The sequence below is a fragment of the Bactrocera tryoni genome, chromosome 3, assembly GCF_016617805.1.
Source record: "Bactrocera tryoni isolate S06 chromosome 3, CSIRO_BtryS06_freeze2, whole genome shotgun sequence".
NCBI classification, from domain to species: domain Eukaryota; kingdom Metazoa; phylum Arthropoda; class Insecta; order Diptera; family Tephritidae; genus Bactrocera; species Bactrocera tryoni.
In genome coordinates, this window is record NC_052501.1 from 56,853,021 (window position 1) to 56,919,196 (window position 66,176).

At 35.5% G+C, this 66,176-nt stretch overlaps 3 protein-coding genes, 1 long non-coding RNA gene and 1 pseudogene across 11 annotated transcripts in view; 1 reads left to right on the top strand and 4 right to left on the bottom strand.

Moving 5' to 3' along the window:
• LOC120770495 (sodium-dependent nutrient amino acid transporter 1) overlaps window positions 1-8,455 on the bottom strand; it is a 20,470-nt gene extending 12,015 nt beyond the window's left edge. For 2 of the 3 annotated variants that reach the window (XM_040098016.1, XM_040098014.1), the window contains exon 1: window positions 7,885-8,443. The gene's annotated coding sequence lies outside the window, so the exon portion shown is untranslated. Of the gene's footprint in view, window positions 1-7,884 lie in introns of all 3 variants that reach the window. The other variant, XM_040098015.1, reaches the window with a different exon arrangement.
• A 4,528-nt stretch (window positions 8,456-12,983) lies between these two features.
• LOC120770701 lies at window positions 12,984-14,104 on the top strand (annotated as a pseudogene).
• Window positions 14,105-22,782: 8,678 nt separating this feature from the next.
• Window positions 22,783-24,260, bottom strand: LOC120770702 (piggyBac transposable element-derived protein 3-like). Its single transcript, XM_040098282.1, has 3 exons — window positions 24,250-24,260; window positions 23,689-23,936; window positions 22,783-23,627 (listed from the first exon to the last, which is right to left on the bottom strand). The coding sequence occupies exons 1-3, from the start codon at window positions 24,258-24,260 to the stop codon at window positions 22,783-22,785; spliced, it is 1,104 nt and encodes a 367-aa protein (XP_039954216.1).
• Window positions 24,261-31,342: 7,082 nt separating this feature from the next.
• LOC120771680 (proton-associated sugar transporter A-like) lies at window positions 31,343-52,773 on the bottom strand. Of its 6 annotated transcripts, XM_040099805.1 has the most exons (9): window positions 52,642-52,773; window positions 51,672-51,894; window positions 34,952-35,033; window positions 32,902-33,709; window positions 32,623-32,825; window positions 32,198-32,545; window positions 32,008-32,138; window positions 31,764-31,938; window positions 31,343-31,694 (listed from the first exon to the last, which is right to left on the bottom strand). In XM_040099805.1, exons 4-9 carry the CDS (start codon window positions 33,665-33,667, stop codon window positions 31,473-31,475), a joined length of 1,845 nt encoding a protein of 614 aa, XP_039955739.1. In that variant the 5' UTR covers window positions 33,668-33,709; window positions 34,952-35,033; window positions 51,672-51,894; window positions 52,642-52,773; the 3' UTR covers window positions 31,343-31,472. The 6 variants fall into 6 exon arrangements, with proteins under 6 accessions (XP_039955739.1, XP_039955740.1, XP_039955737.1 ...); XM_040099806.1 differs by lacking the exon at window positions 51,672-51,894; XM_040099803.1 differs by having other exon boundaries at window positions 51,672-52,773.
• Window positions 52,774-58,733: 5,960 nt separating this feature from the next.
• Window positions 58,734-60,385, bottom strand: LOC120771722. The gene is made up of 3 exons (XR_005704999.1): window positions 60,262-60,385; window positions 60,018-60,175; window positions 58,734-59,962 (listed from the first exon to the last, which is right to left on the bottom strand). It is a non-coding gene; the product is annotated as an uncharacterized LOC120771722 (long non-coding RNA).
• Between the last annotated feature and the right edge of the window lie 5,791 nt (window positions 60,386-66,176).

Genomic DNA, 66,176 nt, shown 5'->3' on the forward strand with positions numbered 1-66,176 from the left:
TGAAATTACAAATTAATGAAATTGATACATACATTTTTTCAAATGGTTTGTAGTGATATTTAAGTTTTGATATCTGATAATAATATAACAATAGAAATCTGTAAAACGTAGGGTCTTCCCGTTAAAATTAAGATATCATACTTGGATATATTTTCTTAGAGTTGTCTAGGAACCAATTTTTCAGAGTACCAAGCAAAAAAAATCTTTTATTGACCCACCCTAATTTACATATATTATAAAATTTCTATATTTTAGGTCAAGTTAGCTTGAGCATAACTTTTCAAAACCTTTATACCATTTATTATTTTGAAATTTACCTGTTGAGATATCTCAAATTACTTCTAAAAATGAAGACGGGAGAAATTTCTACTTTTTAAAAGTTAAAAGTTAAAAGTTTACAATATGCGAATTTTTGAAGTTGATTAGTATTAAATAATACATATGTATACTACAATTTATCTCAGTAGACAATTTTATTGGCCATGTCATTAACCATTGTTAGACTGATTGCACATTTTAAAATTATTGCCGAGATAAAAGCATTCATAAACAAGTACATGCATAATTGCTATGCTTATTTATCATGTGAATGTGTACTTAAAGTTTTAGTGGCGTACACGATAAATATATCAAAGAGATACTAGGTATACTCTGCATTTTCTTATAATTTCGTTTAAAATATTATAAATTCATATATTTTCAGAATTATTTTGAATTATTTTCGTTTTTTTTCCATTTATCCATAAATAAGATCTAAAAGCACTTGACTCCTCTTATAGGCTCCTGTTACACCGAGTTACTCGAAAGAGTACACAGAACTCTTTATACTAGTTAAAAAAAATAATAATAAAGTGCTTTAGTCTGAAGTTGCACAAAAATTCATATTCAGCTGTTCAAATAGAGTGTGTCTGTGTAGACGGAGATATGTTCAAAGTATCCACTCTACTGTCATAAGAGACTATAAAGAAAGTACACAAGTGCATGCATACATATGTAAGTGTCTAAGTATTTGCTTATTAAAAGTCGATTTTTTTCTACTACAAACAAAGTAGTACTGGGGTGGAGAAAAATGCTTAGGCTGAAAAATTTAATTAATAATGACGGACACAAATGCGACTGTTGATTTTTTACCGTGGTTGAGGGAGGCTATGAAAAAAAAACCATAGTTTTTCCCATTTGCAAAAATTCGTTAATGTGATTCGTTCCTTTGAGAATCTAATGATAATTCACTCAATGACATACTTCGATCGCCTAACAAAACTTCCAAGGTGTTTTTTGTGATTCATTTGCTAAGTACGGTTGCTACGAAATTTAATAAACCAGTACTTCACCTTTGAATTTGTTGATACAGATTTAACGCAACACTTATGCGGCTGTGGTTTTGCAACCGCGGCGTTTTCTAATCAAAAACACTAGGTAAGGTTACTCTGAGACCAACTATAGAACTATGAAGATATGTCATGCAACTTGGACAGAATTGCAGTAACAGTATTACGATAGTACTCTAAGCCAAGATTAAATATAAGGAATGCTACTGGAGCGATATTGTAGAAGGGTTGGGTATTACTATTACGGTATTATTTGAATATGAGTGAAGCAGTTAGTACGTTAACAACATAAATATAAATAACTTTATACATATGTATGTTCGTTGATTGTTCGTTAATTTTTTACCAAAAAGAATAGTAAAGATGCCACAGTGACTTTTTTCTATTTAGAACAAGTAAGGAAGGGCTAAGTTCGGGTGTCACCGAACATTTTATACTCTCGCATGATAAAGTGATAATCGAGATTTCATTATACGTCATTTATATATTTTTCAAATACCGTATTTTTGTAAAGTTTTATTCCGCTATCATCATTAGTTCCTAATGTATACATATATTATACAGAGAAGGCATGAGATGGAATTCGAAATAGCGTTATATTGGAAGAAGGTGTGGTTGTGAACCGATTTCACATATATTTCGTACGTGTCATCAGGGTGTTAAGAAAATATTATATACCGAATTTCATTGAAATCGGTCTAGTAGTTCCTGAGATATGGTTTTTGGTCCATAAGTGGGCGAGGCCACGCCCATTTTCAATTTTTAAAAGAAGCCTGGGTGCAGCTTTCTTCTGCCATTTTTTCCGTAAAATTTAGTGTTTCTGACGTTTTTTGTTAGTCGGTTAACGGACTTTTAGTGATTTTCAACATAATCTTTGTATGGGAGGTGGGCGTGGTTATTATCCGATTTCTTCCATTTTTGAACTGTATATAGAAATGCCTGAAGAAAACGACTCTGTAGAGTTTGGTTGACATAGCTATAGTAGTTTCTGAGATATGTACAAAAACTTAGTAGGGGGCGGGGCCACGCCCACTTTTCCAAAAAAACTGCGTCCAAATATGCCCCTCCCTAATGCGATCCTTTGTACCAAACTTCACTTTAATATCTTTATTTATGGCTTAGTTATGACACTTTATAGGTTTTCGGTTTCCGCCATTTTGTGGGCGTGGCAGTGGGCCGATTTTGCCCATCTTCGAACTTAACCTTCTTATGGAGCCAAGAAATACGTGTACCAAGTTTCATCATGATATCTCAATTTTTACTCAAGTTACAGCTTGCACGGACGGACGGACAGACGGACGGACAGACGGACGGACAGACAGACATCCGGATTTCGACTCTACTCGTCACCCTGATCACTTTGGTATATATAACCCTATATCTGACTCTTTTAGTTTTAGGACTTACAAACAACCGTTATGTGAACAAAACTATAATACTCTCCTTAGCAACATTGTTGCGAGAGTATAAAAATAAAAAAAAAACGTTAAGGCACCGTCGTTTTACAAGATAGTGAAAATAGCTGAGAAAGATACAAGCTATCTCAAAAATCAAGCTTGGAAAATATTCCAACGATTGAAAGAAGCGCTGGGATAAGTGCATAATATAGAATGGGGACTATTTTGATGGCAACAACATTGACATAGACAGATGAATACATTTTTTTTTTCAAAAAAATTAAATTCCAGTCAAAAACCTGATATATAATCGAAAAAGTACGGTACTATAAAGAAAACAGCAATTGCCTCTGCGCACAAATGAATTGCACATATGAATGTACATGCGTTTGTTTCATGTAATATTAGCTGAAGAAATTTTGTTGCTGTCATTGTCGCTTTGTCATGTATAGTCAATTCACGACCGCGAGTCACATGCGTTGTTGGGCCCTAGTTCATTTACGCTGACACAGTGAATACCCGATCAGGAACATATTATGCAGCCATCTCATACGTGGAACCGCTAGCAATAACACTAACTCTTGAACAAAGTAACAACAACAACTTATGGGTATAACAAAGTTCGAAATCGAGGAAATTGCATATACGTCATACTGAGCTACTAGGTCTCGGTACTGTTAAGCAGTCATAGCCAGTTTTGCGCTTACCATACACTTACTCCCTGATATACTATACATAAGTATGTACATGCATAACTACATAAAGACGTATACGTCTTATTGTATTCATAGTATGTTACCATGAATGAATAAAGAAAATAATATTTGGATTTTTTTTTAACTGTGATTATGGATTCACGCTTAGATGCAGTCATAATTTTGTGGTTATAGTTACGAGTATAAGATGCATGGAAAAATTGAACTTTATTAGTTGAAATATCATATTTAAGCGTTAAAAATAAAAAAGTCAGGAAAGGCTAAGTTCAAGTGCAACCGAACATTATACACTCTTGCAACTTGCAAGAATCAAAGCCAGGGAAACCGTTAACCAGAGGATAGGAATTCAAGCAATTACATATATATGTACATACATAGTTGAACTTCCCTAACTTTAATCACCATAATACACAAAAAACTTCGAGTTATGGAAATTCCTATATATACATATGTATGTACATACATATTTGTATATATACTCCTACATATAATTTTGTTAGAAAAACGAACATCATATAGTAACTATCTTGGAGTTGGGAGCAGTATCGATCCCATTTTATCTATTTTTGTTAATAATACATACTAATAAAATGTTCCCTGAGATTCAGTAAGGTAGCTAAATACCATCACCAATCATATGGAGTTTTCACCCAATTTTCTCCATTTTAGGCACAAAGACATGCTGTTATCGGCAAAACACGCTCTCTCATTTTCAGTGAGAGTACTCATCTTGGTCGATATATGCCGGAGATAATCCCTTATCCCTGATATATGCAGTATAAAGTCAACTGGAAGTTCGAAAATCGTGTTGCGTATATGGAAGCTAAGGGAAGGGGATAGGCGTGGTTGCAGTCCGATTTCGCCCATTTTCACACTGTGAAATAAGAATATGTATCGAATTTCGTTAAAATCAATCGAGCAGGTCCTGAGGTATGTGATTTTACTTCAACGTGAGCGATGCCACGCCTATTGACCAGTTTTTACACCGGCTCCTATAAAGATGTCGCATACTATCTCGGGAGTAAAATTTAAAATCTCTGAAGTAGTTAGCTGTCGATTTGTTCTGTCTGCGGGGTTATAATCCGATTTCACCCATTTTCACATGTCGGTAGGGGTTTTTGTGAGATTTATCTTGAGCTAGTTTAGGTATTTTAGCTTGAATGGTTTGGGAGATATTTTATAGGTATGCTTTATGGTATGGTGATACCGTTAGGTGACAAAACTGTTATACTCTGTAGAAACATGTTGTACAAGTATGATAATTAGAGATATATCAGCACAGTCGTATGTGTACATAATATGAGTAAGTGAGGTGTTGTTGAATGTATAGAAATTGGCATTGACTTATGTATTAATTATTGTTTTTAGTACTGTACGTCTATTGTACTGTCTTTCATAATTGCAACAAGGAAATTCACTATTCAAAATTTAGATACGTACACTCGGCGAAGAAAAAACCCACGCACTCTACAGAGTGCTTTTATATAGCGCAAAACATGGATTCATACTATTCTAAGTTAAACATTTTTCTTTGAGGGTCAACCACTTTTATTTAGTTTATGTTTCAAGCATTTTTATATTAAAACTTATAGTTTAACACTTGTTATAGTGAAAAATGTGAAAACACACATATAACCACAGAAGTAAATTTTGTTATGAACAATTATGTAATTTTTGAACAAGTTATTTACATATTTTATGTCATATATGATTTTTATTTAGCATTAGAATACATAACGAATCAAAATAACGTATTTTGTAAAAAAAAACTTAGTATTTTGTAGAGCAACACCCCCTCCTCCTAATAACCCTAGGATATTTGTTTAGGCATCGATTCAAAAAAGCGTGTAAGATAATTTTTAGTGATTTCTTCATCCGGCATAGCTTCAAAAATATTTTCTATTTTTTTTAGACTTTTTGGACGCTTTTCTCTTATCATTTTGCCCAAATAATGCCAGCAGTTCTCAATTGGATTGAGATCTGGACTGTTTCCTGGCCAGGTGAGAGACCCTATTCCATAAAAATCTTTTTGTTTTGAAACCTGTAAGTGTTTGTAATAAATTATTGAAAAATCTATTCCAATAGTTTTATGCTTTGGTTACCGCTTTGGCTCTATGAAAAGGGGCTGAAATGCCCTGAAAATAAACTTTTTGGGCGTGTTCGGACAGCTGTTCAATAGTTGGCAAAACGACTTCACTCAAAATTCCAATTTATAATTCGGCATTCACAGATCTTTTTAGAATAATTAGCGGCCCAACACCAAACTTGGTTACAGCTCCCCACACCATTAAATAAGGCGAATGCTTTCCGGTGGGCCAAACACAGTTTTCCAAAAAACGCTCCCCTTTCCTACGACGCACTGTGGCATTTCCGTCGGGTTTCAACAAATTAAATTTGGATTCATCAGAAAAATTAACATTTCCCCAATCAAATGTAGTCCAAGTGTTGTGCTATTTTGCCCACTCTAGTCGCTGTTTCTTCATTCGCGTATTGAGAAGTGGCTTTTTTGCTGGACGTCGCGGTCGGAATACAAGATTATTCAGCACATTTTGCCGTTTAATTTGTCGTTCTTGACGAGGTTTTACTGTTTTCGGACGTCCACTGCCCTTTTTTCGAGCTAATCAATTAACATATGTACCTATTTGACCTTTGGATAATTTATTTTATATAAAGCTAAGATTTCTGATTTATTTTTTGTTGACCCCACCATGTTCAACTTTACTTGTTTTCACAGCTTATTCAAAAGAAAATACCGCAAATTCTGTAATAAACACGTGCGGACGCTAGCGGTTTTAACAATAAAGGTAAAATAATATAGTCACATGACATAACAACCAAATAAGACAAATGATTGAGCAAATAGTGACAGTTCAAAATAAGAATATTAGAAAATTTTCGACTGCGTGGGTTTTTTTTTTGCCGAGTGTATATTGATACATACAAGGCTATTAGCATTGTAAATGGCAGGAATCGGATCATTGTTACGCTCACAGAAAAAAATACGATTTAAGCTAGGAAGATCCAATTTTGTACAATTATTATATACCGTATACTCCTTCAACTCCTTGCCTGGTCGAGAGTACTAGCCGTAGTTGGAATAATGGCAAAGTTTAATGACATTTCATCCAATCGTTCTGAAGTTACTATGTAATTTTTTGGATTCACATGGAATTATGTCGAATAGACCTTCTAACGTGGTAAAGTAATCAATAAATAATATCTTTAATAATATTGTCCTTTCAATTGACTATGGTTTCTACTAAAATGTTCAACCTGTGTTTATTCATTGAACTAAAAAAACTTCATTTTCTTCCTTTATTTAAATTTATTATGTTTGCAACTATTTCACTTCTTTTTTTTTATATAGCATAAGAAGTGGTCTTTACCAGATTACTAAACAGTTTCAGAAGTTAAACATTTACAGAATCTTCATATCCTGAAGCAACATCCGGGTAAATTTCTTTTTTTTTGTATTTCATTCTTTTGTTCAAAAGAGCAGAATGAAGTTATGGCACTTATACATACATATGCAAATGTTTGTTTATACCGGATATTTTCAGTGAATTAGTGACGTCTAAATGGATCCAGTTGAGTTCTTTTTAATGTTTTTATTTTTGGTTTAACTTTGCCCTAACAAAAGTTAATAGTTCTTCGACAGCAGGTAGCTTTTGATGTTGCTGAACAAAGTATTGAGTTAATGCAAATAAACAGTGCTACCTTGTGACTGCGCCAAAATATATGTATATAGTCGTACATATTTGTCTTTCTATGTGTGTATATGTACACTGTAGTTCACTCACCTAGTTAGAAACTATTTTACTATACAAAAAACTGATATTTTTTACAAATTGATGTACTACGAGATGGGCTACATAACTGCCAGATTAATTTAAATATGTACATATATACTCAAGAGAAGAGTGATATTTTGAACTTTATTCAAGTCTTCCATGGTTTTATCAAAAAAATACTGATCCATCCTTGAAACTTTGAACCTCTTTTCACTGCAGGACATATACATACATCCAGTCTGATAATGAATGTAGACTTTACCGGTAGACACAAACCAATGCACATAGTTACATGGTACATAAACAAACTTATATTTCATATTATATGTGTATATACTTTAAGCACATATTTACAATACATATATTCTAACTCTTTTGCTGGAAAACTAAAATGGTTTAGCCTTGGCAAACGCCGGAAAAGTAATTAACATATTCATGTGTGTGTACGCTTAGCAATTTCAAGTAGACATGTTGCAACAACGCGCTAAGTCAGTGCAATTCATAGAGTAAGTGTTTAATTAATGCAAATCTATTCAGACCTCTAGTATGTGGTTATTAGCCAAGAACCTGAAACTATTTGTTGTGCTTATTAAGGTATAAAACTATAATTGCTAACAGTATTCACATAATAAATCGCGCATTGACGACTCACCTTCTACTCCTATGTTGTTGTTGTTATGCTTCGCTGCTTCACGGCTAATTTCAGCACTTCAATTCACAACTGACTTTTTATTCTTTTTGTGCCGGTGGTATTATTGGTGTTGGCTTGGGTAAACCTCACGCAAAGCCGAAGGAAATGTTAAACAAAAACACGGTTATTGTGGAACTGGTTGAAACCGCTTCAAACTGAAACACACAATTACATTTCAATCAATACGTAATAAGTATGTGTAAACTTTATGCACAGGCGTACGTAAATATATAATTTTATTATTTTAAGTTTTGAATTTATTGAGTTAATCTTTCTTTATAGTGTCTTTTATTTATATCTTCAAATTTTTATGTCGTATGTACATATGGCCATAATACAATTTAGAACTGATAATTTAACAACGGCACTAGGGAAATTTGCTGTTTGTCGAAGAAATTAAAATTTTTGTATATTGTATTTTGCATTAAAGTTTTAATATTCGCGCGTTTGCTTTCCTTGCATAGTTTACCGCTTTACTACTCGTTACAGCAGACTGTCAGGCCCGGCAGCCAAAACCAACTGAGCACAGATTTTTCTCAGCCAACATTTTTATAGCCAACAATTTTGCGCCTCCGCTCATTTGAAGAGTCGATCAGTGTTTACGGTGCCAAACTCAGTGAATCAACGGGCACCTGGGTCGGTATCGCACACGGCGTTTATATCTTTTAATGAGAGCGTTAATAAAGCATCATTAATGAAGGGAACGGAATACTTTAGATATAATGCCGATAAAGAGGTGTGTGCTTTTAAACTTCCGCTTGAAAGCTCCGCATTCAGTGTTATATTCCAAAAGCTTGTCAAATTAAGTTTGAAGTGTAGTGTAGCAAAATGCGCTACCAGACTCTGGAAAGGTATACATTACCTTACATACATAGCTTTATACATTTGACATTCCTTAGTAAAATTTTCGTATTTATATTGAAGTTTTCAAGCTTTCAATTTAGTGTGCTATTTTTTAAAGCATCTTTAGATTCATACACATATGTTTACTGTACATACACATTAAGAACAAGTAAGGAAGGGCTAAGTTCGGGTGTCACCGAACATTTTATACTCTCGCATGATATAGTGATAATCGAGATTTCCTTATCCGTCATTTACATATTTTTCAAATACCGTATTTGTGTAAAGTTTTATTCCGCTATCATCATTGGTTCCTAATGTACTATATATTATACAGAGAAGGCAACTGATGGAATTCAAAATAGCGTTATATTGGAAGAAGGCGTGGTTGTGAACCGATTTCACCCATATTTCGTACGTGTCATCAGGGTGTTAAGAAAATATTATATACCGAATTTCATTGAAATCGGTCTAGTAGTTCCTGAGATATGGTTTTTGGTCCATAAGTTGGTGAGGCCACGCCCATTTTCAATTTTTAAAAAAAGCCTGGGTGCAGCTTCCTTCTGCCATTTCTTCCGTAAAATTTAGTGTTTCTGACGTTTTTTGTTAGTCGGTTAACGCACTTTTAGTGATTTTCAACATAACCTTTTCATGGGAGATTGATGTGGTTATTATCCGATTTCTTCCATTTTTGAACTGTATATGGAAATGCCTGAAGGAAACGACTCTATAGAGTTTGCTTGACATAGCTATAGTAGTTTCCGCGATATGTAGTTGGCGGGGACACGCCCACTTTTCCAAAAAAATTACGACTAAATATGCCCCTCCCTAAAGCGATCCTTTGTGCCAAATTTCACTTTAATATCTTTATTTATGGCTTAGTTATGACACTTTATAGGTTTTCGGTTTTCGCCATTTTGTGGGCGTGGCAGTTGGCCGATTTTGCCCATCTTCGAACTTAACCTTCTTATGCAGCCAAGAAATACGTGTACCAAGTTTCATCATGATATCTCAATTTTTACTCAAGTTACAGCTTGCACGGACGGACGGACGGACAGACAGACATACAGACATCCGGATTTCAACTCTACTCGTCACCCTGATCACTTTGGTTTATATGTACATATAACTCTATATTTGACTCTTTTAGTTTTAGGGCTTACAAACAACCGTTATGTGAACAAAACCATAGTACTCTCCTTAGCAACTTTGTTGCGAGAATAAAAAAACTAAGTAGCCTATTAATAACTCAACTTTATGTTCACAACTGAACTTCATTTCAGTTAAAGCTTCGAAATTTGATATGTGTGATTAGAACTCACATTTAAACTCTTTTATGGTATTACCGTTTACAACATTCTTCTGGTGCGATTGTCGGCAATCCTAAAATTTGATCAATAAAAAGAAAAAATAATGATATTTTAAGTATTTCTCCTTTTTAGTCATGACGCCTTTCCCGAATTGATCAGTTATTTATTTCTTATTAAAATATATAGGTACTAATGCGAGTATATTATCCACAGAGCATCTGTATACAAAAATATTGGGAAGTCGAAACAGTTTTTTTCGTATTTCAAATCAAACTTCAACTTATTTATTTTTATACACTGAACAGGGTTTATTAAGTTTACACTAAGTTTGTAACACCCAGAAAGAAGCGTCAGAGACCCTATAAAGTGTATATTTAAACGATCAGTATGTTGAACTGAGTCCATTTAGCCATGTCCGTCTGTCCGTCTGCCTGTATATACAATAACTAGTCCCTCAGTTTTTAAGATATCGTTTTGAAATTTTGCAAACGTCATTTTCTCTTCAAGAAGCTGATCATTTGTCAGAACTGCCGATATCGGACCATTATAACATACAGTTCACATTTGACAATGTATCTTCACAAAAGTTGACACAGGTTATTTTTTAAGATAATAATGTAATATACGAAGAAATTGTTCAGATCGGCTTACTATAGCATATAGCTGCCATACAAACTGAACGATCAGACTCAAATGCTTGCATGGGAAACTTCCTCATTTACCGTGGTATCTTCACAAAATTTGGTATGAGTTATTGTTCATAGAAGTAATGGAATATCGGGAGAAATTGTTTAGATTGACTCACTATAGCATATAGCTGCCATACAAAACGAACGATCGGAATCAAGGGCTTGCATGGAAAACTTTCGCATTTGACGTAATATTTTTACGAAATTTTACATGGATTACTGCTTAAGGTAAGGATCTCCGAAAAAAAAGTTCACATCGAATTACTACAGCATACAGCTTCCATAGAAACTGAATGATCGAAATCAAATGCTTGCATGGGAAACTTTCTTTCTCACTTGACGATATGTCTTCACGAAATTTGGTAGAAATAATGGAGTCATGTGTAGAAGTTCACGCAAGTGAGGAAAGTTCTCTGATCGCCATTCACTTGGGAGTGGCCAGAAACGATTCTTTTACATATCACTCAAGCAGTTCACGAATTCCGGTATTTGACCAAGTATCCTCTGGGTAGCCTAAGAACATCCGTTTGAAGACGAGCTAACGTGAAAAGGCGAAACATCCCCATAGGGTTGTGCGTTGGGTTTGGGACCCGCCACGTAAAAAAAACACTCCGAGGAAAAAGCAACGACAGCCTCGGATGAGAGACCCTTTTTTGAAGACGACCATGGCCAACGAAATAAGGACTATGAATTGAGGGCATGCACCTGGAATGTCCGGTCCCTTAATTGGTAAGGTTACGCTGCCCAGCTGGTTGATGTCTACGTAAAAATAAAGGCTGACATCACCGCCGTCCAAGAAATGCGATGGACGGGACAAGGACAGAGACAAGTAGGTCCTTGTGGCATTACTACAGTGGCCATACAAAGGAGCGCAAATTTGGTGTAAGATCGTGGTGGGAAAGAGACTCCGTCGCCGAGTACTATCATTTACTGCGGTGAATGAACGTCTAGCCGCGATCCGCATCAAAGCGAGGTTCTTCAACATACCGCTGACTTGCGCCCAAGCCTCGACGGAAGAGAAGGACGATGTGACCAAAGAAGCCTTCTATGAGTGCTTGGAGCGCACTTATGAGAGCTGCCCCGCCACGATGTCAAAATCGTGCTTGGCGACTTTAACGCCAGGGTGGGCAAAGAAGGTATCTTTGGCACTAGGGTCGGTACATTCAGCCTCCACGACGAATCATCCCCAAATAGGTTGAGGCTGATCGACTTCGCCGGGGCCCAAAATATGGTTGTCTGTAGTACTAGATTCCAGCATAAGAAGATTCATCGGGTCGGCTTTAGTATACCATCCCAGGATTTCGGGAATAAAATGGGTATGGTCGGATAGAGGAGATTCTCCAGATCACGAATATATGTATATAGCCGCAGGATGCTTATAGTTTTCGAGTTATTCGCGTTTTAAGTGGAAAATTTGCAATATTTTAATTACATATTTTCGATATATAAAATTAATTTAGCACTTATATTTTTCACTTTTATATACACTAACACATCACTTATTCATTTGCACACATTTATTTTATATAATATAGTGCAAAAATAGCTTTTAGTTAACATTTAAATTATTGTTGAATTTGATTATTTAAGAATAACAAATGAACTACAAACTGTCATATAATCAGTGTTACCTTATCGACATCATTTGTAAAAATAAATGTGTCAAATAATCAGTGTTACTATAGAAAAATACTTACAAACTAAAATAAAAAAAAAAATATAAAGAAATATTATACCCTAAATACAGGAAACATAACCGTTGATAAACATTAAAAAAAATATAAAAAATTTAAGTGGCTGCCAATGTAAAAATGAGTTCTACGGGAGAAAAAAAATGTATATACCCGGTGTTGGACCGACCAGGGTTATTTTTTTTTGAAGCGCGGCCGAAGGCCGCCCACTCAAAAAGTAGTTCTAGGCGAAAAAAATTTGGTACACCCCGGTGTTGGACCGACCAGGGTTATTTTTTTTGAAGCGCGGCCAAAGGCCGCCCACGCAAAAAGGAGTTCTACGCAAAGAAGTAGCAATGTCATAGAGGGCATAACAACCACTCTAACATCAATGCGATCTAACGGATATAAGTACTGCTACTTTTAAAGCAAAGTACCGTTGCTTTTATTTGGCATTTTTATAATTATTTCGTGTTTGGAAGATTAAGCTGTGTGGACATATAATTATATTAATTTTTATTAAAATTACGGAAATATTTTTGAAAAAAATGGAAAATAATTCTTCAGGTATGATAAATTAAATATTGAAAAGAATATTTAAATCATGTTTCTAATACTTTGTTATAATTATATGTAGATCTGAAAGAAGAAACGACTATAAATGTTCGCAAATCAAACAAATTGAGCGTGTCAGAGGTGAAGAGAATGTGGAATATTTCAAAAATAATCAACGCATTTCAAACAAAGGAGAGCTGCATATTATTTTGCGAAGAGGAGGGTCTCATTGCCAGAGGAAGGACTTGCAGGGTGCATAGACTGCCGATGGTGCTCTCCGTCATGGGAAATAGCACCGTCGGTACGTTTAGGTGCCGAAAAGAATCTTGCCGAATGCGTTCCGGAATATCTCGATCCACGGGCACCTGGCTGGAAAATGTTAGAATACCATTGCCACAAGTTTTTTACCTAATGTTTTGCTACGCATCGCACTGGTCGCATGACGTAGTAAGGGAAAACAGTATTGTCATGGAATCTATTTTATCTAGCGCTACCATATGTGACTGGTATAATTACTGTCGCGAAGCGGTAGTTTTATATCAAGTGGAAAATCAGGAGGCGGTAGGTAAAATAGGTGGCCCTGGCAAAAAGGTCCAAATTGATGAAAGCAAATTTGGGAAGAGGAAATTTAATAAAGTTAAGGTTAAAAATATACAATATTAGGTACTTACTTATATGTTTTTCTAATTTTAGACAGGAGTGTGGAAGGTCACTGGGTGTTGCGGATGATTGAGGATGGGAGCGACGACCTGCGGCTGGAGGTATGCCCAGATAATGTTAGGTCTGCGGAGGTGCTAATACCCCTGATTAAGAAGCATGTTGCGCCAGGAACTACAATAAGCACAGATTGCTGGAAGGCGTACGATGGTTTGGCGAATCACGGGTATGAGCGCACCGAAAAGTGAATCACAGCGATTTAGACAATCCATTTGTGGCTGCAGATGGAACGCATACGCAGCGTATAGAGTCCCAGTGGCGTGTGATTAAAAGGTTTTTTGCGAGGAACAACCACAACAATCCCGAAAACTTCGCCGACCTAATTTTTGAGTATGTTTGGCGGAAAAATGTGGCCAATAGACACGAAGATCCTTTCGTCAAATTATTAGAGAGATAGAAAATTTATATAAAAGCCTTAATACACGTTTGTTTTATTAGATTTAAATAATTTCTTTATATTTTATGTTTTCCTTTCTCTTATTTGGGGTATAATTTGTTTACTTAATTTCTTTTAGTTATTTTACACGCAAAAAGGAGTTCTACGCGAAAAAAATTTGATACACCGCGTTGTTGGACCGACCAGGGTTATTGTTTTTTATAGGTTGTTGATTTTCGTATTTGGGGTATAACCTGTTCCCTTTATTTCATTTAGTTATTTTACAAATGATGTTGATAAGGTAACACTGATTATATGACAGTTTGTAATTCATTTGTTATTCTTAAATAATCAAATTCAACAATAATTTAAATGTGTATTAAAAGCTATTTTTGCACTATATTATATAAAATAAATGTGTGCAAATGAATAAGTGATGTGTTAGTGTATGTATATAAAAGTGAAAAATATAAGTGCTAAATTAATTTTATATGTCGGAAATATGTAATTAAAATATTGCAAATTTTCAACTTAAAACGCGAATAACTCGAAAACTATAAGCTTCCTGCGGCTATAACCATATATATTCGTGATCTGGAGAATCTCCTCTATCCGACCATACCCATTTTATTCCCGAAATCCTGGGATGGTATACTTAATTCTTCCCACAACTCGGTATAAGGGAACTGTGGGACGGTATTTCAAACTCCTTACGTACAGCTGCATCCGAAACCATTGGTTTTCGGAAAGTCCAAAAGAACAGCTGGTACGACGAGGAGTGCCGTGTCGCAGCGGAGAGAAAACAGGCTGCCTATTTCGCAACGTTACGATCGACCACTACACGTGCGGGATAGGATAGATACCGAGAGTTGAAGAGATAAGTGAGACGCATTTGCAGACAGAAGAAGAAAGAGGTCGAAATGCGTGAGTACGAAGAGCTTGATAAGCTGGCCGACAGAGGTAATGCTCGAAAATTCTACAAAAAAAATGCGGCGGCTTACAGAAGGTTTCAAGACCGGAAATTACTCTTGTAGAATCCCCAATGGTGATCTAGTCATCGATGTCCAGAGTATACTTAAATTATGGGGGGAACACTTCTCCAGTGTGCTGAATGGCAGTGAACGCACATCAGCTTCTTTGTAAAATATGGTCAGACGAAAGCATGCCCAACGATTGGAATTTAAGTGTGCTATGCCCAATCCATAAAAAAGGAGACCCCACAATCTGCGCCAACTACCGTGGGATTTGCCTCCTCAACATCGCATATAAGGTTCTATCGAGCGTATTGTGTGAAAGATTAAAGCCCACCGTCAACAAACTGATTGGACCTTATCAGTGTGGCTTTAGACCTGGCAAATCAACAACCTACCAGATATTCACCATGCGCCAAATCTTGGAAAGACCCGTGAAAGGCAAATCGACACACACCATCTCTTCGTCGATTTCAAAGCTGCTTTCGACAGCACGAAAAGGAGCTGCCTTTATGCCGCGATGTCTGAATTTGGTATCCCCGCAAAACTAATACGGCTGTGTAAGCTGACGTTGAGCAACACCAAAAGCTCCGTCAGAATCGGGAAGGACCTCTCTGAGCCGTTCGATACCAAACGAGGTTTCAGACAAGGCGATTCCCTATCGTGCGACTTTTTCAACCTGCATCTGGAGGAAATAGTTCGAGCTGCAGAACTAATTAGAGAAGGTACCATCTTCTGTAAGAGTGTACAACTCCTGGCGTATGCCGATGATATTGATATCATCGCACTCGCGACTTGGCTTTCACGTCACTGTTGACAGTCATAACTTTGAAGTTGTAGATCATTTCGTGTAGTTAGGAACCAGTATAAACACCACCAACAATGTCAGCCTGGAAATCCAAAGCAAATTAAGTCTTGCCAACAGGTGCTACTTCGGACTGAGTAGGCAATTGAGAAGAAAAGTGGTCTCTCGACAAACAAAAACCAAACTCTATAAGTCACTCATAATTCCCGTCCTGCTATATGGTGCAGAGGCTTGGACGATGTCAACAACGGATGAGTCGACGTTGCGAGTTTTCGAGTCAAAAGTTCTGCGAAAGATTTATGGTCCTTTCGCGTTGGCCACGGTGAATATCGCATTCGATGGAACGATGAGCTGTACGAGATATACGACGACATTGACATATGTAGTTCAGCGAATTAAAAGACAACGGCTACGCTGGCTAGGTCATGTTGTCCGAATGTACGAAAACACTCAAACTCCTAAGTATTCGACGCAGTACCCGCCGGGGAAAGCAGAAGAAGAGGAAGACCAACACTCCGTTGGAAAGACCAAGTAGAGATGGACCTGACTTCGCTTGGAATATCCAATTGGCGCCACGTAGCGAAAAGAACAAACGACTGGCGCGCTGTTGTTAACTTGGCTATAATCGCGTAAGCGGTGTCTAAGCCAATTAAGAAGAAGAAGAATGTTACCTCCGAAGAAATTGTTAAAATCGGTTAGCTGTAGCATATAGCTATAAACTGAACGATCGGTGTGGTTTATTCTCCAAGGTAACGCTACAATAGTTGGAGAAATTTTGCAGGTCGAAAAATCAAAATTACTTAAGTTCTTAAGTGACAAGAAATGTTCATGAAATTTAGAATGGATTATTGCCTAATAGCCTTGACAGACGGCAGCGTTAATCCGGATTAACTCAAAAAGCACTTAATCAGATCCGAATTTGTAGGTGACAGACGGCAGCTATGCGAGTTTGAAACTCTCATAAACAGCTCATTGTCCTTTTTATAATATTTTCAATGAAAATTGATAGAAGATAAACATTACGGTTGTTAGCCGACCAATTTTTACCAAATCATTTTTTATTCAACATCAACACATTATTTTTAAAACTGCATCATAACATAGAAGTTTTATTGATATTATATTGAGAATTTGATAAACAGCTGTCAGGGTTGCTTGTATTTCAATCACAATAGATGAAAATTGGCCATTTTTAACAATGTTGCAAACGAAAATCTCACAAACTCCCTAAAATTTTGAGAGTTATTTTTGGATTCAGCAACGGAGTTAGCTGTGGTAACTCCTGAATTAAAAAAATAAAATGCAATTAATCTGGTTTAACGCTGCCGTCTGTCAATGCTATAAGATACCGCTTTAATTTTCAAAACAATTGTTAAGGTTGGACTGCCAAACAAACTGACCAATCAAACTCAAGTTCACATATAGGCAACTTTGGCTATATGTAGTATGTAATTGTCATGTTTTAAAACCCTAATTAACTGATAGGTACGAATAAAACAAAACTTAGGTACAAAACAAAGTCGGAAGGTTAGGTAAAGTATAACCAGGTAAAAAAATTATATAAATAGGGTGGTAACACAACCGCTTATTTCAGTTTACGCGTGCAGCTTAAACTTTGAACAACACAAGCAACTTTCAAATTTATCGAAAAAAATCTTTTTTTTAATTACCATTATTTTTTTGGAATATATTGTTATTTATTATTAATTTTTAACTGTTAATTTTTATACCCTGAACAGGGTATATTAAGAAAAGAAGACGTCGTGAACTTTCTCCTGATGCACTGCTAGTAGAACAAGCACGTCAACGTCGAGCTGCCAATATCTTTGATAAGTAAGCATTTTTGATAAAAAAGGGCCCACTGAAATATCGGTGTGTTGTGGGGGCACTTGGTTCCCTCACCAAGTAAAAAAGCTAGAAAAACGTCAGACCTCATCAAAGTTCACGCACTTGGAAGATGCTAAAAAAGTTTTTTACTTTTCATCGAAGTTTCCATCTTCGGACCAAAAATATAATATCTGCATCACCTGCTATCGGATTGTCAAACAAGGTTAATTACCAAATATCTGCCTCTCAGAAGGATTGGAGTTTCCTGATATTCTGGAATGTCTTCGGGACTTAACGTCTCTGGAGGAAAGGCTAACATCCCTGAGAATCCCATCCTTAGGAGATGAACGACAATGCTAATCGTGGAGCAGTAGTAAATATCCCGATTTCTGTTGTAGAGACAGTCACCATGTTGCCACGAAGATTTGACAATAGCCATCTTATTCAAGTGAACCTGAAACGTTGCTTGGAATATCAGCAAAGTTTTATGACGTAGACAATGCGACCAGCAAAAATATTGCAGGCACCGAAATATCTGTTGGGTTCAGAGCTCTAAGTCAAGCACAACATTCAAATGTCAAGTCATGGCAAATGTAGGAAACGAGGAAACTGGGCCATTTATTGCGGATCCTACAGATGACGTCCATGAAAACTTATAGCAAAATTGCGCGATCTGAAGTACGACGCTATGATCGACGTTGCGTGCGTGCTTCTGTATATTTGTAAGTTCTACGAGTTGGAGCGCAAAAAGTCTGGATGAAGAAATATAACTGCTGCAGAGACAAAATAGCCGGAGCTGTTGGTCATATTAAACAAACTAGTCGATAATGTAGACATTTCGGAAGAAGAGGCCACTGCCCTATCAAGTTCTGAAAAGGCGAGACTGATAAGGACAGATCCAGTTACATATTCCAGATATTTCGACAATGGATTCCGCCAAATGCCGAAATTGTTACAAAACTGACTGTTTGGAGTAGTCCGTTAACGTACTGGTTAAGCGATGCACCGAAATTGGAAAGTGATGAAATCATCAACACAACTGAAGTTGAAACTTTCATCGACCGACACATTACGACTGATGGGGATGATTTGGACTTACAGGAATTTATTCAGTACCAAAACCACAGACATGGTCAAGTTTGCCTAAGAGACCAGCATGGAAAACAAGTGTGCCGATTCAACATGCCATATCCGCCGATTCCGCGGGCAGAAATTCTTTTCCCCTTGGAGAATCAGGAAGGTATTGAGCAACACAAACTTCCAATTCTAAAAATACAGGAACTATTAACTCTGACGGATCTCGCAGAAGATGAAACAATATGGTTGAAAATTTGCTTTGAAAATTTTTTGTCGAATGAGTGCATTAACACTGACTTTGAAGGATACAAGGTCGCTCTTCACTCATCTGTAAAAACGCCACACATTTTCTTAAAGAGAAAATTTTCAGACAGGCTTCTAAATGCTTACAATAAAAATATATTTCACTTGCATAGAGCAACGCCTACGCTTGCTGCAGCTATATAATTAATTATATAAATAAATCTAATAGAGGGATATCAACACTACTGAGACAAGCCATGGAGGAAATAAATGCTGAGAATTTCTCCATTAAAAGAAAACTGCAGCACATCGGAAACATATTTGAAAACTGATCGGATTTGGGACTGCATTTATCGGAAGCGAGAAATGGGGAGATATTTATAAATACATCACATCCAAACAATCGAGTAAGGATGCTAAAGACGTGAATTGGATGCTTTACAGGAGAATTCTACTCTCCTGTAAAGTTTTTTTTAAAGAATTCTCTGTGTGACAAATTTTTATTCAACTAGCTTGAACGGATTCTGAAAAATCTGTTTCAGCGGATGAGAGCGCTGCCTCTCAACTTTTGGACCCAGAGCAAGTAGGAGATGTTAATGTTTTTCACGAGGACAACAATAGTGTGGAGAGGTGAAGATCAAGAATTTGCCATCGCTTTAGAACACATGTCTGAGGGAAATATGACACACGCTGACATCCAATTAATCAAAAGACCTCTAACGAGATACCCAATGAAGCCATCCATCTCTTTTATTCAAATGCTGGAGCAAATAATTTCAATACGACAAAACTGGCGAACACGATGACCGACGAGTTCATTTCGACTGCGAAGGATACAATTAAGTCAAGTTCCTTAACAGAACGCAGCAGGGCAAACATATTAGAAGCTGTGAAAGGTTTCCAGACATCAGAAACACAGGAAATGCCTCATACATTGCAGCTCAAAACATCGATTAAATATATGTTAGCAGTCAACATAAGCACGAGTGATGGATTAGTAAATGGTGCTACAGGGGAACTAATCAGGTGGACCCAAAAGCACAGTGTTGCGACTATGGGTGAAATTCGCCGAATCAAAAGTGGGAAGCTTTGCACGTTCCAAGCAGCTGCATAGTCGCATTGCACATTGGACACCAATCATGAAGGTGGTCTGATCATTCGAATACAAGCGAAATGGACAAATAACTATAGAACGTAGACAGTTACCTGTCATTCCAGCTGAAGATATCACGATACATAAAAGGTGGAACATGCGGCCAAGTTGCGGTACCCTCTGTAGAGTTAGCAGGTCAGCTTTATACAGCCTTGGGCTTTATCTTAAGAAGAATTTCCGATAGAGGGCTATAATGTTATTGCACGCATTGATGGAAAAACAAGGTCTTCCCGACGACGCCCGGCCAACGGCCTTATAATATAGACTGACTTCATAAACGCAGTTTGCAATGCAACACTGGAATGCATAGAGTTCACAAATGCCTTTGCCTTATTTTTGGCAATTCCTTGAGTTCGTTATTGCATGGCAACTCTTTTCAATGCGCAACAGATGTCGAATTTGTGCATTGTTTTCGTTTGTGATGCTTATGGTTTTTTTGCGGTTGAAATGACGGACATATTATGGTAAGTTAAATTTTTATACGAAGGTGGCCGTCGCCCGGGCGCAACGCCTTGGGGGCCGCAAAATGATCTTCGCTGTTTTTTAATGTTCAGAAAAATATTCAACAAATTTTTTTACAAAATTTATTATAAAAGATAAAGAGTTGTACGCTCACAATGTAATAATCTGAATAACAATGAAAAATATTAATTTTTACTCGAATACTCTTCATTTTTTGAATTTGTCGTATATGTTTTGGCTTATATCTCTCCTAAAAATAGTGATAGAGCTTAAAGTGCACTTTGCACTTTTCTAGCTTTGTCTAGCAACAGTTACCCTATGCTTTGAATGCAGCAAATACTTTTATTTCTCCAAATTTTCAAAAATGGTATTTAATCAAATTCCTGCGAATTGTGTCAAAAGTGTACAAGATATAGGGCGAAATGGGTTTTTTCTATGGGCTTTAATAAGACGTATTGTAAATTTACTATCAATTTCCCAAAAACCGTATTGTGAGAATTTTGGAACTTCAGAATTTGCGTGGCTTCGAGTTCCTAAATTTTATATACTTAATATCGAATATCGAAAAATTCACTTTTGTTCGAACCACCTCATGAAACTTGTAGGTAGGTAGATAAAGGGGGGCGGCAGAACATCCTTGGCCCCGGGCGCCCTGAGTTGTAGCTAGGCCACTGCGCAGTAGCGTTCTTGTGCCAAGTGAAATGATCGAAAGTTCACTTCATAATTTAATAGCAGATGTAACAAGTGATGGCCCTTCGACACCGACCAATAACCACTCGACAATGAACTCAGATGTGAGACCTGCAGATTTGACAACTCCAAAGTGTGTAATGAAACGAAAACGTTGCAAAGTCCTGGATTTTTTGAACAAAGAATCTGAGGCAGATGCCAAAATTATGAAGAAACTGCTGGACATAGAGACAGAAAAAATTGCGGTGGAAAAAGAGAAAGTAACTGAGTTAAAGGAAATTCGTACCTTATTCCAGAGAGTTGTAGAAAATTCACAATAATTCTTAATTTGTTTACTCTAATAGGCTGAAGTCTTTTTAACCCGTTACTGCCCAGAACTTTTTTTCTTTCAGATTTTGCTGAAATTAAGTAAACTTATGTATTTTGACCTCCTGAGCACGAAATTGATGTCCGTTTTACGATTCACTATATAACTTTTCCGGAAAATGCGAAAAACCAGCGTTGCCGTATGGTAACTGGGGGTCGCCTAGGGTACAGGTTTTTTGCTCTTCCTTTTTTAAATAAAATCTTCGAAAAATCTTGTTTTATGCAGTTTTATTGAAATTTTAAGCAATAAAAAATAAATTTTATGACAAAACAGTTATGGTTTGGTATGGTAGCTGCAAAACACTTGACGCAAAGTCCAACGTTACATTTTCCACATGCTGTTCGCCCGTTAACGCTACAATTTTCACCCGCACAACGTCTACGATTTGATGGCTCTACAAAATGCCCAGTTTGATCGTACCGGAGAGTGTGTTCTACGCGACTTAGTTGCTGGGCATATCTGTAAGAAGTCATGGGACCAAGCGATTTGGCTTTGGTACCATAATGTCTGCAATAGTATGCGGCCAGTTGTCGTCGAAATTCAAGTTGCGTCATTTTTTCTTTGTTCTTTTCGATGAAGCTGCCAAGCATTTTGAATAGGAGCATCTATCAGCCAGGTAAATATGCTAGACGACCACTTTTTTCCCCTGTAAGCGATGCGGTACTGGGCCAAGTTTTGATCGAAACGATCTACTCCACACATATATTTGTTATATTCAGTGATCGCACAAGGACGGGGTTCGTTTATTCGGGATTTACTCTGCTTTGAATAACGTTGTGCCATTGACTTAGGATTTTCACCAAAAGTGGTAGACAATAAGCAGACAACATTATTATCTTTCCATTTCACCAAACGAATACCAGTACTTTTCATAACAATTGATTCCGAATAACCTCTATCCATTGATTTAAAATTTTTCTTGTGCATCAGAGGACAGCTTGCAGAAATGCGGTTTTCACCGATTGTTCCCGTGGCATTATATCCACATCTTTTCAGAAAAGCTAACAAAGGATAACTAGTGAAAAGGTTGTCGAAATAAAACGAAAACGGCAACACTTTTAATGAATCAGGAAAATCGTCAACCATACTGACCAAAGGAGCAGCTCATTTTCCAAACTTCGCTTCATAATCTTCGTTTGCACGAGGATTCTTTCCTTGGTAAATTTCGAAGTTCACCATATAGCCCGATGGAGTGCAAAGGGACCAAACTTTATACCCAAAACGTAATGGTTTGCCCTTGATAAACTGCTTACATCCGTGTCTGCCAAAGTAGGAAATCATACTTTCGTCAAAGAATAGATTTTGTTCGGCATGAAAATGATCAATCATTTTTGCTTTTAAATGATCAGTCAATGGTCGCAATTTCCACATTTTATCGGGATTGGCGTCGCCGTTTTTTGAAGAAGCATTAGAGTTGTCTTCGAAGTGAAGATTTTGCAAAATTTCCTGAAATCTATTTCGACGCATTGTGTTACTCACTAAGCTGTTGCGAATATCTCCATCTTGACTCCATAAATTTCTGAAATTGGCGTGGTTATTGTATCCCGTAATGACCAATATGCCAATAAATGCTCGAAGTTCGCCGACTGTTATGCTTGGGTTAGGTCTATTCTCTCCGATCGCATACATTGCACTTTGTTCGCAAATGTGTCCCAATAATTCATCATCGAAAAACTTTTCAAATTGCTGATGCGGTAGTAAATAACGACAATCCTCGTAATTTGCATCTGGGAAAATGGGAATAAGGGATGACGCGTCATCTTTTATCCATTGAAATGTTGTTTGTTTATTACTTTGTGGCAGTGAAACATTTGAAGATTTTGGTGTCACTCTACGTAACCGCTTTCTGTCTGGTGATGTACAATTGGATGCTGAAGGTTGACCATTAAAATCCATACTTTTATATTCTTTTTCCACAATAACGACGGGCAAATCTTCGATATTTGGAACTAAAGAATCCAAGATAATTATTATTATGTAAATATGAAGCAATATTGTTTTCAAACATGCCTCCAATTTCATCTTCATCAAAATTTTGTAAACGTCGTCCACTAGCCATTACAACTTCACATCCGCTTTTAAGCTGAGCGGGACAAACATTATCTGGTATTCCCCCAGATTCGTCTTCCGCATCATCTTCATCAGATATATTGCCATCCACAGGAAGTTCAATATAAATAGTAGCTGGTACATCATTTTGATCACCTGCTTCGTCAAGCTCTTCAATAAAATCAAGCATTTGTTGCAACGATAAACCTCTAAGCAAAATAAAACATATAAAAACAAGAACATATACAGACATTTGTTTAATAAAAGCATAAAAATACTTCGTACGCGATCCAAAATGCAAAGAAAATCACAAAAAATTAAATGAAACACGAATAAAAAACCTGTCCCCTAGGCGACCCACGGTTACCATATGGTAACGCCTAAGGTAAAATGTAAAAAAATAGTAAGAACTATTTTTTGACCAAACTGAATTCACATTTAATGGTTTATTTATTTAGCTATCGATTGGTATTATTAAATCTAAAGTCTGTCGAAATATAAGCATTATATAAAAGCACTTACCGACATGCCATATCGAAAAACAAGATTTTTCACCTTTGCTTTCGTCAACTTATTTTCAGATACGATAATTACTCGAATTGAACTCCCAATAATATAAAATAAAAAATAAAATCACAATTCTGGAAAGCTGCAAATTTTTCGCATAAGAAAACGGTTTGTAGTTTGTAGTTTTGTAGTGTAGCTTTCAAGTTATTTATGAAAATGTAACATGACATTTTGCGTTACCATATGGTACGCATGGGTTATTTCGGATTAAGTTGAATTAAAACCTAATATCAATGCAATAAATTTATTGTTATGAATTGAATTCAATAAAACATGTTAAAACAAAATGCTCTTTATAATTAAATTTTTCATCTCCCTTTGCTTTTGCATCTCTCCGTCCAGATAAAGTGGTTTCCTCGAGCGTTTCAAATTCGATGATGTTTGTTTCTTCTATTATTTCATCGGTATTGCTGCCTTCATTTACAATAATAATGTTATGAATTATCATACATGCCATTGTTATTAATTGGATATGGACGTTGAACTTCAATATATTTTAGTATTCTAAATTTATTTTTTAAAACGCCAATTCCACAACAGCCCGAGTTGAGCTTAGAATTACCTTATACTTCATTTGCATTGGTGTTAAGAATCCGTTATCGCGATAAGGTACCATAATAAACTTTTCCAACGGATAACCTCCATCGCCCAAAAAATGGTAATTGGAATAAATATTAATTTTTTTTATACTCTCGCAACAAAGTTGCTAAGGAGAGTATTATAGTTTTGTTCACATAACGGTTGTTTGTAAGTCCTAAAACTAAAAGAGTCAGATATAGGGTTATATATACCAAAGTGATCAGGGTGACGAGTAGAGTCGAAATCCGGATGTCTGTCCGTCCGTCCGTCCGTCTGTCCGTCCGTACAAGCTGTAACGTGAGTAAAAATTGAGATATCATGATGAAACTTGGTACGCGTATTCCCTGGCTCCATAAGAAGGTTAAGTTCGAAGAAAGGCAAAATCGGCACACTGCCACGCCCACAAAATGGAGGAAACCCGAAATCCTATAAAATGTCATAACTAAGCCATAAATAAAGATATTAAAGTGAAATTTGGCACAAAGGATCGCATTAGGGAGGGACATATTTGGACGTAATTTTTTTGGAAAAGTGGGCGAGGCCCCGCCCCCTACTAAGTTTTTTGTACATATTTCGAAAACTACTATAGCTATGTCAACCAAACTCTACGGAGTCGTTTTCTTCAAGCATTTCCATATACAGTTCAAAAATGGAAGAAATCGGATAATAACCACGCCCACCTCCCACATAAAGGTTATGTTGAAAATCACTAAAAGTGCGTTAACCGACTAACAAAAAACGTCAGAAACACTAAATTTTACGGAAGAAATGGCGGAAGGAAGCTGCACACAGACTTGGTTTAAAAATCGGAAATGGGCGTGGCGTCGCCCACTTATGGACCAAAAACCATATCTCAGGAACTACTCTACCGATTTCAATTAAATTCGGTATATAATATTTTCTTAACACTCTGATGACATGTACGAAATATGGGTGAAATCGGTTCAGAACCACTCCTTCTCCCAATATAACGCTATTTTGAATTCCATCTGATGCCTTCTCTGTATAATATATACATTAGGAAATGAAAATACAATTCAATACTCAAAGTACACAAATTGATCTAATCTAATTAATTTTACAGCAAAATAAAAAAATATGTAAATGTCGAATAATGAAATCTCGCGTATCACTTTATCATGCTAGAGTATAAAATGTTCGGTGACACCCGAACTTAGCCCTTCCTTACTTGTTATTAATTATGGTCTTCCTGACAAAACTCATTTGCCATACCGATGCGTCATGGCATGCACCAGGGCAACCAATAAATACATACATACATCTATGAATTTCATGCGACTGTCGACAATAACCTTGCAAAAAAGTATTCAACTTAAAAAAATATAAGTTAGGGTAAAAAACTTTAAATATTTACTTGAGCTAGGATTGACTTTGTTCCCTTTCGGTTGCGATAACTGATTTCATCTTTGATTGGTTGTGAAATTGGAACATGTGTTCCATCGACGCACCCTAGAACAAAGGGGAATGGATTGAAGCAGAATTGAAAATTCTTCACTGATTTGCTTTTGTTCAGCTGCAGTCTTTGGAAGTTTTATAACATCTCCCTTTATTATTTAAAAAGAAAATTTTATATGCTAGGCCAATTGCTACACTAAAACGATCGCTGACGTCTCTAAAAGAGCAATTGTTGCCCAGCTTCCGTTATTTGTTCTGTTGCTGTTCGTTATTTGTAATGATTTTTGTGCGGAGGCCACCAAGGATTTATCATGCTTTGTAATAGGTATCTTTAATAAAAAAATATGAATTATTTCTTATAAATAATAATATTTAGTAGCAAATACTTTAAATGTGATCTTCGTCATACGAAAGTGCGAGTAAACCACATCATCTTGCATAATTTCAATGGTTTTGCAAAAATATGAGGTTTTAGGAATCCTTCCTTTTGAATCGCGCATCTGTTTGCAGTGTTGCATTGCAAACTACGTTTATGAATTCAGCCATACTCTAAACAATATCGGTGCCCAGATCTATCAGAAGGATCATTTTCAAGGAACGTCACAGGTTCAGCAAAGTGGTTTACCAACTATTAAACGTAAATTCGACAGTTTCTTTATCATTTGTGTACAGAAACCCCACGTATAGACTGCCACAATTTAGAGAGCAAGTGGTAAATAATATCCGTAAGATAAATGAGTAGTTTAAAGGACCATCAGTATTCCTTGCAGACTTTAACATACATATGTATGTCGCCTCACAGCAACTGACGATTTAGAGGCTCGATTACAACAGTTGGGATTTCAATCTACATTGGACAACGCCGCCACAACAAAACAGCAATAGATTGGGTATGGACAAACATGGATCCAGCAATGACCTCATGTATCACATATGAAGCACCATATAGTGATCATGACGGAATATTTTTAAGTTTTAGAAAATAGCATCTGTTTGCAGTGTTGCATTGCAAACTACGTTTATGAATTCAGCCATACTCTAAACAATATCGGTGCCCAGATCTATCAGAAGGATCATTTTCAAGGAACGTCACAGGTTCAGCAAAGTGGTTTACCAACTATTAAACGTAAATTCGACAGTTTCTTTATCATTTGTGTACAGAAACCCCACGTATAGACTGCCACAATTTAGAGAGCAAGTGGTAAATAATATCCGTAAGATAAATGAGTAGTTTAAAGGACCATCAGTATTCCTTGCAGACTTTAACATACATATGTATGTCGCCTCACAGCAACTGACGATTTAGAGGCTCGATTACAACAGTTGGGATTTCAATCTACATTGGACAACGCCGCCACAACAAAACAGCAATAGATTGGGTATGGACAAACATGGATCCAGCAATGACCTCATGTATCACATATGAAGCACCATATAGTGATCATGACGGAATATTTTTAAGTTTTAGAAAATAGATACGTTATATATGTAGATATATATTAGAATCAATTCTAATATAATTTAGTATAATAATATTAGGTGCAAGTCATAGATATGAGTAAAGTAATCTATATAGCATAAATATGTATTATAGATATATTTATATATATCAATATAAATATACATTATATTTGCTCTGTGTTTTTATCAAGCAAACTGTAAATATATACATATATGATATATATGTAATAATACATAAATATAATAATCATTAAGTTTATGTTAACAATAAATCTTCTTAAAATTTTAAATAACTTTAACGTTTCTAGCAAACAACGTGGCTAAAAAGAACCAGTAAAATGTTTTCATTTGGATGAAAACCACTGGCCGGTTATGTCTTTAGATTTACTTAAACACATAGTTACTACAAGAAATGCAACTGTGAAGGGTATATTAGCTTCGGTGCAGCCGAAGTTAACGTTTTTTCTTGTTTTAAATTTATATTGAACTTTAATGAACCAAATATGTACCATTTTGGTCGACCACTTTTTGCAATTTTTCCGCTAGAGACATTATTCCATGAGTGTAATTTTGTTTTCTGTTTTTCCCCGAAAAACTGCGACAAATAATTTCACAGGTTTCTCTTGAAGCCACCTTTACTCAATTAAGGGAGTTCTGCATTGATCGAAACAAATGGTAGTGTCAGGGCTCTATGGGGGATGCATCAAAACTTTCCAGCCAAGCTCTCCCAGTTTTTGCCGAGTCATCAAAGATGATTATGGTCTAGCATTGTCCTGATTGAAGGCGAAGCTCTTTCTGTTGATCAGTCCTTGCAGTTTTTTTGGATTGCTGGCTTCAATCTCAGTAAAATGTAAAATCAATCGTTCGACCAGGCTGCAGCAGCTCATAGTTGATGATGTTTTCAATCACACCAAAAACTTAGCATAACCTTTCGAGACGTCAATCCTGGCTTTGCGACCATTTGTTGAGCTTCATCACGCTTGGACCATGATCTTTTTCGCACATTATTATCGTATTTGATTCTCTTTTCGTCTCCTGTTACTATTCGCTCCAGAAATGGTTTGATTTCATTTCGTTTCAGCAAAGAATCGCAGATGTTAATTCGGTCCATTTAATTTTTCACAGACAATTCATGTGGTACCCAAACAACGAGCTTCTTTTTGTAGCCAGCCTGTTTTAAATTGTTCAAAACCATTTGATGACGAATGTTAAGTTCCTTAGCGATATCATGGTTTCTTATGTGACGGTCCTGGTCAATCTTTTCCATAATTTCAGAACAAATGATTTTATTTTATTCAAAATAGTCTCCTTCTGCTTCAATATAGCTTTTTGAACGGTCCAAAAGAATGTCGAACAAGTGTTTTAGCTCGTTGGCCGATATGGCCGCCAGTATGCCGGTGCAAGCCTTTTGAATGGCCAATACGTCTGCATAACGCTTTCCTTTCATGGGTAAATGCATTTTTCCGAAAAGGAAGAAGTCGCGCGGTCCATATGAAGTGAATACGGTGAGTGATTAATTATTAAAATGTGATTTTTGGTCAAATAATCGGTTACAAGCGTCGATCGATGAGAGTAATTTTTGGTCGTCAGTCAAATTGTGCACACACCTTTCGTAAGCTCATATGTTCGATCAAAATGAGATAAATCGATGTTTTGGAGATGTTCAATTCCATTTCTATGAATTTCAATGATAATTTCGGCTGATTTTTGATGAATTCATTCACAGTTTCGATGGAATTTCCGGTGATCAAGGATTTTGATTGGCCCACATGTTGATCGTCATTTATGTCCTCACAACCACTTTGAAAACTTTGAAACCACTCGTCCACTCTGCTACGGGATAGGCAGTCATCGCCATAAACTTGTTTCATTAATTGAAACGTTTTGGTAAAAGTTTTACCAATTTCAAAACAAAACTGAATGTTGACTCTTTGTTTGAAGCTCATTTTCGCACCGATAACACAAACATACTGACACTTAAAATACTTCACTTCCAATCAATGAAATGTCATGAAATTCTCACAGGACAATCGATAAAAATAGCAGATTCTAACGTACCAGTCGACATATAGATGGCGCCACCAGGGGCGCTATATTCAAAAAGTCCTATTAACTTTGGAAAACACCTTGTAGTATACAGATGCTTCAAATTAACGTAATTGCTCTGCTTGGCGAGTACTAATACCATACACAAATAAAAAAGTTTCCATACTAAAACTTAATTTTGATCGGCAACTATATGCTACATTGGACTGATCCGAATAATGAATTGATTTATGATTGTACCGTTGCCTTGGTCAATAACACAAGCCAAATTTCCTGAAGATATTTCGTCAAATAAAAAAAGGATTTCTTATAAGAACTTGATTGTGATCGGTTACCAGGTTGTTCAATAAGTTTTGTCGTTTGATAAAAGAGGGCGTTGCTACTACATACGTATATATGTGAAGTTTCATTTCAATCTGTCAATTCATTCTTTGTTTACAAGCCATTTAGTGTCGCCGTGTCACAGTATTTTTTTACAATGGAAAAAATTGGATATAGTGCCGAGATAAAATTCTTATTTTTGGAAGGTGCAGCACCAAAATAAATTCACGAACGAATATTAAAGGTGTTTAAACATAGTTCTCCTACAATTAGAACAGTAGAAAGATGGGTTGCTCAATATAAACGTGATCGTAAAAGGTTTGAAGACTATCCACGTAAAGGACATCCAGAAAGCGCATCAACACCAGAAATCATAGCCACGCAAACTGGTAAAACAATTAATTCTGAATATTATTGCAACCTTTTGGACCAGTTGAAGCAAAAAATTCGTGAAAATAGACCCGGTTTGCTGAAGAAAAAAAATCAGCGACGTCCATTTGTTTCCAGAACTCAAAAAATTTATGCGTGGCAAGCGTTTTTCATCAAATGAAGAGGTCATAATGGCTGCTGAAGCCTATTTTGCAGACCTTCCGGATTCTCACTCCAGGGATGGGATCCACAGATTGTAGCAAGTGTATTAATGTTCAGGGAGACTATACTTAATAATAAAGTGTATTTTGAATCATAAAATTGTATTTTTCTTATCAAACAACAAAACTTATTGAACAACTTGGTAATTTATAACTTGTGATCTAAGTCTATGCGGACAGTCCCGCTTCGATTCAGGCCTTGAAGTATAACATCACGCGTGTCATTCGAAATGCTCGAAGGAGTCATCGAAAATTGAACTCAACGGATGGACCATCTGAGAAGTAGCCGTGGTAAACATTTGAAAGAGATAATTTTCAAAAAATAAATTCCAAAGAATGTTCTTTCGAATGATAATAAACATTCGCCGTTAAATTTGAAGTTTCTGTATTTTTTCTTTAAAAAAGTAGAGAACCTCGAAATAGATCACTCTTTATGAAAGCTATGTTGTAGTCACTCGATCTGAAAAATCTATTCGATAATTATATCGTTGCAACAATCAAATTTCATAAAGACATCTCCTATCCTACAGTGGTCCTAAATGTTTTATCTTTGGACCTTTGATGATTCCTACTTTTCATTAGGGTCTAGCATGCTGAAAGAACTTTTTTTAACTTTAAAGAATATTATTAATAAATTAAAATACTTTAAATCTTTCAAATTTATTTAATTCGCATAAATTTACAAGAAAACATTTTTAAGCCTAATAATTTCATGGGATATGAGTCATTTTTGGTATCTAATCTGTGAAATAATGATATTGAACCTTAAACGTATAAGACAAAAGTGGCTGATATTGCTGCGAAAAATGCTAAAAACGTAGACGCATATAATATGGCACACGTTGTCTGCATCCAGGAAATCAATGGACCTATGGACAGCGAGATTACCAGTTGCGCTATAAATACCATACTACTTATGATGGCCACGTCGGTGCCCAAACCACGCGCCTGTTTTAGCGGAACCGACTCACCATTATGCATGCGGAACTACAAATGGGCAAAGAAAATACAAATAGACTAAAATTTAGTTATGAGCAGCAGTGGTAAAGTACTTACACAATCTTTGGCATGATAATTGGCCACCAAAATGTATGGAATTGTAAAAATAGTGCCGTATAATATGCCGGCCGAAGTGCTGAATACAATTACACCCCACTTGGTTGGCCAAATGGCCAATATCAGCATACCGACGCCATAATACACAATACCAGTAATATAGACAACCTTAGTGCTGAAAAAACAAAGAAGCGGAATATTGTGACACTGTTTACAGCAGTTATTATAATCATATGTGACTTACCCTAACAGTTTCCTCAGCTTTGATACTGCTATTGAGTAAATGGAGCAGGATAGAGCATACACAGACATGCCCCAGCAGCCAAAACGAACGCCAGCTTCATATAACTGAGCTGCTTCTGTGCCCGGCAAAGCCTAAATATGAAGGAAACTCTTGAAATATGTACGACAGATCAATTGAGACAGGAACTCACCGTTGGATCACCATTGAATACAGCTTCACCCACAAAGTCCGTGAAATACAAACAATATGTCACATGACCCATCCAGCAAAGCAGATTCGTTAAAGCGAGTATGCGCATTGAAGTCGGCATGATAAAAATACTCTTCAGGTACTTCGTCAAAGTTATGGGCGTATCCACACATTCATCTAATTCAATAGCCATAGTGCTATTGTTATTTGTGTTATTTGATTGAGATGGCTCGTTTGATTTATCTGTAATTTCCTTAGATGGTGAAATACCGTTCTGATAGCTCCCCATTGGAGTCATTGTATTGTAATTCTTTTGGGCTGTAGCATTTTGTAACTCCAGCACATCAGTCTAAATCGGAAAAGCTCATAATTAATGCAAAGGCCTAAACAACCACTGCTTGAATAATAGGTACGTCAAACTCATACCTCTTTAATGTAGTATATGGCATTGTTCTTTTTACTGATTTCCTTCTTGATAGCTGACGCTGAAAGAGGTCTCAACATTTCGTCACGCTCAATCAGGTTTAGCGGAATTTCGCGGAACGTTGTAATGGTGACAAAGTAGCAAATTATGAATATAACGGTAACCATTCCGAAAACTGTAGGAATATTACCGCCAAGTGCTGCACCTACAACCATTATTACGAGCATATATGTATTTCATAGTAACATACAAGTCGTACAAGAAAATTTAATTGTACAAACCAAATTTTGTTTTCTCCCAATTGATACCTCCAATAGCGTAGCCAATTGTACCACCGAATCCTGCCAGTAGTGAAAAGGTGGTGAGCCCACGAGCTTGATCCTCGGGTATACACACGTCCAGCATGTACGTACGAGCCGGTGTTTGACACGTGTCAGCATCCAAATCTAACATCACCATACCCAAAATTGTCAATATTGCAGCAAATTTGAAATTGGAAGGTAATGGGCCCTCTGCACTGTCCACTTCACTTGATACCAAGGCAGCCGCTAATCCCTCATTCACAACACTCAAATTGCTGGTTATTGTTACATTATAGCCGATATCACCCAATAATATCCCAAGATCCTTTCCCCATGGTACCAATATCAAGCCAAGTAATATACCCACCGACAGGAAAGTAATAATCGGTCGACGTCTTCCCCAATTAAGTGTACAACGATCACTTAGCGAACCTAATAGCGGTGAGATAAAAAAACCGATTATCGGCGAAACTCCCCAAGCCATAGTCATGAGTTTGTGGTCAATGCCAATCTGTAACAATATCGGCGAAACAAAAGACGTTTCTGCGGCATAGGCGAACTCAATGGCCATCGCAATGACGGATAGTCGGAACATTTCGAAACGTGTCTTGCGACGAAAGACATGGGAGTAGTCGTATTTCTGATTACGTGCATGATTCTCTCGTGTTTTCAGCATATACTTTATCATAGGATTCTTCGTGGACGACATACTGTGCTCGTTAGAGCCGGCAGCAACACCAACCATTTTTGGAGTTTATTTGTCCTATCTTTGGGTTTAAAATCCGACCTGGAAATAAAAATTTACAAAGGTTTTTATTATAACTATAAAAGCAAAGAATTATTAAATCTAGTCATTGATTAGCTTACATATAAGTCTTTATTCAAATTGATTTTAATGAGTCAATATGTTTCATTATCTCTATTATTTGATAGCCGGCTGTTTAGTTCATAAAATTAGCTTGGCTACCTTGTGTCTTAATTATCACCACGAACAAGAGACCCTTTTGGGAGGAATGAATTCCAGTCGAAGCGGGCAATTTAACAGTATAGGCATACGTATGTAAGTACATATGCGGAAAATGATTCAGTGCGCATCGCTTACGCAAAAGTAAGCGAATGCGCGAATATCATATTCTAAGCGCACTATTTGAATCCAAAAGCACCAGAAATCGGTATATACATATGTATGTATTTATGACTATACATTGCATACATTAGTGCAGTATATATAATTATAAGAGGACTGTCCGTATGTAAGAAAAGGTTTTAAAAGAGAATTACAAAGCCTAAAACTCTGACTGATTGGATTGAAGAGGGTTGTCATATGTCGCAAATGCTAAAGTTTACAATTCTATACTTAAATTCGTAATCAGGGCACCTTAAATACCCTAGAGATCTCTTAGGACATCAGTCGGAAATTTCTCTTTGAGATTTGTTGAGTACTGTTAAACTTTTGAAGTAAAAGCTGTATGAGATAACAGAACACCGAAAAATTAAATCAATTGTATGATCTAAAGAAACACCAAGCGCAAGGACACATAACAAAAAAGTACTTCAGAACTCAAAAATTTTCAAAATAAATGTTTAAATATATCACTTTAGAGTACACTTATAAAAGAAATTTCACTGTCATCACTATCTTACTTAACCAGAAAACTATTACTGGATCCTGAGCATTTACCATTTTTTGAGTAGTGAAAGTTTTGCATTTGGTGTGCGTATGAGATGTGGCTCTTTTCTAGTGAGTGTGCGATGTCTACATATAAACCCACGTGCGTATAAGCATTCCAATTTAACACGGCGGATGATTGGGTTAGCTGGATAAAGTCATTAGAAAACGCGATTCGAGAAATAGGTCTTAAAATTATTCTCCACCAGACCCACCTAAACCAATATTTTGAAGCCTGTCATTTAAATAAGAACTCAATTTTATAATTACCACTTGCAAATGTTTATACATATACTTATGTAGTTGTTTATTAATTCGAAAAATTTGGTAAATTTTATTTTTATTATCAAAAAAGCTTACCGATTTGTTTCAAGCTTGTTCCCAGACTCTTTTGTAAGCTCAATAAATTTCAACACTTTTACAGGGTGGCGAACGAATCGTGCTAAAAAGACAAACCGTAATAACATTGCTAGTTATTTTGAGATTATAATTAAATTTTTTGTTTATGAATTATTGGCATACAGAGTCCGTTTTTACGTGAATTCCTGCCTACAAAAGCCTAACTCCACGGTGCTTTCTATTGTTAGAAGCACGTAGATCAATACAATGCGTTGATCAAGCATGAGCGCATTCTGCACTTATACCTTGGTTCCAATTGGTTCGGGTGGGACGCCCTAGCCGCCTTGGTCGGGTTCGATGCCGACCTAAAACCTCTGCCGTACTCTGGGTCCGACACCCGGCCGCAATGCGACTCCACATTGGACAAAGGCCCTGCCTGCATTTGGGTTTAAACCACAGCCACCACGAATCTCCCAAAGGGCCAAACCCAATTAATGTATGAATATGAAGTCTATACTATCATTTCAAGCTGAGTATTATAGCACTTGTTCCGACTTAGACCATGATGACATTCAAACCAAGACCTGTAAATATCATACACAGTGCATGTGGATTTTAGTCCGATACAGTAAAGAAGGTTTGGATAGTGCAGCTTCACCATGCTTTGTAGAGCGTCAATTCGGTCCAAAAGAAATTCAGATGGGTTTTTGGCCGCCCTCGAGTAGATGGACCATTATGAGATTGATAATGTTTGCGGAATCTGGAGATATCGCAAGAAGGCCGTAACATCGAGATCCGTATGTTCGTTTTCAAAAAACATTCGCGACTGTTGCACCGTCAATTCTGGCAAATCCAAGAGTACAACTTGCAGTTAGCAGACGGTCATTACAAGGGACAAATCATGATGACTTATCGTTTTCGTACAAAATTCAAATAACAAGCCGGTTAAACCCTCTAGATTTGTCTATTCGCCTAAAATTTTTCCAAACAAATATTGAAAATTATGTCTGATGAGGCCCATGCAAATGTAAGCAAGCAAAATTGCCGTATATGGAGGGAATCAAATCCAGAAAAAATCCACGAGACGGAACTTCACTTACAACTGTGTCGCACGCAGTTTCATCAAGGTGTATTGTCGGGCCATACTTCTTTGAAGAAAACGATGTAACTGTATCAATTTACAGATGTTGAATAAGTTTTTTTAACCAGTTCTATATAGAGGTAAAACCATGATATGGCATAAACTTGAAAAACAATAAAATTTCATAGATACGTGTTAAGAAAAAACCATAAAAAATATTATATATGTATGTATGTATATTCCCCAAACAGAATATATTTTTATGTTTTTCATATATAAAAGGGAAAAGAGTATATAAATGATCAGCATGTCGAACTAAGTCCATTTAGCCATATCCATCTATACAATGCACGAAATAGTCTCCCACTTTTTGAAATATCGAAAAATTTTCACACGACCCCCAAAAAACTGCTTATTTACCGAGGCCGCCGATATTGGACCACTATATTTATTTCATAAAAAATCGTCACCTAATTGGGCATAAATGATTGCCGAGACAATCCTACAACTTCTGAATATATTGTTCGAATCGGACCACTACCTATATAATATAACTTCTTCAAGAAATTTAACATGGATTATAGCTAAAATATTGGAAAAAATTCCTTAGGTGGTTCAGCAAATCAAACCAAAATTAAATATTGGGTAATCGAAAAAGTCTCTTCGTATTTCATCAATAGATGTCATTGCAGTCGTATATCTCCACTGCTAACCAATCACATTGTATTATACCATATAGTGTTAAAAAGGTTATTTGACCAAAAAAAAAAAAAATTAAATGCGGGGAAGTTGAAAAAAAGTTACAGCTGTTCTAAAATTATTGAAAATAATGAAGAAATGTATAAAAAAGGGACCACCAATGAAACCAATTAAATTTGCGAAGTTTACGGAGACGTGTTAACAATGGTTTGCTCGTTTCCGTTTCGGAAATATCTTTGAAAAAGTCGATGAAATTATGGAAAGATATAAACAGCCATAGCATCACTAGGGAACTTAAAATTCATCATCAAAGGGTTTTGAACCATTTAAAAAAGGCTGGCTACAAAAAGAAGCTCGATGTTTGGGTATTACATGAATTGTCTGTGAAAAATTTAATAGAAAAAAAAAACGAATTAACATCTTCGATTCTTTGCTAAAACGAAATGAACGATTGATTCTACATTTTACTGTCAACAACTGAGGAGATTGAAGAGAGCAATCGAAAAACGGCCAGAACTGATCAACAGAAAAGGCTTTGTCTTCCATCAGGACAACGCTAGACCACACACATCTTTGCTGACTCGGCAAAAACTAGGAGCGCTTGGCTTGGGTTTTGATGCATCCACCATATAGCCTTGTTTCAGTTAATGCAAAACTCTCTTAATGGAGTAAAGTTGGCTGCACGAGAGCCAGTGAAAATTGGCAAAAAGTGGTCGACCAAAATGATACATAGAAAGAAATAGCAAATGAATTGCCCTTGGATAGGTTTTCATGGCAAAAAAAATTATTTTATTAAAATTCTTGAATTCGGATTGAGTAATTTAATTCGGACCTTTTGTACATTATTGAGCTTACCTTTGACAATATGGGGAAGTTTTTTTGTCAGTTTTTTAGACGCGTTTTTCTCAAAACTACGTTTTCAAAGTCCGTGTTCACTGTCATTTCAAAACTACTTCAGCGATTCATTTCAAACTTTGTACATATTTTTGACACATAAAATACATCCCCCCATAGTTTAGTATTTTTTTGTTTTTACATTAAGGGTGTTGTCCACCCATAATAGTTTTCACTCTAAATGGCCGCCAAAAATTTTTAAATGAAAAAATATTATCAGAGAACAATGGGGATTTGGTTATAATTTGACTAATTTTTCTTGGTTTTTATACTCTCGCAACAATGTTGCTAAGGAGAGTATTATAGTTTTGTTCACATAACGGTTGTTAGTAAATCCTAAAACTAAAAGAGTCAGATATAGGGTTATATATACCAAAGTGATCAGGGTGACGAGTAGAGTCGAACTCCGGATGTCTGTCTGTCCGTCCGTCCGTCCGTGCAAGCTGTAACTTGAGTAAAAATTGAGATATCATGATGAAACTTGGTACACGTATTCCTTGGAAGGAAGCTGCACCCAGGTTTTTTTTTTTAATTGAAAATGGGCGTGGCCTCGCCCACTTATGGACCAAAAACCATATCTCAGGAACTACTTGACCGATTTCAATGAAATTCGGTATATAATATTTTCTTAACACCCTGATGACATGTACGAAATATGGGTGAAATCGGTTCACAACCACGCCTTCTTCCAATATAACGCTATTTTGAATTCCATCTGATGCCTTTTCTGTATAATACGAGTATATACATTAGGAACCAATGATGATAGCGGAATAAAAATATGTAAATGACGTATAATGAAATCTCGATTATCACTTTATCATGCAAGAGCATAAAATGTTCGGTGACACCCGAACTTAGCTCTTCCTTACTTGTTTATTTTCGGATAATTTCCAGCCGAGTTATGGTGAACACCGCAAAGTGTTTTTTTCTCAAGACGTTCTGGGAGAAGCTCTATTATCAGCTTATGCTTTAATATTTTTACATGAAAAAATTATCCTAGATTGTCAAAAGTATGCCTCAATAATGCACAAACGGTCCGAATAAAATTACTTAATCCATATTTAAGAAATAATTTCGCAAAAAAAAATCTTTTTTCGCCTTAAAACGCTTACCATAAAAAATGTTTCTCTGGCGTACATACACAAAAATTGACAGTCATTTTACTGTTCATTTTTTCAGTGGTGACAGAAAGACTAAAAACAGTGACGTTCAGTTGTCAAACAAACTGCTCGTCACGACTGACCTAAAAATGTGAGGGCATTTGTGAACCCACAAGCAGTTTCTTGCAGTCATATTACATTAGTTCACACATCGGTTTGATCTCTATCACGATATGTGGCACAGTAAAAGTTATTCACAATTGGTTTGCTCACTTCTAGTGCCATAGCAAATAAATCAGCAACATTCAGCATATTTGTATACATGTATGCATCTATGTATGTATGCTCTAGTTGTTGATTCCCATTGAAATGTGTTGCTATTTGGTTCAAGTTCGATGACATGCTAACCAAGAGAACTTGATCAGTTATTCATTAGAACTGTTGATTGATTACAATATATACTCTTATATTGTATATACACTTTAATACATACATATACATATAAATATACAGAATGAGTAAATTTGTATATTATTTAATCAGTAATCTGTTTTTCATATAGATAGATAAAACATTTAATTCCTAGATTGTATTTAAGTCGACAACTTGAGTATTGCAGAGAAAGTATTCTTAATCTAAATATATTCTCCAACTCTATATGTAAGTTGTATGTATATATATATATATATATATTAGGAATATTAAAAATATTTGACACAAATCCTTCCTGATATACAATACTTACATATACATATATCCGTTCGTATATGTATGTAGAGTACATTTAATTCTGTTAGTAGTCTCTAGTCACTATTTGAGACATTTGAGGTAAAGTCTCAGTTTGTAACATTCACAACACACAAACAAGCGCGACAGGCTGCAAGCGACATCTGTCAAATATTAAAATACACATTATGGGCACAGTTATTTAGACAGCTGCACGTTTACACGACTGCAGGCCGTCAGTTGTTGCTCTCGCTAACTTGAAAATATTCTTAAATTTACCGACGACAGTAGAGTTGACAGTGGGGAGGAGTGATACCATTTATATGTAAAATTTAAAATTACTCAAAGCTCTAACAAACCTGACGTTATTTTACAAATAAGAGCATAAAATAGCTTTGTTATATAATTTAAAATAACAATTGATAATTTAAAACAAAAATATTTACCTATTTACTTATGTTTGGCATCAAAAATTCCACTATGAACAAAATATTAAAATTTCATTGAAGTGAAAGGTATTAGTATGGCCACAACGAAATTGTGTTATGTCGCTGCCTTCTTACAAATGTTCATGTAGAGGGATTCACGACGCCATTTACAGTGCCATGTCGTGTCGCGCTCTATGTGTTCAGGACTGCAGTCTCTAGTCATTCGTTACAAAATATTGTCTCATATTTTTCACCTGATAGTTAACAGGTCACAAAACTAAAAATAACTTTTGTTTGCCGTATTGGATATACTGATACTTCAATTACTGAGATCATCTAGGTACTCAAACACGAAAGAGTTACAAATAAATCAATTTCACATAAATTTCGTAATTATTCTGAAATAAAGTCAACATATGTACATATATTTATATTAACCAGTTGCTACACAATATTATAGTTTTGTTCACCTAACGGTTGAACGTATCACCTAAAACTAAGCGAGATATAATGTATATAGGGCTATTCATATATAAATGAAAAGTTGAAATCCGGTTGACTGTCTGTCTGTCCGTCCGTCCGTTCGTCCCTGCAAGCTGTACCTTGAGTGAAGTACAAAAACAATTTCAAGTTCGTAGATGGGCGTAATCGGACCACTGCCACGCCCACAAATCGCCATTAACCGAAAAAGTGGGCGTGGCCCCGCCCTGTAAAAAGTTTATATAGATATCTCCTAACCCGTTTAAGCTACAACAACTACAATTGCTTCTCTTATAATCATATGAATTAGGCGCATTTTCAGCTTTAGCATTCATTTTTTTATTTCTGTAAGCAAAAATGTTTTTGATATGCTGTATTTAATGTTAAATATACATATTTTGAAATGGATAGAAAAAAACTAAAAATTTATTCATTTTATAACAAATAAACGTGTCGTTATTTAATAGAACTAGGTGTATGTAAACTTTATTGGTTCGCTGTATATAGTATATGCATTTATAAAATTGCTTGTATTTCGGTCCTCTGGTTGACGTTAAGGTATTTCCATGGCTTAGATTCTTGTAAGTTGCAAGAGTATAAAATGTTCGGTTGCACCCGAAATTAGCCCTTCTTTACTTGTTTTACTTTTTATGTGGAATTATGCTTTTTGACTGTTATATAGAAAATTTAATATTTGTTATCGACATACATACATATTTATTTTCATTCAAGTTTATAGTATTCTTTAATAACGAAATGTAACAGCTGATTAGGCCTGTTCGTTTTAGATTGAGAGTTTTTTTTATTATTACGTACTGAATTGCAAAATCGTTTCAAGTTACAAAAATTTTCTCTAATTTAAAATCTCAAATTTGGAGACTTGTGACTGTATCACAGTACAGAATTCCAGTATTTGTGTAGGTAGGACGTGATATACATATGTACATATGTATATATAGTAATATTTGATTAAAACAAGAAAAAACGTTAACTTCGGTTGCACCGAAGCTAAATACCCTTCACAGGTGCATTTCTATTAGCAACTATGTGTTCAATTTGTATGGAAGCTATATGCTATAGTTAACCGATCTGATCAATTTCTTCGGAGATTATATTGTTGCTTTAGAAAATAACATATACCAAATTTCGTGAATATATCTTGTCAAATGTGAAAGTTTTCCATACAAGCATTTGATTCCGATCGTTCAGTTTGTGTGGCAGCTATATGCGATAGTTACCCGATCTGAACAATTTCTTCGGAGATTACATTATCACCTTAGAAAATATCATATACCAAATTTCGTTATTATATCTTGTCAAATGTGAAAGTTTTCCATACAAGCATTTGATTCCGATCGTTCAGTTTGTATGGCAGCTATATGTTATAGTGGTCCGATATCGGCCGTTTCGACAAATGAGCAGCTTCTTGAAGAGAAAATGACGTTTGCAAAATTTCAAAACGATATCTTAAAAACTGAGGGACTAGTTCGTATATATACAGACAGACAGACGGACAGACGGACAGACAGACGGACATGGCTAAATCGACTCAGCTCGACATACTGATCATTTATATATATATACTTTATAGGGTCTCCGACGATTCCTTATGGGTGTTACAAACTTCGTGACAAACTTAATATACCCTGTTCAGGGTATAATTAGCCATTACTTATGTCAATTCACCTTATAAATGTTATTTGGTCCATGCAAAACAATCATTCGTCGAGGGTTTGCTGAATACAATACCGGTTATATGAGCACTAAAGGCTATGAATCCAGTGGATGTCAAAAATCGCTGTAAAAGACTCTTACAAATGAAAACATCAAGAAATTCAAGTGACTTAAGATAATCATAAAATGAAGTTGATCGAGATCACTGGCACTCAATAGATGTCAATGGAACGTGTTGGACATGTACACAAATGTTTGAGTTTGTGAAAGCTAAGTTAATGTACATATACTCAAACATACATATACATATGCTTACACACGATAAACAACAGAAAAAAAACCGGAAACGTGCGTAGAAATGTAACTGATCATCGGCATTGCCGTTTTGGTCGGGTGATGGTTTGGTTGGTAGGCAATATTTTTTATCAACTGTATTTAAAATGAAAGTTAATCTTAAGATTTGTTTGCTTAACAAAACATGTAGTACTTGCGTTTCATACTAACTAAAATATAGTCAAGAATGACAACCACGTTGGGATATTTCCTCATTTTTTCAACTCCAAACACCAAATGAAATAAAAAGAGGCTTAATGCAAAATTAAATACTGTAGTTTTATTTTAATGATAAAGATGATAAATAAATTGGTAGTTTTGCAGCATTTTTGGTAGACATTTTCGTACGCAAAGATTTTCTCAAGTGGCAACGCTGTGGATATCAATCGAACGAACGAACAGTCTGCAGACGATCAATCGAATCCAAGGCGTAAGTATCAACTTAGGCGATTGTGTACTCAATGAACATTCAAATGCATAGTACTCACTGTTCTGACCTCAATCTGCACCTATGCAAATTTATTCATATGTATGTACTATTCAATCTTTGTTCATATATACATTCATTTACATGTAAAATACTGGAGTGTTTTTATGTACCTGTAGGTGTGAAGCAAACTCCGAGTCTTTATAAATCAAAATGCTTCTCAAAAACTTTATTTGTTTTGCATTTAATTAAATTCATATAAACATGGTAAATAATAGATTAAATAAATCGGCAAACAATTCGCAAAAGTCATTTACAGACATACAAACTTGTACTTCAATATAATGTAATTATTATTGTCTTATCAGTGAATTAAGCAAAGAATAAAGAGGTTTGCAAAAGCATTCATTAATATAGGAGCAACAACAAAGTGGGGAAGTTATTTATGGACATACAAATGTACATACATATATACGGTGCGTTTGCACGCCTGTAGACGTGTGATGGATTTAATTGGGGTTAATAAAATAGTATACTTGTACTATTGATGACCGACCAACCGACGTTTGAAATGAAAAAGAAATATATGTATACATATGTATATTAGGGTGGGTCCAAAAAATTAGAAAATTTCATAAAAAGGGTATATACAGTTTGAATTTTCAAAAATTCATTTTTTTATGTTATTTTCTGAATGTATATATATTTAAGAATAAATACAGAAAATTTCATATCGTTCCGGTGGATATTTTCGAAGTTAAACGCAAACTTGATAAGGCGTTTCAGAGTGCTTGGGAGTACAAGGCCAAACTTTAAACGTGTTTTTCTCAAAATTGTGGTTTTAAAGTCGGCGACCAACATTAGGTACTTTGAAAAATAGGTTCTTATACACATCAATAACAAGCAATTCAAGTAAGAGAAAAAAATCGATTTTGACCCACCCTAATATATATGTATATAATAGTGACAAGAGCGACGCATTTATTTTCATTCACAACACTGAAAGGCGATCAAGAAGTGCCGGTATGGGCGTTGCTTGATGAATAGAGATCAACTTGCTGTTCAAATTGAATGTCTAGCTTCCATCAGTTATAATACAACAAATCTATAAGTAGTACGCAGATTGGCTTTTATATTTCAGGATCTGGCAACTATAGCGTTGCAACCTAAAAACTCAGAATTTTATCGTTTGACATTTTGATATTGTACATACTCAGAACGTTTTGACATCCAAGCTATTTTTGTGTTCTTTACAGTGACTTAAAAAGTTCATCTCGGCCAAAGAATATAATTGAGTCCCGAACAATATCGCGAGATTATTTTTCACAACTTCCGGTGTGGTCTAACTCAGCAACAGGTATAGTGAATTAAAGCAAGATCGTAGATTACTCCAAGAAGAATTTTGTGTAGGTCGTCTAAAATCAGTTGCCGTTTCGGAATATTGTTTCGGAATATTGTGATGTGATCTATCGTGAGATTGAGGTAACTAAAGCCATTAATGGGACCAGCATACATTCAATAATGCATAAATATTTCATTGTAGAAAAAATGTTTTCATGTGGGATCCCACACAATTTGTTGCGGTAGCGGTGATTCGAAACACGTCTATAACATTGTGACAGGTGATAAGTCGTGGATTTATGCGCATGAGAGTAATAGCCCTGACAGACGACAGCGCTAATATGCATTAGCGGACTTAATTTACATTTACTTGTGCATTTGACCCATGTTAATGCACAAGAATTTCGTGCATTTAGCTGAATTTACCAAATTTGAGTAAGCAACACTGCTCAAAAATGGCCGATTTTTGCTATTTTTTGACAGATGTCGCTTTTAGTCTGCTGCCTCCTTTGCGTTTACAGCATCAGAGGTAATCAGTTTTATATTGCTAATTAAATTATGTACAAGTATATTAACAAAAACAAATTTTAATATTTTTAAATGGCAGAAAATAAACAACGCACAGTTTGCTATCCATTTTTCCAATATTCTTAACTTTTTCGCACACTTTTTCCGCATTACAGTCAATTATTGCTTTCAATTTCACTCTTAAGGCGCATTAATTTTGCTCGTCTGTCAGGGCTATAAGCAGAAGTCAACAAGATGATTAGAAATGGGTTTCTATAATAGGTGAATATTTGTTTGTCGGCTGTCTTTCAAGAAATTGGGAAAACCAATCGTTAAAGGCAGATTACTCTTCATCGCGACAATTCGAACTCGGTTGATACAACTGCATTTTTAAGCAGGCAAAGCATCGATTTGATAAGATGTCCACCGTTAAGTCGTGAGTAGGCACCGAATTAAATCTTTTATTCCCGTTTTTCACCTAAAGAGGCGGTTGATGCATTCAGAACGAATGTTTCCTAGATACATCAAACAAAAGCAAACAAAAGTGCACAGATCGTAAAGGAGAATATTTTAAATAACAATAAAGCGATTTTCGATGATTAATATTTGTTTTTGTTCTCTGACTCCGAAATGTAAAAGGTAACCCGTGTATTTCACTTTCTCGAAAAAAGAATCCACCAGTCTATTTGGCGTAATGATGACACTTATGCTTACATATGTATCTACGTAAAGCAAAACTATTTGACCGATTGCTCTTAAATTTAGACACAAAGGCTCATAGTCACTTAAACTATAGTACAATACATAATAAAACATATCTTTAAGGGGCTATACCAGTATAACGCATGAAAAATTAGGCGATTTTCGTGAACTTTTTTAAGAGAAAGTACGCAATTGAATATTTCAAAAATCTTTTAACGTGATATTTTTTATTTTACATATTTGAAAAGTTTTTTAAACATAAAGATATTTCCTATACAATGACCTACAATCTTTGAAAAATATCAAAAAAATTAACAAAATGACGTAATTTAAAAAAAAAGCGTTTTTTTTTAAGGTAAAAAATGTTCGTTTTTTTAATGCCAAATTGACAATTTTCAACCAATCAGAAAGATCTTACGTCATTGTACACTAAATAAATTCAACAATACTCAGTTTTAATTTCACTTATGTATATCTAAAAAACTTTTCTTTTTTTTGAAAGTGTCACACTTGTATAGCCCTTTAAACAGATTAGTTTACACTTGTTAACATTATTTAAAAAGTTCTTCATACATTGTGTCCAACAAGAAAAAAATCGGCTTTTTCACATGAAATAATTTAAAAAAGGAAGGAAGGCTTAATTTCGGGTGTAAACGAACATTTTATACTCTGCCACTTGCATGAATCAAAGCCAGGGAAATACCTTAAGATGTAATTCGTCAACCAGGGGATCGGAATCCAATTAATTGTATATACATACAAGTACATTAGGGTGTTTTTGTTTTTTCGAACAATTAATTTTTTTCAGTCGCGAAATTCTCTTGGAAATACCCTAAAAAAAATTCCCTAAAAATTTTAGCCCTTCATTTTAACATTAAAAACTGGACCAAGGCCTGTCAAAATTTTCCATCGAAAATACACTACATCGCTTTGACTTTAGACGCATATTTCTCAGCATTGTTCACTCTACAAAAGTGCCCAGTGCAATGAAGTCGTAACTCACACCGGCGAGGTAGTACGGGGCTATAACCTGATTTTCCATGAAATTCGCATTTTTTGGTATTTACCTCGTAAATGACAAGAGTTATAGTAAAAATTCAAATGACAAATTTTATTTGCTATAAAAAAGGTCCATGGTCAAAATCGCTATCATTAATACTTCTCGAGATATTCAGCTTTTTAAGTAAGGCTGTATGCAATTTTCCTAGATTTTTTAATACATACCATCCATAAAAATTCTATAAAACCTTACTTAAAAAGCCGAATATCTCGAGAAGTATTAATGATAGCGATTCGGAAGTTCGAAAATCTTTATATTAGGTACTAGAGGACCCGTCCACGCTTCACTGTGGCTGATACATAGATAATGCTACTACTACCATCTATTTGATTTCTATTAGTTGGATTATAACTATTAGTTAATGAGATATAGCATTTTTATGAAGCAACTTGTGTTAGTTTTCTAGTGTTAATAAAGCATTGCTTTCTGGGGGAAAATACTGTTGAATTTGGGCTCAGGGAAATCCACCGATGAAAAGATATTTGCTAAGCTTAAAGAGGCGAAAGCTCTGTTCAAAGTGGGTGCCTTGCAAGTTCATAATCCAACAAAAACAACGAATAACTGATTCTGAGAAGTGATTGAGTCTTCTTTAATCGTAATAAAACCGAATTTTTGCGTCGGTGTGTGACAATAGAAATATAACTCCATTATTTCCCACTGAAGTCCAATCAACTGTCATTCTAGTGGACTGCACATGATGAACCGGTTCTCAGGCGTGGAAAGACGAAAAAGTCAGCTGGAAAGGTTATAATATCAGTCTTTTGGGATGCACGTATAAAACATACTCAACGATTGATTACTTAGCGTATTTGGTTGTAGTTATTTCCTACTATTCCAAATACTTAGCAATAGTTTTATTTTTGAGGAAGAATCTGTTTAAAATTGTACGCATATATTCAATTGATTCCTACAAACATAAATTTTGAACAAATACTTACATATGATTTAAATACAATTTTTGTATTTATGAGTTGTATGTATGTATGAGTGGTTAGCGGGGTTATCTTCCGATTTCAACCACTTTCACACTGTCGGTAGGAGTTCTTATAATATTTGTGATGGGCAAATTTGTTTGTTGTAGCTTTAGTGGCTTGAGAAATATATACATACATTAAACTTATTAGAGGGCGGCGCCACTCCCACTTTTCAGAATTTTTCGCCCTCAGGTACCTCTTGCTACTAAAATTTCACTTAAACACTTTTTGGTGCACAAAAATGTGGATGACTTGGCAAGTAGCGGCATTTATAGAGCTACCTCAGAACGCGACGATTTGGTTATAAGGAACATTTTACAAGCTAACCCAACCATATCCTTGAGAGCACCAAACCAAGATTCTTCACAGACAAGTTCTCGTATTGAATGACGAACACAATTAAGCATGCTTGGTCCACTAAAAGTGGTAAGCTACTCTACTGATCAGGTTTAAGGATACTTCACAAGACAAGGACTTGGTAAACTAATCATATTCAGGAAATATTTGGATGCCAACTTCATGAGAACGATATACCGTCGTGGACTTCCGCCAACATCAGATACGTGATTTGAGGTAGGAATGCGGTATTGGTTTCTTCAATGACTCAAACATCGGAGTCGCTTGTGTAGCAGATGGGAAGAAGAAAAAATTATAGCTTTATTAGATTGGCCCTCACAGTGGTTAGATGCGAAACCGATCAGAAATGTTCGGGCACTTATGAAAAAGTTGCGATCAATAAACCAATTAAAACGGTAAATATGGCGAAATTTAACATAGTCATGTGCTGAAAAATTAGTCGTTAGCATGTATTCCCGTTGTAATGAAGTTATAAAAAATGGTAGTGACTGGACGCCTACTAATATATTTGAGCATTGAATAAATAAAAATAATTTTATAATTTAGACTTTTTTAAGTCGGTTGCTTTCTTGTTAAACCAACTGTACATACTTGAAGTAAAGATTGATCCGGAAAATTTGTAGAAACTATGGATAAATATAAATAAATAAACACTAATGCCGAATTCAAACGAACATCAAATTAGTTTTGAGGTTATTTTACATTAGATGTAGCCAACCAAGAAAGCATATTAAAAACTGCATAACATTTTTGCTAACTAATTGATTAATTTGTTGATGGCCGTGAAAGTTCCTCAGCAGGCTATTGTATGATAACTCTTTCAAACATCACATTATTGGTGTTTATTATATAATATTATAAAAAAGATTCTAATTTGAATAATCCCCGGATCCCAGTCTCTTATGGCATATAAAGTATACATATGTATGTATTTAGAAAATAATTCTCGTCAAAACTTAGGTACTTTGTTTATATTTCCGCTATTTTCCCTGCATATCTAAAGGTGTTAGATCTGAGATATTGATTAATAATGCCAATTTTAAAGAATCTGAACAATTATTTTACTTAAAAAACGCAGTATTATATTAGTTTAAACATATTAATATACAAAAAGACAAACTCGGCAGATTTGATAAAGTGATAACAGTAACCGGTTTTATTTGTGTATACGTATACCTGCCGTCTATGGGTAACATACATATACAATAGTACGTCTGCCTGTATGCTTCGGTGTGGTTATCAGCAATTGGCATTAGTGTAAAACAACAGGTTATCTCGTTGCCTCAGCAATGCCGCTTCAGTAAGCGTGCAGTGCTGATTTTTATTCAGCATCTGTGTGGAAAATCCTTGAAAACGGTTTAAAACAGCCGCATACATTTTGGCAGTTTCAATATCAACGACAAATTCGCATAAATTAGCAACATTAAAATATATTTTGTTTATCCACTTTCCGATGAGCAGACACTCGCTTACTGATATTTCATACGCTCACCTTAACTTCACCATTAGCACATCTGTCCTAAGTTTTCATAGTTTGCATATTTCAATGAATGGCTCATGCCGGCTCGGCCCGGCGAAATAGTCAAGTTAGACAAATTACTTTTTTATATCCTGAACAGATATAAGCTTAGAAAAGGCAGATAATTTGGAAAATTTTCCTTATCAGATCGCTTGCAAACTTATATTATTATATCTTTGTTTAATCTATCAAACTGATTTATTTTATACACCTAATTTCTGAGTAAAATTATTTATAAATGACTAAGGCACGATTTACCACCCCAATTAAATATAGAGATAGCAACCATTTTGAGTTTTGCTTTCTTAGTGGAATAAGTCTAAATCAGGAAAACAAAAATTTCTGCAAATTGATAAAGTTGTGCACTGTATTATTTGTATTAAAATTAGTTTATTGTAATGACAATAAATAAAATTGAGCTGTATAAAAAAAGTTTATTGTAATGACAATAAACAGAGAAGACAAATATATGCAGGAAAAGGTTAAAATATGGGCATACAAATTATCAAAATAGAAAAAGCAACATTTTCGAATGTTAGAATTGCAATTTACTCTTGTTTAGGCTAGCGATAGAGCAGATTATAGTTTGAAGTAAACCTGTAAAAGATTTAAACACACAAATTATTTATGAATGCACTTTTTTAAAGGCATATTTATGAATTTGATCCCACTTACATATGTATACATACATACTATATATGCACATATTGTATAAGCAAATTTAATTATTGGTTTTCGTTTAAAAGTGAAAACTATTTTAATGGTAATTGTAATTGTGGGAAATAAAAATTCCAAATTGTCAGTGTGGAATGACAATGAATTGTCGCGATGTAATCGGATCTGGCTTGTTGTGTTTATCACACATTGCGGCCTTCCTCAACGTATTCAGTTTCACTCTCAAGACTCCTACACCTTCAATTTTCATTACTCACTTTTGATCAATATCCAGTCCTACGGTACGATTAGACATGGCTACCATTATTTCAACTATCTTTGATATCAAAAAATTAAATAAATAATTTAAAATTTAAGTAAACTGTATAAAGTGATTCCCCCGGCAACATAGGAACCAAATTGAGCTGTATAAAAATAGAGGTGTATAATAATTTCCTTTTAATTTTTGTATCAATAAACCAATGCATAACCACGTATACGTCCCAACGAATAATAAATGATCTTCTGGAAGAACTTGAGCAAAGAGTTGGTGAAGCCATTGCTCTTATGGTAAAAGGACAATTTCTAACTACCGCCAACCAACTAAAACTGAAATGCTTTTATTTACCAAGAGGTATAAAACCCCAGGCGTTCCTTCTTTGGAGGCTACTGTCTTCAACTTGTTTCTAAGGTGAAATAACTAGGCGAGCGTTCGAAAAGGCTAGGATGCTTGAACGTGTCCATAAAATGGCTCTTATCGGCTTCACTGGTGCATTGCGGACTACACCAACAATATCACTTAATTCCATTTTACACTTAGCGTCCGTGGACATTGTCGGCGAAGGTCGCTCTAAGGCTGAGGGCACGAAGACACGCTGGAATTCTCTCCTCCTTAAAATTCCTGAAAAATTTGCAAAACTGCGTCGCAAAGGCTACTCTTTTTCTGCTCGCATATACTTATGTAGACAAGTAATATATGTATGCACGTATGGCTCGAAGCTGGAAGGAAGATTGGATGACGGAGTTCTTTATAAGGAGTCTTCCATCAAGGTTAGTTTTAGGCTACGGGACCACTATTATGTTTTTCAGGCTGCTTTTAAGAATACACTGTTACGAAGTAAAGCCACTTTCAAAAAGGCGAGCATCCACTCCGACAGCAGAGCAGCAATACTAGAGTCGACCTCGCTAGCTATGTGTTCAAAGTTGATCAAGGAGTATCAATTCTTAAGAGTTGCGAGAGTATAAAACGTTCGGTTACATCCGAACATAGATCTTCCTTACTCGTTTAGTTTTAATATGAGCGTTATAAAAATTACCTTATTTCAATCATCCAACAATTTTACTTAAAACTCGCAAAACTTTAACACAACAATTGGCATTTAAGCATATCGAAACTTACACTAAAATTTAATTATAGTACAAAAGTTATATATATTAATAAATATATTATGATTTTTTAACACTATCTCTTTAATAAATAAATTATTATGAATTAAAAAACCCCACTGGGTTCGATAGATATTGCCATCAGTGAAAATAGCAGCAGGTATTTGAGAAATTGAAATGTATTTAACCTGCAGTCCACTGGGCTTAAATAACATAGGTATTCTAACTAGTGTGAAATTAGGTATAAACGCCAAGCGAAAACTAGTTACAAAATTCTCATGGTTCTCATTACTCATTACTCTCATAGTTGAAAGATTTTATGCAATAACAATTCTTACCATAGTTTAAGCAACTTATTATTTTTAACTACCAAAATTTTTCATAAAAACCACTCACCTTATTAAGATATTGGAGCATATACAATAGAAAATAGGAGTAGGTCGAATATCTACGCCAATATCACTGTACTTGTCCCGTTCAGCTACACTGAGACTCTAAGTTTTTCAACCAACAATTAACTTGATCGATTTACCAACACTCACGAAACTTCTTTCATTAATGATCAATGAAGTCTTTTGTGTTTTAAGTGTTAATAATTTTGTCAAGTGTTGTTCGAAATCTATGGATTTGCGTTTACATAAATTATTAAACATAAAATATATTTGTAACTTTTTTAATTTCGACTTGAGATTGCAATCCTTCTCCAGTGCGACGATCTCGAATTTTTTATGACAACTTTTAGATGCGTCGAATAGATATTCCGGGTTTCGTTTGTTTCGATAGGGTGGCGGCTGCAGTGTATACGGTGACACTTTCATAACTCTGACCATACAAGGGGCGCAAACAAAAGCACTATCACTATCAAATATTTATTTGATCCAATATTTAACTAATAAAACGAATGATATTTCACGCAATTTTTGAATTTTATAATCACAATTATACGATCTAAATTGTACCTATTTTATTATTTTTCGTGGCTGTCCTTTCGCAAATTTGCATAATTTGTCTGTTGACGTAGACAAAGCATGAATGTGACTCTTGAAATCAAATAATAAATTTTCCGCGAATGTTTTCCACTCAGCGAAAATATTTTAACTCAATACAGTAATATTTTCTGCGACCTTAGCGATTTTTTACTTGCAGAAATTTTCCTTTTAACAAAAATAGACACTTTTACGGCGTCTCGACGTCAAATGAGTTTTCACTCTGATAGAACACAAATCAGTAGATATTTATTTGTATATATTTATAAGTATATTAGCTTGTATATTAAATGCTCCGAAGGCACTACGCAAAATTAATGTAGACACATATTTATGTATGTATGTTTGTTTGTTAAGTTGGTTTGTCTGGACCAGCTCACTTGCGTTTGGTGATCTTCTTGTTCGGTTTAGTGATCCACTAAAAGTCCGTTGTTGCTTCGATCTTTTATGTTGCGTTGACTACTGAACGGCTGCAAATACTCTGTACGACTGCCCACTCGCTCATCGTGTGGGCCGATTTATGCTTTTCTTTCAACGGCCAGCTCAACGTGCCATTTCGCCAGTTCTCGCACTGAGATGTTTTCGAGAACGACGCTGGGAGATAGTCGCCTAGATAGGCGTCGGTGCTTTGAGCATACAACTAAATAATTGTAGTTGCTCACGAATCAATTGCGGCGAATTTAGTTGGTTAATAGCACGTACTAATATTTAAACTTGCGATAATCTTCTTACCACAATTGAAATATTATCACGATATACCGATGCCAATATATATCTACATACATGAATATCGTCACCTAGAATGCAAAATAACGTAACATCACTTTTCATAAATTTCCACGTGAAGGAAAAACGATATAATAGAAATCACTCATATTAAAACAAATGCTTATGATATATACTTATATATTATATATGTAATATGAAGTATTAAATCGTAAGCAATAATGCAAGACTGCCGACACTACTCTCGCAAATGGTGGAGAACAACTACAGAGATGATCATCATAAGCGAGCAATACAAAACAGAAAAGAAATTAGCTGGCTAGAAGATAGCAGCTCAACCGCCGCTATATGGCTACCACCAGGGAGTAACGGCGCCACTGTAAGCAATGGGAACGGCAACGGTTTCGTGTGGGCCAAGTGGGAAATTTTTACAGTAATCAGCTGCTACTTGACGCCAAGTGATAGTACACAGGCATTCCAAGAAAAGCTCGACAATATAAAGGATACAGCCAGGACTATAGAAGGCCAATTGATTATCGCCGGAGACCTAAACGCCAGAGCCGTAGAGTGGGGTATGACAAACACTGACTCGAGAGGAAAGCACATTCTAGAAATGGGTGCGCGGCTAGGTCTAGTATTGCATAATACGGGGAATGCAACCACGTTCAGAAGACCGGGATGCGAGGAAAGCACACCAGACATTACCCTATCAACAGAACGCATGGCAGGCTCAATAAAGAACTGGAGAGTCCTGGAGGATTACACTGGCAGCGATCATCACTACATCTCATTTATGATCGACACGGGAACAAGCACTAACCAGCAGAGGAAAACAACTGGAACACGAAAGTGGAACATTGCGAAGCTAGATACTTCGAAATTAATCTCCACAATAGACGACCAAAACCCATCTAGCAACTCCCCCCTAATTGCAAGAAAAACTGTTGAGCACACAATGAGCCTGTCAAAAAGCAATGCTCAAGGCTTCCCACAGCAAACATAAAGCAGCATTTTACTGGCGGACTGAAAATTTCGCCCAACTCAGACGGACTTTCCTCCGCCTTCGCAGATTCTACACGAGACCCAGGCGTAGAGAAGCCGCAACGCAAGAAGCCTATCAAAACAAAGCAGCAAGAAAAGAGCTGAAGCACGCCGTCGACGACAGCAAAAAAGAAAAAATGGGAGAAACTACACGAGAATACGAGTATAAACAGAAACCTCTGGGGACTCGCGTATAAAAAGTGATGAAGAAACTCGACGCTCAAGCAAATCCACCTGACTTAACCGCTACCAAAATGGATCACATCGTGAATGCACTATTCCCCACACACGAAATAAGGGCTAGGGACCCAGAACACATTCTAAGACCGACGGAAATCCCCCGGTTTACCCTTGAGGAGTTGCAACTAGCCACTGCAAAGCTCAAGGCCAACAAATCACCCGGACCGGACGGGATCCCATCAGAAATGCTCAAAATAATCGCTGCAGAGCGCCCAGGAGTACTACTGAACATGTACAACGCCTGCCTTGAAGCCGGAATATTCCCTGAACCCTGGAAAAAGCAACGGCTGGTGCTAATCAGTAAGGGAAAAGGAGACCCCAATCCGCCATCAGCATACCGCCCTCTATACAGCGGGAAGCTATACGAAACCCTGCTTAAGCCCAGACTTGAAGCGGCTATCAACGAAGCTGGAGGACTGTCCCCTAGACAATATGGCTTTAGACCCGACAGATCAACCATAGGAGCAATAAAATGCGTCATTGAAAGCATAGAAGCCGCACTGGGTAGATGGCATAAATACATAAAAATAATAGTGTTGCGGGCGACTCTAGATGTCCGAAACGCCTTCAACAGCGCTAGATGGGTAGATATGATCGACGCTCTCGAGAAAAGCTTTAAGATACCCGACTACCTCAGGGCCGTGGTGTGGAGCTACCTTAGCAACAGGAAACTGCTGTACGATACTAAAGAGGCATCACAAAAGATAGCGGTCACGTCAGGAGCAGCACAAGTATCCTTTCTAGGCCCAGACTTATGGAACATTAGCTATGACGCTAGAAATGCCAGATGAATCGTATTTAATTGGCTACGCGGATGACATAGCAGCAGTCATCACAGCAAGGGATACAAAAGAAGCGCGAAGAAAGCTGAACCAGGTCATGATACGGACCCAAGCATGGCTCGACTCACACAGCCTCCAGCTCGCTACGGAAAAAACAGAGCTACTGCTGCTAACAAATAAGCACATACCTCTCGAAGTAACCATGCATACGACTACCGATATTCTTAGGATAAAAAAAGCAGTTAACTACCTAGGCGTAAGACTGGACCCCAGACTAACCTTCTGGGCACAAATCCAGCACGCCGCAGGAAAGGCAGCGAAGATCACCTCTCAATTTAGCCGACTAATGGCCAACATAGGAGGCCCCAGTCAAGAAAAAAGAAAGCTCCTAATGTCGACAACAATCAGCGTTTTATTACACGGAGCTGAGATCTGGGCAGTTGTGCTTAAAAAGGAAAACCTGCGTAAAGTAGTGGCCAGAGTGCACCGCACAGCAGCCCTCAGAGTTGCATCAGCCTTCCGAACAGTGTCCGGCGAGGCAATATTAGTTATAAGCGGAAATGCCCCAACTAATTTTCTAGTATACGAAAGGAAAAAGCTGTGGGAGCTAAAACAGTCATCCGAAAACAACAAGAGCGCAATAGAACATATAAAAAAGAAATAATAATAACATGGCAACAAATATGGGACACCGAAAGGCGCGGCAGATGGACGGCCAGGCTTATAAAAGATCTAGGATCATGGACAGGTCGAAAATTCGGAGAGGTAGATTTTTACACAACCCAGCTGTTATCCGGTCTCGGGTACTTCAGAAAGTACTCCACAGAATGGGAAAAGTCGAAGAGCCGTCATGCCTATACAACGACACGACAGAAGACGACGCTGAACATACATTCTTCGAATGTGCGCGCTCGCAAGGAGAACGTACCGCCGTAGAGGACCTGGTTGGCCCAATAAACGCGGTTTAATCAGCGTCATGCTGGAGAGTGAAGCAAACAAGGGGATTATCCAGAAATTCGCAGAAATCTTGGTACGTAGCTAAAAGCGGTACCTGAACCAAGTGCGCAGCAGCAAATCTCTCAATGAGAAAAACGGAGCACCGCCTTTAAGTTATACAAATGTGGTTCCAGGGTGGCCGACGTTCCTTAGAGTGGGCATTTTTAGTGATCTGCAAGTGGCACATACCGTTACTGTGACGACAGCACTGATGATGCAGAAGGCATTTTATTTAAAACAACAAATTAATTACAACTGACAAATAATCAGTGTTACCATACCAAAAGCCATTTTACAAACTCGCAAAACAAAAAAAAGGGGTCGGCTTTAGTATACCGTCACAGGATTTCGGGAAGAAAATGGGTATGGTCGGATAGAGGAGATTCTCCAGATCAAAAATATATATAGTTTTCGAGATATTCGCGTTGAAAGTTGAATATTACCAATATTTTAATTACATATTTTCTCGATATAAAATTAATTTTGCACTTATATTTCTCACTTTTATATTCACAAGCATATCACTAATTCGTTTGTACACATTTATTTTATATAATATAGTGCAAAAATAGCTTTAAATATACATTTAAATTATTGTTGAATTATGATTATTTAAGAACAATAAATGAATTACAAACTGACAAATAATCAGTGTTACCATACTAAAATATTTTACAAACTAAAACAAAACAAAAATCTAAAGAAATATTATACCCTAAATACAGGAAACGTAATCGTTGATAAACAAGAAAAAAATATACAAAAAATTTAAGCGGCCTGAAGGCCGCCCACGCAAAAAGGAGTTCTACGCGAAAAAAAAATGTATACACTCGGTGTTGGATCGACAAGGGTATTTTTTTTGAAGCGCGGCCGAAGGCCGCCCTCGCAAAAAGGAGTTCTACGCGAAAAGAATTTGATACACCCCGGTGTTCTCGTATTGTTGTTGATTCTCGTATTGGGGGTATAAACTGTTCACTTTATTACAAATGATGTCGATAAGGTAACACTGATTATTTGACAGTTTGTAATTCATTTGTTATTCTTAAATAATCATAATTCAACAAAAATTTAAAGGTATATTAAAAGCGATTTTTGCACTAGATTATATAAAATAAATGTGTACAAATAAATTAGTGAAGTGTTAAAGGATATAAAAGTGAAAAATATAAGTGCAAAATTAATTTTATATATCGAAAATATGTAATTAAAATATTGCAAATTTTCAACTTTAAACGCGAATATCTCGAAAACAATAAGCTTCCTGCGGCTATAACTATATATACCCTTGATCAGGATAATCTCCTCTATCCGACCATATCCTTTTTATCCTTGAAATCCTTGGACAGTATACTAAATTCTTCCGAAAAAAAGAATACGTACTCGATTGTTGGGACCACAAAATCAAAATAACCCAACGATTACCCTTCTTTCGACCAACCGTCAAGAGGAGGGCAATCCGCGTACTTACCGATTTAGTCGAGTCATGAAAGGCAAGAGAGTTTTTAAGCGTCGAAATCTAAAATTACTTAATTACAGAAACCAGAATTCCAACAACTAAGATTTAAAATTAACAACTTGTTACGATTCATTTATTAAGATAAAACAATAAGTGCTTTTAATATTGAAAAGTGAATCACAAATGTGCACGAATGTGAATTAAGAGCATGATATATGAGGCGGAATGGTTCGTTTAGCCCAAATTTTTGGGTCAAACGAAGAAACAGCAAACTGTTTCATTCAGAAGTATTATGCCAAATACTTCTCTACAAAGTTTAGGTAGATTTATAACTTTTAAAACCCTAGCATATAGAGAAAGACTTATCCTAAAATCGGAAATGCTCTAAGGCGAAAAATACAATTGTTTTTCATTGTCACAATGGGTTTTGGTATCCTTACCCAACAATCACATTTCAATATAGGCCTATCCAAAGTTGTTGAAAGTATTTTAGTATATACAGATCTCTAAATTCTTTAGATCTACACTTAACACCCAAATCAACAAAGTAAAAAAAATTTATCTAGTCTATATCTCCCACTACATAGAGAGTGGTATACAGGTCTACAGAAAGAGCACATCGTCTTTGAAATTCAATGAGAAATTATTTCTATTAAATCAAGCAACCAAATTATTTAAGACTGCCACCTTCATCAGTTGAAATATATGAATTAAAATGCTGGCTTATAATAAAATTTTGTGCACTTTATTACAGAATAAATATCGTTAATAGAGAACAAGAACAGAATCGGCAACAGATGATTACCTTGCGGAACACCTGAAGAGACATTAGTTCGTTATGTTATATAATGATATATATTATAGTCATTTTAGTTACTGTCGTCACATAAATAAACTTAGAGATATTTCTCTCATTGCTAAGCAAATGAGAAGTGTAATATTTTGAAAAAGTCGTGAAAATATCTACCTTTCCTTTTGAGTATCCGTAGTTTTCTTACCAATACTATTTTCTAAAATTATGAATAAATTACCCAATAACCGATTCCTGGAATCTCTCTATATCTCTGGGTAAAACGCAAGAAATGTAACTTAAATGTAATGAACGAAAATAAACAGAATTGGATAGTTTGACCGATGAAATGTTAATCCTAGAAATATTTTCGATGATTTATATTTACTTTTTAATATATTTTAAAACAATTTAATTGAGTTATTCTGATCCATAAACAATTCGAGGCCTTTTACAAAACCACTGTCTCATAGAAAATAATATATAAGCTTCGTTATCGAAACTGCCCAAACTGACACTTCTCGTGTGATACTATATACCTAAAATAGATAATATTTTTTTATAAACGTTAACAAAGGATTAGACCAGCTGTAAGTATTGATTCTTACGTTGACATGACAGATATAAATAAACATATTCGAATATTAATATTCGAATGTAAGCGAACATTATACGAGTATACATATGTATATTTATTCTTTTTACTTCAGGTGTAAGAAAACTTTATTTTGAACAATGTTCACCCCTATCATGCACTTTGATTACGTTCCCGCTCTACGCTAAGCCGGAGTCGAAATTAGGTATCATGCGTTGCAATTGGATTGAAAGAAGAAGAGGAAGAGCTATAACTCTTTCGAAATCAGCTGTTTGCCTTGAAATATGTGAAACTGGAACATAACAAAGCAAAAATACACAAATTACTGGTGTTCAAAGAAATTAAATAAAAGTAAAATTTTTATATTGTTATTATTTTTATTTAGCGTAAGTATGGAATCTTTATCCGCGGCGATATTACTGGTTGAGGAGGAGAGCAGCACATCTCAGAATGCTGGGGTGAGAATTGAAAGGAGAAGGTTACGAGATATGTGCGATCCCTTCCAGATGAATGACGGGCTGTAAGTAATTGCACGTGAAAGTAGACAATTTTCTTACAGTTTGTTTACTTATTTAGATTCAAAAAAAACTTTCGTCTGAATAAGGACGCATTCAAGTATGTCCTAGATACTTTTGCGGAAGAAACGACGGCAAGTACTTTGTCCTCGTTATCTCCGCTTAACATTTTAGTATCCGCTTTAAGATTTTTTGCGGAAGGCAGTTACTAGCATGGAGTTGGCACAGACCACAATGTTGGAATGGCACAGTCAACCGTGTCAAAGTGGCTGTCTCTCTCTCTGTTATGGCTGCTAGCTCTGCTGGTTGACGGCACATCGCCTGAATGTGTCGAAATGTCCATTTCGGAGGTTCGGGCTGCGTCTTGTGTGCTATCGCTATAATCGTACGTATTCTTTATTCCACTTGTACTCCTTTCCAACCCCGTTAAGCGCACAATTTTCTCCTCAAGTGGACTTATACGTTGTGAACGACATTGCCCTCGCCCTGTGCTCATCATTTCCTTCTTATGGCTAGTTAGCTTGCGTTTGATACAAATATCACTTCCAGTCAATGCAGACCTGTAACAAAACGTTAGATTTTACAAATTCGTTTTCAATTCAATTAATACCTTACCTTTCTCCATGCATTTGAGTCTTTTGGTGGAGGACCAAGTGCATTTAAATTTGATGCTACCTCTTTCCAAAAAGCCTGCACATCTTCTTTAGGACGTTGGCTTACTCTCCATCATATCTGTCAATTTTCCATATTGCTATGGTGTTGTTGTTTTTGACCTGAAAGCATATCAAAACACATCATTAGAGCGCAAAAACTGGAAATATCGTGTGTTTTACAACTTTTAAATGCAAGTTTTACTTACATTTTTAGTAATTTCAAAAAAAATCACGCAAATAATAAAATTTTCGCAGCAAAATAAAAACACAAAAAGTTCTCCGCCAACAAAATTGCAACTTAGCAGAACGGAGCTACGATCGAAATGCATGATAGGCAGAATTCTAAATTTCGAAGTTGAACTGAACGGGAACGGAACGCATGATACCAAAGTTGCCAAACGGAGAAAATTTCAATCCAAGTCGAAATGCATGATAGGGGTGGTTGTCTCTGTTCGATGAAACCGTGAATGAGTTACAATCAAATTTGTATCATTTTAACTTATAGTGACTTGACATAAATATTTTGCTCCCGACGCTGAAAATTGTATTAAAAGCAGCATCAAAGAAAACATATCTGACATAAACCCAATCGAAGAGGCTAACTAAATATAATATATATGGGGGTATTCATCTTCAGCGTTAAACCACATTCCCAACCTAAACGGTCTAAAGAATGGTGGGAAGTCGGAATTCACTTTAGGGGTCAGTAGGGTAATCTGGCCTGTTTATTTTTTGACATTTTATTTTTCATAGACTATTTTATTCTACAATAGTCCCATTTTCACATATCATGAGTTGATATCGTGGAGTGTATAAAAATTTTTTTTTTGGGATTTTTTGATGACATCTATCGGAGAAATAGTACAGGGGAATATAAGTTACATTTTTTCACTGGCGGGAACGATTTCTCATTTTTGGATCATCTGAAACACTTTAAAATCCAATTTATTCTTAAAAGAAATGCGTGAAAGGTTATCGTCCCTACTAGAATCATCCAATCCAATGGTAAAGTGGGTTTCTACATTAATTCTAAGGAACAGAAAATACCAAAAAAACTTTTTTTCAATACAGATTCACCCTACTGACCCCTATACAGGGTATATTGGGGGCAGAAAAGGTGTGGACGGACATCTTCCGTCGGTTTGTTAGAATAACGAAATTTATTATATAATAGTAAATAAGAGTTTGAGTAATTCGTAGACGAAATATATTAGTCAATATACCGGTATACAATATGGAGGCAACGAGGAGGAAGATTAAAAATCTTATATGCATTAGGTGTATTGGAAAAATGTCTCCTGAGTTTCATTAAGGAACCTCACAAATATACAAGTATAAGGAGAAGTTTCAAATAGATGTTTGAAAATCCTGATATTAGTAGTAATAGGTCTAAGGTAAGTTTTCAGCGCGATTTTTTCAATTTAAGCACAAAGATGCACTGGTATTATAAAAACACGCTATCTCTATTTTAATAAGATAACTCATATATTTGCCGAGATATGCGATATAAACTCAGCCTGAAGTTCGAAAATATGTCTATTATGTAACATATAGTAGGGCTAAGGGAATTATTGATCCGATTCTATCCTTTTTTGATATACAGGCATACTATTATCTAAAAAGGATTCTGTCCAAATTTCTATAATATTTATCGCAAATCGACCTATATTTTCAACAAAAAGTTCGCTATAGGGCCTGAGGTCCACATATTCGGTATCTGGTCTGGCTTGGACAGTTTTCGGTTAAGGCACTATTGGTGCAAAGTTTTATTCCGATATACGTAAGTATTTATTGGTTCTTGGTTTGCATACTGGGAAGTGAAAGAATCGGATGGAATTTAAAAATTAAAAATGTTGGTATCTCTGCTACCCAGAGAGTACTCAGATTATAACTCATCTCGTCATTTTGATAATTTATATACACTTAACTTCATTCATTCATCTCGATTAGTTAGGTAAACAAAACTTTTATATTCTGTAGCACCATGTTGCAAGAGTATAAAAATGAAATATTAGCTAATCATGAATATATGTACATATGTATTTATGAAAATGGCATAAAATGAAAAAGCATAAAATTAACCGAATCGAGTTGTCGTGTGTAAATGTAATGAGCAACATCAAAAGCGAAGTACATTTTCTACGAGTATATTGATAATGGGATTATACCACAAAACTCTGCAGAAACTTCCAGAACTAAGTATATAATCTGCAATAGTTCCCATGTAACTTCAAGTTATGATATTTGTATTAGTGAGTTTCTTTTCTAATGGAAAATTTTTAAATAGAAACAATAACATAGACTAAATAGCGCAAGTCAATATAGAACAAGTAATATAAGTACATATGTACGTACAGTATACAAGATCTTTACAATGTACAATGTCTTTACAAGAAGATTACAGCAGTCCCTGGTTAAATGAACTTTAATTGCATAAATCGTCTAATAGTAATTGTAATAATCCAAATATTTAATTAAAATAATCTTATTTATCTACGCCAATTAAGAAGAATCTTATTTGAGAGATCTAAGTCGAGCTTCTCGTGCAAGGTCTGCGCTTAAACTTTATCATAAAATAGGCCTTTTTATCTTTATTTATCATTCACTAACACAGGAAATAACTCTATAATGTTATGGTAAAGATTTAAGTTTGACTAAAATTATTGTGAAACAAAAATTCGGCAGATTATTTTTAACCACTCTTTCTGTAATAAAAAATAATTTAAATACTTATATTTTTAAATGATATTCCAATTTAAAGTTTTCAACCAAATTTCATATTCTTTCAATAAGCGCTCACATGAAGTAAGTTCTACTGTACGTTGATAAAACTTTGTAATATGATATCTTATATTTTCGGAAATAAACCGCTTATTATTACTAAAGTAAACCACCGTCAGTCAATGTTTACTTTTTTGTATATAAAAGTATGTACAAAACTATTTTTGAATTGCAGATAAGAGCTGATGCAAGCTGTTTGTCTCTGAAACATTTGCCGCATGTTCACTTTTTGTGTGTAAATGCAAATAAACCTACTTGCATTTATAATTGTACTGGTAAAAAATTTTCCGCTCAGCCGTATATACTAACATACTTTATTTCATTACGACTTTCCGGGATTACCAATTTTACTTAAATACTAGTAATTAAATCCAATTTTTTATTGAAATATTTTAATTATAGTCTGCTTACTATACCTACCATACTATACTTGAAAAAATCTTAGTTTTTGAAAGCAACAACAACAAAAATCAGGGCTGGATTCAATACAAGAGAGTATGTGATTACCCCACCCTTTCTAACTCTTATGATTGTGCTCGTCTAGAGTACATTATACCGGTTGTTCGATTGACCACATCATATGTTTGTATTAAACGAAGTTAGCACATTTTTCTTAATATATACAAAAATATAAGCATATACATATGTACATACATATTTAACTTTTTAGAAAACTTAACTTTTCTTGAGTGTCACTTAACTAACACACCAATTATGTGAAACAAATATATTTTAGTAGCCAGGTATACTTTGTATGACGTTCATGGCATAATGGTCTGGAAATATATACAAGCTACCAACTGGAGCCAATGGAACATTTTGGCGCAATCATTACAATTTTTAATATGGACATACATATGTATGTATGTACATATGTATGTAGGATGTAAGATATTCTTTAAAAGTATTCCAAAACAAAAAATTATGAAAGTAAATATTATTCGAAAAAAGCATGATGTATATAACGTGTAACGATTTCTTGGAGTAAATTTTGTCACATATTCAGTTGGAAACGTCCATAAACAAATAATGCAAAGTATACGTATTTTTTCTAAAAATATTCAAAGTACAAAACTCGCAAAACTCTGTAGACCACTGATTTTAAGCCGTTAAAAAAATTGAGACTGTGATTTCTGATAGCTATTAAAAATGTATATTTTGATATAATCTAATTCTAGCGATCAATAAAAATTCACCCCACTTTTTTAACTATTCTATAAATATAAAAAAAAAAAATTCTATTAAATCTTCTTGGCACTGAAAAATTAATTATGTTTTATGAAATTAGGTTGAATACTCACTAGCTCAGTTATAATCGTTGTGTATTTGAAAAGTTGCTCAAAATTCCAAATGAACAGATGAAATTGACGGGTAACCTAAAAACTCGAGTATTGGTGTAAGATGAAAAAAGTAATCTTCTCGACAAATAGCAGCTAGATTGATTGTAGCTATTAAGCTATTGTTCGTAGTTTACAAAAAAGGGAATAGTGATGTTTTGGAGCGTAAAAATGGATCAGGTGGTCCTCCAAAGTCAACTGAGGAAACATACAACCTTCTGTGACAGATACCTTAAGTGACCCCTTTAAAAGCGTACTTTCTATAAGAGCGGAGATGTAAAATTTTCACCAAGTTTTCGAAGCCATGCGGTGTCAACATAGAGTTGGGTGTTTATATGGAAGATGCCCTGCCAACCCTAAACCATATTAACCCATAAAATGAAGGCTATCTGACTTTATTGGGCTAAAATGTATCAAAATTGAAATCAGTGTTATTTGTGAAAGCAAATTTAATTTCCTAAAAGCTCATAAAATTTGGTTTGCGTGCGCCGTTCAAGTAGTAAGGGTTCCAGGATATGCACTTATATGTGTAGTAAAGAAAATTAAGTTTCCTCAAAAGGCAAATGGCTTGCTGCTATTTTTCATATCATGTTTTGGAACATCTACATCTTGTTGATATGAATGCTCAAAAATATAGGACAGTGGTTAACAATTTTTAGTACCCGAATTTGAGAGCATTTTCCTTATATCGATCGCCCAATCTTCCAAGGATGACTCAGCGACATGCAATCGTGCCAAATGGCTAAGTATTGATTGGAAAACAAATCTTGTATACAAAATCTATACAATAGTGAGATTTGCATACATATGTTCCTATTTAGTTCGATTAAGTAACAAATTGCATATGTGTTTATTATTTCAATTATATTTGATGGTGCGCTTTCATTGACCGCAAGTGTAGCAGAAATATTGGCTTGCTGCTAACTTTACTGATGTGTGAATATGCGCTTAGAATTGTTCAAAATTTCGGGTTCCCTACATATGTATGTACGTATTCAACAACGTTTTAATATTCAACAAATTATTTTGTCGCGATAGTAATTGTAGTAAATTGCAATTATCTTGGCATTTAATTTATTCTTAAAATGTATACAATATGTCGACAATAGTATAAATGTACGTGTGCGACTCATCCAGGGGGCGTTTACTAAATAATGAATTAAGCGAAGTTTCGATAACAATCGCTGAACTGTAACACGTCCCACTAAAGTTTCAAAGATATGTGCATATATACAGAACGTGCTGTAAGTAATTTTAATCGAATCATTAATTAAGTACCTATTTAAACCGTGATGTTAGGTAATGATTTAGATAAAAATAGGTGTTCCATTCGCCAATTTTCTGCTTATCAAGAAATTTATATTAAAAAGCAACAACAAAGATATGGAGTTGAATTCGATAAAAGATAGCATAAGGATATCTCAAAGCATGGTATAACCGATTTCTTAAATACATCACATTGTGTTTTACACAGTTATGACTAGTTTTACAAAAGTGAAAATACTTACATATGTAGTTACAGGCTTAAAACGTGAAATCAGTAAATATTTGCCCAAGAAAGAGCAAATTGCCAAAATATATTAATCAAAAGGACATAGTTAACGTCAGGTAACCCACAAGTGTTGCAGTTTACTTTCAACAATACGAGAGGCATGGTAAAAATAACAGAATTTGTTTATGAAATAAATATTTGAGACCGTAAACAGAACTCTAGCTTCTTTTGGTAATTATATTTTTTTTAACCGGAACAACAATTTAGCTGCTAGCAGACATTAACAAAACGTTCATTTGTCTACATTAATATTTGTCGCCTAAAATAGTCCTCGTTCGAGATTATACATATATCAGCGCTTTTTCAATCGTCTCAAAATTCTAAACTTTATTTTTTTGAAATAAGAAAAGATCACATGAAACCGTTTCAATATGGAGGCTGGGGCATCGTTACGATGTGTTTTTAGCCAAGAATTGCCGATTATAAGCCCGAGAACAGAAATGACCTTTTA

Bases quoted from the DNA above. Each gene is read 5' to 3' on its own strand.
- LOC120771680 (XM_040099807.1), bottom strand. From the start codon at position 33,667: ATGGTTGGTGTTGCTGCCGGCTCTAACGAGCACAGTATGTCGTCCACG. The intron at 32,826-32,901 runs GTTTGTACAATT...TAATGGTTGTAG, and splicing joins TTGGGAGAAAACAAAATTTG to GTGCAGCACTTGGCGGTAAT. The intron at 32,139-32,197 runs GTGAGTTCCTGT...CTTCATATTTAG, and splicing joins TATTCAATGGTGATCCAACG to GCTTTGCCGGGCACAGAAGC.
- LOC120770702 (XM_040098282.1), bottom strand. The intron at 23,628-23,688 runs GCATGTTTGAAA...TGGATTCTTTAG, and splicing joins TGATGAAGATGAAATTGGAG to TTCCAAATATCGAAGATTTG.